At 41.5% G+C, this 70882-nt stretch overlaps 13 non-coding genes and 23 pseudogenes across 13 annotated transcripts; all 36 read left to right on the top strand.

The window, feature by feature from the left end:
* The first annotated feature begins 21834 nt into the window (after positions 1–21834).
* LOC132068984 (5S ribosomal RNA) lies at positions 21835–21953 on the top strand (annotated as a pseudogene).
* Positions 21954–22177: 224 nt separating this feature from the next.
* LOC132068861 (5S ribosomal RNA) lies at positions 22178–22296 on the top strand. Its single transcript, XR_009417548.1, has one exon. It is a non-coding gene; the product is annotated as a 5S ribosomal RNA (ribosomal RNA).
* Positions 22297–22517: 221 nt separating this feature from the next.
* Positions 22518–22635, top strand: LOC132068904 (5S ribosomal RNA; annotated as a pseudogene).
* Positions 22636–22859: 224 nt separating this feature from the next.
* On the top strand, positions 22860–22978 carry LOC132068991 (5S ribosomal RNA). The gene has a single exon (XR_009417574.1). It is a non-coding gene; the product is annotated as a 5S ribosomal RNA (ribosomal RNA).
* A 225-nt stretch (positions 22979–23203) lies between these two features.
* LOC132069053 (5S ribosomal RNA) lies at positions 23204–23322 on the top strand. Its single transcript, XR_009417622.1, has one exon. It is a non-coding gene; the product is annotated as a 5S ribosomal RNA (ribosomal RNA).
* Positions 23323–23548: 226 nt separating this feature from the next.
* LOC132068928 (5S ribosomal RNA) lies at positions 23549–23667 on the top strand (annotated as a pseudogene).
* Positions 23668–23893: 226 nt separating this feature from the next.
* On the top strand, positions 23894–24012 carry LOC132068871 (5S ribosomal RNA; annotated as a pseudogene).
* Positions 24013–24228: 216 nt separating this feature from the next.
* LOC132068958 (5S ribosomal RNA) lies at positions 24229–24347 on the top strand (annotated as a pseudogene).
* A 241-nt stretch (positions 24348–24588) lies between these two features.
* Positions 24589–24708, top strand: LOC132068896 (5S ribosomal RNA; annotated as a pseudogene).
* A 222-nt stretch (positions 24709–24930) lies between these two features.
* On the top strand, positions 24931–25049 carry LOC132068879 (5S ribosomal RNA; annotated as a pseudogene).
* A 227-nt stretch (positions 25050–25276) lies between these two features.
* On the top strand, positions 25277–25395 carry LOC132068889 (5S ribosomal RNA; annotated as a pseudogene).
* Positions 25396–26014: 619 nt separating this feature from the next.
* LOC132068905 (5S ribosomal RNA) lies at positions 26015–26132 on the top strand (annotated as a pseudogene).
* Positions 26133–26669: 537 nt separating this feature from the next.
* Positions 26670–26788, top strand: LOC132069020 (5S ribosomal RNA). Its single transcript, XR_009417597.1, has one exon. It is a non-coding gene; the product is annotated as a 5S ribosomal RNA (ribosomal RNA).
* Positions 26789–27010: 222 nt separating this feature from the next.
* LOC132068949 (5S ribosomal RNA) lies at positions 27011–27128 on the top strand (annotated as a pseudogene).
* Positions 27129–27355: 227 nt separating this feature from the next.
* On the top strand, positions 27356–27474 carry LOC132068967 (5S ribosomal RNA; annotated as a pseudogene).
* Positions 27475–27701: 227 nt separating this feature from the next.
* LOC132068906 (5S ribosomal RNA) lies at positions 27702–27821 on the top strand (annotated as a pseudogene).
* A 223-nt stretch (positions 27822–28044) lies between these two features.
* On the top strand, positions 28045–28163 carry LOC132069115 (5S ribosomal RNA). Its single transcript, XR_009417681.1, has one exon. It is a non-coding gene; the product is annotated as a 5S ribosomal RNA (ribosomal RNA).
* Positions 28164–28389: 226 nt separating this feature from the next.
* LOC132068898 (5S ribosomal RNA) lies at positions 28390–28508 on the top strand (annotated as a pseudogene).
* A 408-nt stretch (positions 28509–28916) lies between these two features.
* On the top strand, positions 28917–29035 carry LOC132068969 (5S ribosomal RNA; annotated as a pseudogene).
* A 230-nt stretch (positions 29036–29265) lies between these two features.
* Positions 29266–29384, top strand: LOC132068868 (5S ribosomal RNA; annotated as a pseudogene).
* Positions 29385–29605: 221 nt separating this feature from the next.
* Positions 29606–29724, top strand: LOC132068939 (5S ribosomal RNA; annotated as a pseudogene).
* A 232-nt stretch (positions 29725–29956) lies between these two features.
* Positions 29957–30075, top strand: LOC132068857 (5S ribosomal RNA). Its single transcript, XR_009417545.1, has one exon. It is a non-coding gene; the product is annotated as a 5S ribosomal RNA (ribosomal RNA).
* A 224-nt stretch (positions 30076–30299) lies between these two features.
* Positions 30300–30418, top strand: LOC132068943 (5S ribosomal RNA; annotated as a pseudogene).
* Positions 30419–40513: 10095 nt separating this feature from the next.
* On the top strand, positions 40514–40632 carry LOC132068853 (5S ribosomal RNA). Its single transcript, XR_009417541.1, has one exon. It is a non-coding gene; the product is annotated as a 5S ribosomal RNA (ribosomal RNA).
* A 214-nt stretch (positions 40633–40846) lies between these two features.
* LOC132068909 (5S ribosomal RNA) lies at positions 40847–40966 on the top strand (annotated as a pseudogene).
* A 224-nt stretch (positions 40967–41190) lies between these two features.
* Positions 41191–41309, top strand: LOC132068960 (5S ribosomal RNA; annotated as a pseudogene).
* Positions 41310–41530: 221 nt separating this feature from the next.
* Positions 41531–41649, top strand: LOC132068948 (5S ribosomal RNA; annotated as a pseudogene).
* Positions 41650–41872: 223 nt separating this feature from the next.
* LOC132068996 (5S ribosomal RNA) lies at positions 41873–41991 on the top strand. Its single transcript, XR_009417577.1, has one exon. It is a non-coding gene; the product is annotated as a 5S ribosomal RNA (ribosomal RNA).
* Positions 41992–42542: 551 nt separating this feature from the next.
* LOC132068981 (5S ribosomal RNA) lies at positions 42543–42661 on the top strand (annotated as a pseudogene).
* Positions 42662–42883: 222 nt separating this feature from the next.
* Positions 42884–43002, top strand: LOC132069028 (5S ribosomal RNA). Its single transcript, XR_009417601.1, has one exon. It is a non-coding gene; the product is annotated as a 5S ribosomal RNA (ribosomal RNA).
* Positions 43003–43223: 221 nt separating this feature from the next.
* LOC132069119 (5S ribosomal RNA) lies at positions 43224–43342 on the top strand. Its single transcript, XR_009417685.1, has one exon. It is a non-coding gene; the product is annotated as a 5S ribosomal RNA (ribosomal RNA).
* A 224-nt stretch (positions 43343–43566) lies between these two features.
* Positions 43567–43685, top strand: LOC132068957 (5S ribosomal RNA; annotated as a pseudogene).
* A 221-nt stretch (positions 43686–43906) lies between these two features.
* Positions 43907–44024, top strand: LOC132068865 (5S ribosomal RNA). The gene has a single exon (XR_009417553.1). It is a non-coding gene; the product is annotated as a 5S ribosomal RNA (ribosomal RNA).
* Positions 44025–44248: 224 nt separating this feature from the next.
* On the top strand, positions 44249–44367 carry LOC132069120 (5S ribosomal RNA). The gene has a single exon (XR_009417686.1). It is a non-coding gene; the product is annotated as a 5S ribosomal RNA (ribosomal RNA).
* A 228-nt stretch (positions 44368–44595) lies between these two features.
* LOC132068926 (5S ribosomal RNA) lies at positions 44596–44713 on the top strand (annotated as a pseudogene).
* A 223-nt stretch (positions 44714–44936) lies between these two features.
* LOC132069064 (5S ribosomal RNA) lies at positions 44937–45055 on the top strand. The gene has a single exon (XR_009417633.1). It is a non-coding gene; the product is annotated as a 5S ribosomal RNA (ribosomal RNA).
* The last annotated feature ends 25827 nt before the right edge of the window (positions 45056–70882 follow it).

Here is a 70882-nt window from a genome sequence, read left to right as displayed (position 1 = left end):
TAATAAAGGCTCATATACCTGTAGCCGATCGGTCTCTAGTCTGATCTGGTGGACTATAAGGTGAAGTGTGCTCTTCGTCATCGTCTACCCACCATCTGCTCGTCTGGCCTTCATCATCTCTCTCATCTGAGTCTGAGGGATATAGATAACCGGGCAATTCCTGATTTACCGACGGCCAGGATAGGGGGGGGCGGAGTAATCCGTAACACTCACCGGGAGGGCTGGTCTGACGTAGTGCTCCACCATAGGAGCAACAGGTACAGTCTCGGGAATCTCCTCCTCCGGTGTCCCAGACGAATACTCAGACGGATCTATATCATAGCTGTCCTCTGGGGAGTCCTCCACGCTGGGAGTCAAAAACTCTGGAGGAATCGTCGCTGGGTCCTCCGAGGGATTAGTCTCAATAGAATAACTGAGGCTCCTTCTGCTCGGTCCTGGAGCTTGGGGTCCTGGAGATACTCTAGGGGCCTTCTTAGCACCCCCACTGTCTGAAGCTGATCTCTTCATCTCTCGTCAGTCTGCACTTACCTGCAGGAAAAGGATCAAAAGCGATCTTTCCTAGACTCTGGCTCTATGGTACGATCTAAGATTGAAAGAAAGGTCAATGATTCCTAGATGCCCTGCAGCCTCCTGTTTATAAATGTGGCCGGCTTCACACCCATAAGCAGGATTCTGCTAGACACGGCTTGCAGAAAACCCTAGGACAGAACTGCTTTGATACCACTTTGTCACACCCCACCCTTGGTAGGGCGTGATTAGCGCCCGACACCTTACGGAAACCAAGCGAACCGACTTATAACTTACATCCTTCATGTCTCAAATGAAAACAATAGGATCGAGAGGCTAAATGCAAACATAATATCATGCATACGTATATGTACATTGGACCCATGATGCCAACATTACTATCGTCACACTATGACTAAGTGCATGCACACGGAACTGCCGCAAAACCTCTATGAACATGACCGAGGTATACAAGTCGGGACGGGGCCCTCGACATACCCCGAACGAAATCATACATATATATATATATATATATATATATATATATATATATATATATATATATATATATATATACTATATATATATATATATCCGGGAATATATAGATGGAGCTCACCAATCAGAACTGGTACCTGAAGGCAGCCTACTACGGAAGATCCTTGTCTCGTCTATCTACACCTGCGGGCATGAACGCAGTGTCCACAAGAAGGGACGTCAGTACGAACAATGTACTGAGTATGTAAGGCATGAATAGTAACATATTAAGAAATACCGAACATGGAAAATTAATATAATGAACATACGGGGATAAAGTAATATAAATAAGATCAACCTGTTCGTTTGGATGCCCTTTTAAGGCGAATGTGTCACAACCCGATCTTACTAGGGTGTGATGGGCACCCGACCCCATATTCGGAGCCGAGCGAACCCTCGGACTCTTATTACACACATATTCTCTTTGGATTCTTAAATCAAATGAAAGTAAAATACATAGTAAGATTTTCAAAATCTTTTCGTCGTTTCTCAAATTAAACACAGTCTGTAAACATAAGGGCTCTGTAACATAATGTATGATAAAAACACACCAACTAGTGGAACCCTTTTTAAAGATGACACTCTAGACCCACGACTCGTACCGCAAAGTCTCTAACTTCGAACAAACCGCACAAAGACATATAATCGACTCGGCGGCACTACGGTACAAATGGAGTCTACCAACTCCGCTGGAACGTCTTCTGCAATAGCTCTTACTTGTCTGAGTGTACCTGCGCGGCATGAAACGCAGCGCCTACAAAAAGGGGCGTCAGTACGAGCAATGTACTGAGTATGTAAGGCATAAACAATAACATAGCAAGGGATATAAATATGAATAGTAACCATATGGAAACGTAGAACATGTCATGAGAAAGAAGAGTAACCTGTACATGTAAATGCCGCCTAGGGCGGAGGCCATGCATGCTTATCCTTTCCTTTGAAAACATTTCTTTTTCGTATACATATAAAAATAGATCATATCATGTCATAGCGCCGAATAAGTCGGCTCCCCCATGTATCCCGCGTCCGGGCATCCCGCGTCCGGGATGATAACGCCAGCTGACCAGGTGGCAATGCGTCTTATAGCGCAACATGTCTCCCTTCCCCATATCCCCCATATCATATACATATCATATACATATATCATATAAGCATGCAGGAGAGCCCAAAGAAAGTCATGTATCTATCGGAGTGACGTAAGGTCGGTAGCCTCCGATGATGTTATGAAATAACCATGGGCGTCGTGTCTCACCTTGAAGGGACGATTAATATAAGGCGAGACTACAATGGAGAGTAACTGTTACACCTCGAAAATTTCCCCTTAACGTACAAGTGAATAGACTCATTAGGGACATGATGAACATGAGGTTTAGATGAGCGATAGATAGTAATCGATCGACCTAATTAAAATTTCCAAAGACATCCGAGTTAAGAAAAGGAAGTTGTTAAAGAGAAGCGAGTTGTAAGTTGAGAGTATCGGATAAGGAGTACGAGCGTTGAGTTAATGGTGTATGAATGATGCCCCAAGGGAGATTTATAACGTCCCTTAGAATGGTATTGAAGTGATGAACAAGTGTTAAGAAGGTTCCACAAGGATCGGAGATCAAACGAGTCGACGAAACAACTTTCGGAAACCTGGGTAAACATACGGCCAGACATACTGGCCGTATAAAATCTGCGGCCGTATGTCCAGTAGAATTAGCCCGAATGACTTAAGCCACCGGACCAAATGTACGGTCCAACATACGGCTAGTATAAATTATACGGACCGTATGTTGGTCCGTATATTTCCAATCGGTGAACCTGATTTTATATAAGGGATCCTTTCCTTTTCATTTTTCATTTCCCACTTCACCTCTACACTTCAAGAACCCTCTAGAACATCTCCTACACTTCAATCACAAGAAAACAAGAGAAATCAAGGATCAACAACAACAAATCAAGAGAACCAAGTAAAAGAAACTCCATCAAAGTCATACAAATCAAGAAAATCCCAAGAGAGAGAAAGTAGGGTTTTGGTGGAAAAGGTGAATTGTCATCCAAGGCCTATTCCTTCATCATCTAAGGTAATTCTCATGAACTTTACATGCTATTTGAAGTATGATTGAGTTAAGATTCATGGATTGTAGAAGAGTACAACAAATGGGTCATTAAATGGATGATTAGTGTCATTAGTGATTAGTAGTGGATTGAATCATGGAAATGAATACGTTGATGATATAAATATGTTGTAAATGAGCTATAGAACATGAAATGAGCATTGGATACGAAATAATACGACGATGGATTTTAGTCATGATTAGGGGAAATTGAGGTGAGATAATGAAATGCAAATAAGATGAATGAATGGCGATTGTTGTTAACGATATGGCGATGATTAAAATGAATGTTGGGAATTGATATGGAATATGGCGGAGAGTAGTATAAACAAAGGAAATGCTGCCCAATTTTCCCTAGAAATAACGATACGTTCTTACAGTCGATTAACTAACGTTAATGCGAATTCTCTTGTGAAGGTAGCAACATGACATTGAAGGAGAACAAGTGAGCGATAGCTTAGCTCAACGACAAAGGTATGTAAGGCTAACCCTTTCCTTCTAAGGCATGAATCCCTGTATGCATTTTCTCCTCTCCTATGAGATTCCTATTTCCAAGAAAGTCAAGATCCTCACTCATGAATAGCTATACGAGATAAGAGCTACGAGATGGATACAATGATGATAATAGTAAGCTAAAGTCTAGAAATGCTATAGCCTATGATATGATACTCCTAAGAAGCTAGTGATGCTATATATATGAAATCAAATGGTATTGATTCCTATTCCCACTCACCTTATACTTGTTCCTTCAAGGTGAGGCTGAATACGCATGGATGCTCCATAATGACATCGGGGGTCCACGACCTTACAGCTACATCTCGCATTTTGTACGTCGGAAAATTTTTAAGTTGTTTGCGACAAATTAGGGACGAGGTTATTTCCGGCTTTGTTGTAAGATATAAGTGCTCTATGATTTTATGGGATGGAAATGTTAATAAAAATGTGGGGTTAAAAATGGAATTTTGGAAATTTGTAGCTCATGAAAAATAAAGCCACATGTAGTGTGGGCCATAGCTACATGGAGGATTAACATAGGTAGAGCTAAATGACTTGTTAAGTCATTTTCATTATGATTCATCTTTTGGAAATTTCACGAAACTTGGAGAAATTTGGAGGGAAGGAAAAATTCAAAAAAAAAAAAAGATTAGAGAGGGGCACATGACCGTCCATGTGCCCCATTAGTAATATATATATATATATATGTGTGTGTGTGATGACAAGAAGACACACTTCATCATTTTTGTTCTAGAGAATTCAAGAAAAGAGAAAGAAAAGAAAAAAGAAAGAAAGAAGGGAGAGGATCGGCCATGGCTGGCCGAACCACGATACCATGGGAGAAGTGATCATGGAAAAATTTTCTTTTCATGTTTTCCTACTAAGTGAAGGGTCCTTATTAACATGAGCTAATTGTTGGAGCAAGCAAGGCATCCGTTTGCATGGTTCATGACCTTAGCCGAGGAGTAAAGTTGAAGGAAAGGTAAGGTTCAAACTTGTTTTTCATGTGTTATGCATGGTTTGTGTGTGGTGTGAAGTGTAGAAATGAATGGAAAACCATGAAAATAGGGAGGTGGGAGTGTGGCTGTGTGTGTGTTCATATGTGTGGCCGTGTAGTGTGTGTTGTGTTAGGGTAAGAAATTAAGTGTATTCCACATGTTTATGTGTTGTTGTAATGTGTAGAGAATGAAGGAACTCATGGAATGTTGAATGTTGTGTTGTGGCCTAATATGGGCTGAATTGGTATAGGTATGTTGAACTCATTTTATATGGTATTTTGGTTGTTGATTGTTGTGGATTATGTGACGAAAATGAAGGTTTGATTATCCAAATGGAAGTCATAATTGTTGTGGGCTGATTTAGAGCATAGTGTAATTTCAATATAGTTTCTTGTGTTGATGGAAATGATATTGTTAACATATAGAATTGTTGATATAGTTGATGAATTTGAAAGAGAAAAGTGTGTTGTTATTGTTCTGGTTGAGTTGGAAGGCTTCGGACAAGATTGGATGTTGGTTGGGACATCTTGAATTGCCTATCAATATTGTTATTGTGATTGTTGGTTTGGTTGTTGTAATTTGGCCGAGTTGAATTCTCGGGGTGGATGGATTTGTAGGGGAAGTGCTGCCAAAATTTTGGTAGACAAGTATTAAACCAAGATTGAAAGTTAAAGTCTCATGAATAGTAACTGGTAAATGTGACCGTTTGCAGACTCTAGGCGAAACGGGATTGGAGATAGAGCGAGCATAAGTCGTCCGAAAGGTATGTAAGGCTTCACTTTCTTTCTTTGGCATGTCTTAGATGTGGTAGGCTTGAATATGTGCCTCGGGACAATTTCTTTCTTAGAAATTCAAGATTGAAATTAACTGCTATTCATTCAGTAGAATTGAATTAGAAATTGTGTGAAATGATGGAAGAACTTCCTGAACGTTTAGAGCTTGCATGAGTAGGACCCGACTACCAAAGGCCAGTTGCTTAGCTACTTCATTATGTTCTATAATATACTTTGCTGGGTAACAATGTCTCTAATACGATTATTACTTCGGTTTTCCAAAAATGGCTTCGGAAACGCGTTTGTGGTTCACTGATGATTTTTAAAGAACTAGTTTTGTACAAAGAAACACAAAATTGATTTTTCTAAAACCACTCCGACGGGGTGTGAGATTTTAATATTTAGACTTTCTAAAACCACTCCGAAGGGTGCGGTGGCCTCGGCTTATGCCTCGAGTGTGCTATGGCCTCGGTACGTGTCCGAGCGAGCTGTGGCCTCAGCGATCACTGAGTGTGCTATGGCCTCAGCTCACGTCTGGGTGCACTATGGCCTCAGCTTATGTCTGAGTGAGCTATTTTTCAAAAATGACCCCGAAGGGGGTGCGAGATTTTACTATTTCATTTCACTTACTACTTATGTTTACATTATCATTACTATTATGCCCGAAGGGGCCGTGATTATCGTTATGCCGGAAGCGGCATGCCCGGCGGGCCATCTTTATTGTTATGCGGAAGCGGCAATGCCCGAAGGGGCCATCCTTATTACTCGCGGGAAGCGGCCGTCCGAAGGGACTATTTCATTGAATGTCGGAAGCGACGCACGGGTTAGATTGCACCCTTTACTTAAGATGTGTGTGTTCATTTGCATTATTCACTTAAGGATTACATGAGACCCGTATATATATATATTTATGCTTCTTCCAGCGAAGGCTGCAGGTATTGAATTTGATTGGCGATTTCTTCTCTCTTAAATTAAGTCATGTTATTATTGGTCAACGCCTTACATATTCGGGCAAGACATTTCTTATCGACCCCCTTTCTTCGGGGGCTGCGTTTCATGCCACGCGGTACGCCCGGACGAGTAAAAGACTTTGCTAGGAGGCCGTTCCGGTGGGATTGGCGAGCTCCATCTCAGTTCGGAGTGTTGCCAGGTCGAGTACTTATGTCATGGTAATTGTACATCCTAGAGACTTTGCAGACAGTGTCCTGTGGATAGTGCGTCGGGAAGTGCGAATAATTTTGTAAATGTTAAAGGAGTATGTATTTTCAGATAATGATTGTTGTTTGAAAAGTTCCATGTTTTAAGAAGTTTTCGAAATGGCAGGTTTTATTACGCGAATGTCTAAGGGTTCGCTCGACTCTGAGGAGAGTCGGGTGCCCATCACACCCTAGCAGGGTCGGGGTGTGACAAAGTGGTATCAGAGCAGGTTTGTCCTAGGGGTTGTCTGCAAAGTCGTGTCCTGTTTATGGTGTGAAGCGCGCCACATTTATAAACAGGAGGCTACGGGGCATTTAGGGATTGTTGACCTTCTTTCTGTCATAGATCGTGCGATAGAACCAAGGCATAGGAAAATGAAATTCCATACGTAAGCTTTACATACGGCGGAAGGAGGCAAGTAACGATATGGACAGGTTACAAGGGCAAGTTTGGAAATATTTGTTCTGTTACCTGAAACAGAAAGTTCCAGATGGTCACGATGCACTGTAAGGTATTGTTGGTATCTGCTGTGAGATCTCGAATGATAAGAATCTATAAAGGTGACCATTGAGGATCAAAAAGGGTAAAACGGTAATTGCATAAGAAAGGACGTGTTACGAAAATGCCTCAGAATCTGTGAAACTTTGACTGGCTCCAGATTATGTAGTAAAGGGCATATGAGGAAGTGGACGCGATTGTATCAGCATTAAGGCACCAAATCCCACCAAAGTTTCGGGGTTAAGCGTGCTCAGGTGGGAGCAATTTCATGATGGGTGACCCCCTGGGAAGTATGAAGAAATTTTATAAATTTGAAGTATAAGAGACAAACGAGAAGCCAGGGTGGCCTAAAGGAAATTAAATGTATACGGGATAGTTGGGGACCATAAGAGGTCATATAGAATGTGACGAGGCTAGGCGGAAAAAGGGGACAAAGTACATCACGGTTCCGGGAATCGGGATAGGTTTGAATAGTGTTGGGAAGTATTTTGTGGGTTAGTCAATGATAATTACGTGCATGTATGAATGCAAACGGTATCTTATATGTGAGTGTCTTGGTGAGTATGTGATTCCCGACCACCGGTGCTACGGTGTGGGAAACCATTAATCGAGTAAGGGCACTGGAGCTCAAGTGTTGACAAAAGCAAAGGGGGGGGGGGTAAGATTTTAAAGGTAAGAATGTAAAAAGAATAAGGTGTGATAGGGAATAAGAATTCGCGTGAAATTTGAAAGCCAGGGTCTAAGAAAGAATGGGATATGAGGATATACGCTATGAAACTATATGGGCTGTCGACGTGCAACGGTGTGCGACCGTACTTGTAAATAGTTTGTATTAGGGCGTGAAGAAAAAGGACAACCACAGGAAGGGCCCTCCCCCAGAATATTATGAGATCTCATAAGGGCGGTGAACATTCGAGGACGAATGTTCTAAAGGGGGGGAGGATGTTACATCTCTCATTTTGTACGACGAAATTTTTTTAAGTTGTTTGCGACAAATTAGGGACGAGGTTATTTCCGGCTTTGTTGTAAGATATAAGTGCTCTATGATTTTATGGGATGGAAATGTTAATAAAAATGTGGGGTTAAAAATGGAATTTTGGAAATTTGTAGCTCATGAAAAATAAAGCCACATGTAGTGTGGGCCATAGCTACATGGAGGATTAATATAGGTAGAGCTAAATGACTTGTTAAGTCATTTTCATTATGATTCATCTTTTGGAAATTTCATGAAACTTGGAGAAATTTGGAGGGAAGGAAAAATTCAAAAAAAAAAAAGATTAAAGAGGTCACATGACCGGCCATGTGCCCCATTAGTAATATATATATATATATATATATATATATGTGTGTGTGATGACAAGAAGACACACTTCATCATTTTTGTTCTAGAGAATTCAAGAAAAGAGAAAGAAAAGAAAAAGAAAGAAAGGAGGGAGAGGATCGGCCATGGCGGCCGAACCACAGCCATGGGAGAAGTGATCATGGAAAAATTTTCTTTTCATGTTTTCCTACTAAGTGAAGGGTCCTTATTAACATGAGCTAATTGTTGGAGCAAGCAAGGCATCCGTTTGCATGGTTCATGACCTTAGCCGAGGGAGTAAAGTTGAAGGAAAGGTAAGGTTCAAACTTGTTTTTCATGTGTTATGCATGGTTTGTGTGTGGTGTGAAGTGTAGAAATGAATGGAAAACCATGAAAATAGGGAGGTGGGAGTGTGGCCGTGTGTGTGTGCATATGTGTGGCCGTGTAGTGTGTGTTGTGTTAGGGTAAGAAATTAAGTGTATTCCACATGTTTATGTGTTGTTGTAATGTTAGAGAATGAAGGGAACTCATGGAATGTTGAATGTTGTGTTGTGGCCGATTATGGGCTGAATTGGTATAGGTATGTTGAACTCATTTTATATGGTATTTTGGTTGTTGATTGTTGTGGATTATGTGACGAAAATGAAGGTTTGATTATCCAAATGGAAGTCATAATTGTTGTGGGCTGATTTAGAGCATAGTGTAATTTCAATATAGTTTCTTGTGTTGATGGAAATGATGTTGTTCACATATAGAATTATTGATATAGTTGATGAATTTGAAAGAGAAAAGTGTGTTGTTATTGTTCTGGTTGAGTTGGAAGGCTTCGGACAAGATTGGATGTTGGTTGGGACATCTTGAATTGCCTATCAATATTGTTATTGTGATTGTTGGTTTGGTTGTTGTAATTTGGCCGAGTTGAATTCTCGGGGTGGATGGATTTGTAGGGGAAGTGCTGCCAAAATTTTGGTAGACAAGTATTAAACCAAGATTGAAAGTTAAAGTCTCATGAATAGTAACTGTAAATGTGACCGTTTGCGTACACATAGGCGAAACGGGATTGGAGATAGAGCGAGCATAAGTCGTCCAAAGGTATGTAAGGCTTCACTTTCTTTCTTTGGCATGTCTTAGATGTGGTAGGCTTGAATATGTGCCTCGGGGACAATTTCTTTCTTAGAAATTCAAGATTGAAATTAACTACTATTCATTCAGTAGAATTGAATTAGAAATTGTGTGAAATGATGGAAGAACTTCTGAAACGTTTAGAACTTGCATGAGTAGGACCCGACTACCAAAGGCCAGTTGCTTAGCTACTTCATTATGTTCTATAATATACTTTGCTGGGTAACAATGTCTCTAATACGATTATTACTTCGGTTTTCCAAAAATGGCTTCGGAAACGCGTTTGTGGTTCACTGATGATTTTTAAAGAACTAGTTTTGTACAAAGAAACACAAAATTGATTTTTCTAAAACCACTCCGACGGGGTGTGAGATTTTAATATTTAGACTTTCTAAAACCACTCACGAAGGGGGTGCGGTGGCCTCGGCTTATGCACAGGTGTGCTATGGCCTCGGTACGTATCCGAGGCGAGTGGCCTCGGATCATCGAGTGTGCTATGGCCTCGGCTCACGTCTGGGTGCACTATGGCCTCGGCTTATGTCGAGTGAGCTATTTTTTCAAAAATGACCCCGAAGGGGTGCGAGATTTTACTATTTCATTTCACTTACTACTTATGTTTACATTATCATTACTATTATGCCCGAAGGGCCGTGATTATCGTTATGCCGGAAGCGGCATGCCCGAAGGGGGCCATCTTTATTGTTATGCGAAGCGACAATGCTCGAGAGTGGCCGTCACCCTATTACGCGGAAGCGGCCGTCCGAAGGGACTATTTCATTGAATGTCGGAAGCGACGCACGGGTTAGATTGCACCCTTTACTTAAGATGTGTGTGTTCATTTGCATTATTCACTTAAGGATTACATGAGACCCGTATATATATTTATGCTTCTTTCCGGCAGTAAGTATTGAATTTGATTGGCGATTTCTTCTCTCTTAAATTAAACTGCGGTTATTATTGGTCACTGCCTTACATATTCAGTACATTTCTTCGTTTTGACCCCCTTTCTTCGGGGGCTGCGTTTCATGCCACGCAGGTACACCCAGACGAGTAAAGGACTTTGCTAGGAGCTGTTCCAGTGGGATTGGCGAGCTCCATCTCAGTTCGGAGTGTTGCCAGGTCGAGTACTTATGTCATGGTAATTGTACATCCTAGAGACTTTACAGACAGTGTCCTGTGGATAGTGCGTCGGGAAGTGCGAATAATTTTGTAAATGTTAAAGGAGTATGTATTTTCAGATAATGATTGTTGTTTGAAAAGTTCCATGTTTTAAGAAGTTTTCGAAATGGCAGGTTTTATTACGCGAATGTCTAAGGGTTCGCTCGACTCTGAGGAGAGTCGGGTGCCCATCACACCCTAGCAGGGTCGGGGTGTGACACTTACGCTCCCCCCGATAGAGTATGATATCTAAGAGTCCCTATGCATGCATTGTGATAAGTATATGAAGTTATGCATATATGATAAGATATGATAGCACTATGTTAAGCCACGATACGCCCATGAAATGAATGATAGTGATGTTAAGTACGATAGAACCATGATATGCTTATAAGACGATTCATAATCATAAATCTACAAGAGGACGCCCGATAATGAGTATGTGGTATGTATGCACAAATATATATGTGTTATGATGATATGAGATATATGTGATATGTTTGTCGAGCCCTCGTGGCCGAATACGATATCTTTGTCGAGCCCTCGTGGCCGAATACGATATCTTTGTCGAGCCCTCGTGGCCGAATACGATATCTTGTCGAGCCCTCGTGGCCGAATACGATATCTTTGTCCGAGCCCTCGTGGCTGAATACGATGTCTTTGTCGAGCCCTCGTGGCCGAATACAATATCTTTCGTCGAGCTCGAGGCCGAATCGGATAATGATCAAATGTGTGTGAGTAAATGCGACATGATGACGGGTATATGTACGTGTTATGATGAATGCAAAATGGTGACTAGTTATGTTAAGTTCATGATACCGACCTATATGAATACGATTATGATACGTGTATGATATTTTTAGATTAAATACGACTATGTTATATGTATGATTATGCCATGTGCATCACGTCCACGTAAGTACGAATGAAATAAGTATAGGACATCCATACGAGCACGAAATAGAACATGGAACGTCCTACGAACGGTAAGTATACTATGAAGAGAATGTTAATGTCTCCTGCCTTATGTTATTTCATATATTACCGTTATGTTTCTCCATCATTTTCTGCTCATGCTTTACATACTCGATAAATATTCGTACGACGTCCTTTCTTCGGACGTCGTGTTCATACCCGGCTAGACGGGGAGGTGATCCGCATCCATAGGAGCTAGCGATTTGGGAAATAACAAGTTATTTGAGAGCACTCCATTATCCAGGAGGCGCTACCGCATAACTTTGGTACATATGTTTGTATATTCCTATTTTGGGCATGACGGGGGTCCCGTCCCGTCCGGATGTCTAGTACTCTAGTAGAGGCTCGTAGATATGCGGTGGGTAGCATGGTCCCATGACTTTCACGTATATGCTTGTATATATTATTTTGATAGCCGAAGGGCTCATGATTATAGAAGCAAATGTATTTCGAAAATTACGGTTTTATATGATTACGAGCATACGGTATGAGCGATAGCAGAATAGCGATAAAGTGAGCGGTGTTCGGTGGTTAGCCCCGTATACACGTCGCGGTCTGTAGTTCGGGCCGTGACGTAACATCATGGAGAAAACATAAAACGAGAATCATGACATATCATTTCATATACTTTGAAACCTTTAAAATAGTCATTATCCAAAAATTAGCTTAACATTTCATATCATCGTATCCATGGTAAGAACATATCCTTGACATATTCCTAGCCATTTTCTCATATCTGGCATCCTCGTTGTCATCATAAAATTATAGTCGTTGTTTTGGTCATAAAAACTTTCAAGAATCGTAAAACTCGGATTTTGGAGAAAAGTGGGTATTTTGGAAAGCATTCATAAACCTTTTGGAAGGAAAATCATGCTTTGAGATCGTAACTTCTAACTTTTGAAAATAAGGACGTTATGGGAGCATTTATAAAATCGCAATGTATGATTCATGCCATAGAAGGAAAAGGGACGAGCCTTAACATACCTGTCTCACGACCAACTAGCTACGCTTAATTGTCCAAGCTCGCTACCGCTATTCTACATTCAAGAAAATTGATGCAACCATTAGATCCATTACTAAGCACACTTGTCTTGATTTTTCAAATAAATTCACTTATGATCTGCCAAAATTTGTTGACATCTCAGAATACACCATCCCCGAGAATCTAACTCGGCCCAAATCATCAACAACAAACCCGAGAATGGAACTCGGCCAAACCAGTAACAATGCTAGCAATTATTCTAGCAACACTTCAATATTCAATTCGATTCAATTCAATTCACAAAATATTCCAACAACCCAATTAATACGTACTTCCACCCGAAATCTCACAACACCACCAAAGTCAACAACGCATTACTTCCTTCCAAATTTATGAGTTATATCAACAATCCATACATTGGTAAATTTATTCTTACAAATATAAGAACCACACTAACATCGTACTAACTTTTTGATGATGCACAAACACTCCAATTCATCTCAAGCTACTAAACCTCTATTCTACATCACATAATTCATAACGACCACAACTAAAATATCCAATAATATCAATTTACATTAACAACATTTTCCATGCAATGTAAGAATTCAAGCCAATATCACATTAACTATTCTAATATTCCGATAACGACTACAACTTCATTTTAAGCCATCAAGCCTTCATTTTTCATCATGGATTCCGCAACACAACAACTAAAATATTAACTAGAATTAATTCACCATAACTTGTCAACCTTCCATCATTTTCGGCCACAACAACTACCAACAAGTTTTCATGAATTTTTTCATCTATTTACATACTACAACATGCATAACCATTCACAACATATAAAAGAAGATGGAATCTTACCTTCCTCCACTTGTCTTCTCACTTGGCTAGAGTTTCCAACTCACATAACCAATGCTTTTCTTACTCCCACAACCACTCCATGTTGTAGAGGACCTCCAAATGAGCTAGAAGATTAGGAGGGAATAATTTTTTTCTCATCAATTTTCCATGGCTAGATTTTGCTAGCCATGGCCGAAACTCCCCTCCCTCTCTTTTCTTTTTCTTTCTTTCTTTCTCTCCTTGTTAAATTATGACCACCCCTTTCTTATATATATATATATATATACATATTGCATGCATGTGAGGGGAACATGCCCCCTCTCTAGATTTTTCTTTTCTTTTCCCCTTTCTTTATTTCTAGAATTTTCTCTTATTTTCCATGGCAAAGATGACTTTTTTTTGTCATCTTTTTCATTTCATTTTCTAGAAATTTCTTGAAATAACAAAGACTTAATTGTCTTCCTATGTACACTTTAGCCCTCATAAAAAAAAATGTGAGCATACACCTACATATGCTACATTTTCGTCAACATGGCCATTCCATGAATTTTCTAGAACATCATAAATTCCCGTTTACCCTTAGCCTTTCCGCAATATTTCCATACTAATAATAGTCATAAATAATATTTATAACAACTCGTCCATTAAAATAATTTTTGAGAAGGGTCTCGCCCTTAACTTTCCACGACGACCTCGAAATTTCCAGACGTACAATATACGGGCTATAACATCCTCCCCCCCTTTAGAACATTCGTCCTCGAATGTTCAACCCACCCTCATGGGGTGTCATAATACTTTTGGGGGGTCCCTTTTATGGTTGTCTTTCTCTTTATGCCGATTCCTTATCTCTTGCTTTATTTCCTTTTATTATCGAACTCCTCGGCCTTTACATGAGTCCTCATTCCGTATCAGGGGTTTCCTAGTCCACTGCACCAACTTGTTCCTACTTCCTCCATGTATTCATTTGATAGGCCGATATGCTTTAAACTCGGGTTCCGGGCTAACGAGTTTCCTTCATTGGACTTGAAGCCTATAATACGTTCTCCCCCCCCCCCCCGGGGGGCTCCTTATATGCCGACAGTCCTTTTTATGAAGTCTTCGTCTATACCTTATTCCTCGTATTCCTTCCCAACTCGTGCCTAACATATCGGAAACTTCTAATCCTAGGTTTTTCTTTTACTTTCTACCTATGTCATCATTTTGTCCCCATTTCCATACCCTTCTGTTCACTATTCGTCCTTTCCTTGTTTGACTCACTTGCTCGAAATTTTCCTTAACTACGCTTCACGTTGCGGTGTGCGTCCCATGCCGTCTTGCCCTTAGCACGAATCCTTAGAATTTTTACTCTCCCTATCCTTGCTCGTCAACCTTTAACTATATTAACATAACTACACACATCTATTCTTTTATATATCTCCCACCTTAACATCATCGCAAGGCCTAAGCATTCTTCCTCTTACTTCACATCCTCCTATCCTAGTCACTATTCCTTTAGCCCACCTATTGGAATCGATTCTCGTCATCATACATTCCCCTTTTTGTTCTATATGACCACACTTTATCCCTTATTCACATGCTTATCTCGACTCCTTTCCCCAATAGCCTCATGTTTTGCCGGTAGTTTTTCTCAGAGCTTCACTTACGCGAGGTTTCTTACCTTTCTCTTTCTTCCGTCACTTTGATCTCTTCATTTTCCATTTACTCACTCTTTTTCTCTTCCAAATATCGTTATACTAGAATTTCCAATCTCAACACCGTAGTAAAATAATAACGGCTTACTTTGCAACACTTGTACCATTTACTCTTCTTGTCACTCGATCTTCGGTACTCTTGCTCGGTTGGTGCCTTTTTACCATAGCTTGATTCTTGGGACTCGCATGTCCACCAATACAATCATATATAGGATATTCTACACCTATATATATATATATATATATATATATATATATATATATAATCAACTAACCCACAAAATGCTTCCAAACACCGTTCAAGCCTATCCTATTTCTAGGGGTGATGCACTTCCTGTCTCTTCACCGAGCATGTCTGCCTCGTCCTATGCGTCTTCTTATGGTCTCCAACTATCCCATATACTCTAGTTTTCCTTAGGCTACTCTAACTTCTCACTTGTCTCTTAGGTCTGAATATATCGGATTTCTCGCATACTTCCCAGGGGGTCACCCATCATAGAATTGCTCCCACCTGAGCACGCTTAACCTCGAAACTTTGGTAGAATCCGGTGCCTTAATGCTGATATAATCGCGTCCACTTCCTCGTATGACCTTTATTACATGTTACGGAGTAAGTCGAAGTCTTACCGATTCTGAAACATTTTCGTAACACGTCCTTTCTTTTGTAATTACTATTTTGCCCTTTTCAGTTCCGAATGTTCACCTTCCACCTGTGTGTACGACTATTTCCTGTCCTGGGCCTCCAGGTTCCCGAGGGTAGTGATCGCACCTTCATCGCCATGCCAAATCCATAACCTTTCTGAAACGTCGCATCTCGCTTATTGCCTGTTTATCGTATTTCTTTCCGCGCTTCTTTCTCTTAGACGTACCCATTACGGTAGGGCCTCCTTTATCATTCTCACTATTCAAATACGCACATAGCAAATATTAACAATACCTTGCAGGGCTTACATATGTATACGACACATCTCGGCCATACAGCCTCCAAATTCGGGTAACAGAACAGAACATCAATACTCGTCCCTGTAACTTTCCGTACCGCTTCTCACTTTCTTCCGTCGTAGGTAAAACCTGTATAGGAGATTCCATTTTCCTAGGACTTGGCTCTATCGCACGATCTTAAAACAGAAGGAAGGTCAACAATTCCTAAATGCCCCGCAGCCTCCTGTTTATAAATGTGGCCGGCTTCACACCCATAAACAAGACTCTACCGGACACGACTTTGCAGACAACCCTTAGACCGACCTGCTCTGATACCACTTTGTCACACCCCGATCTTCCTAGGGTGTGATGGGCACCCAACCCCATATTCGGAGCTGAGCGAACCCTTGGACTCTTATTACACAAATATTCTCTTTGGATTCTTAAATCAAATGAAAGTAAAATACATAGTAAGATTTTCAAAATCTTTTCGTCGTTTCTCAAATTAAACACGATTACCGTAAACATAAGGGCTCTCTGTAACATAATGTATGATAAAAACACACCAACTAGTGGAACCCTTTTTAAAGTGCCGACACTCTAGACCCACGACTCGTCCTCCAAAGTCTCTAACTTCGAACAAAGCGCACAAGACATATAATCGACTCGGCGGACACTCCCGGGTACAAATGGAGTCTACCAACTCACGCTGGAACGTCTTCGTGCAATAGCTCTTACTTGTCCGAGTGTACCCGCGCGCATGAAACGCGGCGCCCACAAAAAGGGCGTCGGTATGAGCAAATGTGCGAGTATGTAAGGCATAAACAATAACATAGCAAGGGATATAAATATGAATAGTAACCATATGGAAACGTAGAACATGTCATGAGAAAGACGAGTAACTACATGTAAATGCCGCCTAGGCGGAGGCCATGCATGCTTATCCTTTCCTTTGAAAACATTTCTTTTTCGTATACATATGAAAATAGATCATATCATGTCATAGCGCCGAATACGTCGGCTCCCCCATGTATCCCGCGTCCGGCATCCGTGTCCGGGATGATAACGCCAAATGACCGGTGGCAATGCGTCTTATAGCGCAACATGTCTCCTTCCCCATATCCCCCATATCATATACATATCATAGACATATATCATATAAGCATGCAGGAGAGCCCAAAGAAAGTCATGTATCTATCGGAGTGACGTAAGGTCGGTAGCCTCCGATGATGTTATGGAATAACCATGGGCATCGTGTCTCACCTTGAAGGGACGATTAATATAAGGCGAGACTACAATGGAGAGTAACATCATGAGAAAACATAAAACAGGGTCATGACATATCATTTCATATACTTTGAAACCTTTAAAATAGTCATTATCCAAAAATTAGCTTAACATTTCATATCATCGTATCCATGGTAAGAACATATCCTTGACATATTCCTAGCCATTTTCTCATATCTGGAATCCTCGTTGTCATCATAAAATCATAGTCGTTGTTTTGGTCATAAAAACTTTCAAGAATCGTAAAACTCGGATTTTGGAGAAAAGTGGGTATTTTGGAAAGCATTCATAAACCTTTTTGGAAGGAAAATCATGCTTTGAGATCATAACTTCTAACTTTTGAAAATAAGGACATTATGGGAGCATTTATAAAATCGCAATGTATGATTCATGCCATAGAAGGAAAAGGGACGAGCCTTAACATAATTGTCTCACGACCAACTAGCTACGCTTAATTGTCCAAGCTCGCTACCGCTATTCTACATTCAAGAAAATTGATGCAACCATTTGATTCATTACTAAGCACACTTGTCTTGATTTTTCAAATAAATTCACTTATGATCTGCCAAATTTCGGCATCTCCCCCGTAAATACACCATCCCCGAGAATCTAACTCGGCCCAAATCATCAACAACAAACCCGAGAATGGAACTCGGCCAAACCAAGAATGCTAGCAATTATTCTAGCAACACTTCAATATTCAATTCGATTCAATTCAATTCAATTCAATTCACAAAATATTCCAGCAACCCAATTAATACGTACTTCCACCCGAAATCTCACAACACCACCAAAGTCAACAACGCATTACTTCCTTCCAAATTTATGAGTTATATCAACAATCCATACATTGGTAAATTTATTCTTACAAATATAAGAACCACACTAACATCATACTAACTTCTTTGATGATGCACAAACACTCCAATTCATCTCAAGCTACTAAACCTCTATTCTACATCACATAATTCATAACGACCACAACTAAAATATCCAATAATATCAATTTACATTAACAACATTTTCCATGCAATGTAAGAATTCAAGCCAATATCACATTAACTATTCTAATATTTCGATAACGACTACAACTTCATTTTAAGCCATCAAACCTTCATTTTTCATCATGGATTCCGCAACACAACAACTAAAATATTAACTAGAATTAATTCACCATAACTTGTCAACCTTCCATCATTTTCGGCCACAACAACTACCAACAAGTTTTCATGAATTTTTCATCTATTTCTACATACTACAACATGCATAACCATTCACAACATATAAAAGAAGATGGAATCTTACCTTTCTCCACTTGTCTTCTCACTTGGCTAGAGTTTCCAACTTACATAACCAATGCTTTTCTTACTCCCACAACCACTCCATGTTGTAGAGGACCTCCAAATGAGCTAGAATATTAGGAGGGAATAATTTTTTCTCATCAATTTTCCATGGCTAGATTTTGCTAGCCATGGCCGAAACTCCCTCCCTCTCTCTTTTCTTTTTCTTTCTTTCTTTCTCTCCTTGTTAAAATATGACCACCCCTTTCTTATATATATATATATATATATAATTGCATGCATGTGAGGGGCACATGCCCCCTCTCTAGATTTTTATTTTCTTTTCCCTTCCTTTTATTTTCTAGAATTTTCTTTATTTCCATGGCAAAGATGACTTATTTTTTTGTCATATTTTTCATTTCATTTTTCTAGAAATTTCTTGAAATAACAAAGAAGACTTAATTGTCTTCCTATGTACACTTTAGCCCTCATAAAAAAAATGTGAGCATACACCTACATATGCTACATTTTCGGCCAACATGGCCATTCCATGAATTTTTCTAGAACATCATAAATTCCCATTTTACCCTTAGCCTTTCCGCAATATTTCCATACTAATAATAGTCATAAATAATATTTATAACAACTCGTCCATTAAAATAATTTTTGAGAAGGGTCTCGCCCTTAACTTTACACGACGACCTCGAAATTTCCAGACGTACAATATACGGGCTATAACAGAATGTCATGCATGCTTAGCGTTTTAAGAATTTTTCCATACATATCCATACATATATAATATCTCATCCGGTCGTTAAGGCGCGGTAATATATATATAGATACGTATATTTATATACATATACCATCATATATGGTGTTATCTTACCCGGCCATGTAGGCTCGGTATCATCTTACCCGGCCCTTTAGGGACTCGGTATCATCTTACCCGGCCCTTTCGGGACTCGATATCATCTTACCTTGTCCTTTCGGGACTCGGTGCTATCTTACCCGGCCACGTAGGCTCGGTGTTATGCCTAACTGATCAGTGGGATGCAATGCATACATACATACATACATACATACATACATACATATACATAAAAATACATAAATGAAATCAACATCATCATTAGCATTACCGTTATCATCATATCAATCCTTGAAGGATCAACCATCGCAATATGAAATCAACGATGTCACGGGGGTCTCGAGAATGATGAACTTAGGTAGCACTGGAAATAGAATCGTTATCATCGCTATATCTCACCTCGAAGGAACGAGTAACATGAGGTGAGACCATCAACAATAAGTACAGTTAAGGGATTCATGGAATGGCTTAATAATCTCATAAGGCATCAACTCATATACTTTGGAATCTTTAAAAATAGTCATCATCCATGAATAAAATTGAGAAATCAAGAAATAGCTCAACATTCTTATATCGTCATTGAAATCATAACCTGGTACCTTTAAACATGAAATCATTCTCATCATAGAAAAATATTCTCATCTTTGACCTCATCATTTTCATTATAAAACATATCCATCGTTGTTGTCATAAAAGCTTACGGAGTCATAAACCTCTGTTTTGGAAAAATACGGATATTTTGAAAAGCATTTATGGGTTATCGGGAAAAGAAATCATGCCTTGTAATCATAGACTTCTAACTTTTGAAAACAACGAAGTTATGGAAGCATTTATGAAATCGTAACATAGGAATCATGCCTTTGAAAGAAAGGGACGAGCGAGCCTTAACATACCTGTTCAACCTCCTAGTAGCTACGCTTATTTATCCGAGCTCGCCAGTCTACATTTAAGAGGATTTACACTAACGTTAGCCTCTTTATCGCACACTTATTCCAAGTTTCAAATCATACTATTCTATATTCTGCCGAAAATCGGGCAAAGATCTCCCCTGTTTATATGCCTAGCCCGAATTCTAAATTCAACAACCAACAACAATCACAACAATACCAACATTAGCCATAATATTTCCAACTCCAAAGCATTCCATAGAATAGCCCACACGCTATTTTCCAACTTTCATAACTAATCAACTCAGTGTACGATTATTTAACCACGCTTTCTTCGTAAATAAACCGATATTAACACAAATAGAAAGAGATTCATACCTTTCCCTTGGTAATACTACAATATCTTCAGTCCTCTACCATGTACTTAAGCCACAACGCATTCCTATACAATTTAGTTGTTGCAACTATACGCCGTCTGGACCGGGATTTAGGAATTATACCTGGTTTTAGGCTAAAATTTGGCTTGGGGAGTTGGGGAGAACTCTCCAGAATTTTGGAGAGGTTTTTAGGGTGTTTGGTTAAGAAAATTAGGGGTTAGCCCCTTTAAATAGAGCTCCAGAATCTTCCTGCACCGCCTCAAAAATCGTTCAGCGCGATCGCGGTGCCTTCTGCCGCGTTCGCGCAGGCTTAAATTTTCTGCCTGCGCGTTCGTTCAGTAAAAAGGTCACAACTCTTGATCCTGATATCGTGTGAGGGCCCATAACCTATGGTTGGAAAGATATTTCAATTATCTACAACTTTAATTCTTGGTGGTTTTCCAAATTCCAAACTTATAATGTCGTTTTGGCCCCTCCAAGTTAGATCATCCAAAAATGTTTCCTTAAATCATCCTTTTGGAGGGCTTATGCCCATATTTCCATATACTACTCATATGTCTCTTCACATGTCCTTCATGAAACTCCGGCGTGTGGACCTCACTTGGCTTACAGCAACGAGGGCTTTTCGGCAAATGACATATGCACCGATTCACTCCATATGGTCTCCACATGTCATACATATGCCATTATTCACTCTTATAGTATAACCTTTCTCCTTAATCCTCGCACGAATTTACTCTTGTTTGGGCTCACACTAAGCTGTTTACAGTCTAGGTAGCGCAAAATTTTTCGGGGTGTAACATGTTGCTTCCCTCTATTTGTCTGGACTACTCTCATTTTCATCTATTTAATATATATTTTTTTAAAAAAATAAGCTAGATTTCTAAAAAATACTCAAAATCAAAAAAAGAATCGCATAAGATGGATAACAAAGCGCGAAGTTACGCGTATTTAAAGGTTTCCACTTTCACGCAATATTTTAAGGGGAAGAGGGAGGAACGGGTTTAAGAGAATTTAGAGCTCTATGACTGATAGATGCGATCATACCAGCACTAGCGCCCCAGATCCCATCAGAACTCCTAAATTAAGCACACTTGGGTGAGAGTAGTAATAGGGTGGGTGACCCCCTGGGAAGTCATCGTGTTGAATCCCTCCTTTTGTCTGGACTTCGCTTATTTTCGTCTTTTTAATATATTGTCTTTCAAAAAATAAATGAGATCTCGGAGAAATGCTCAAGATCATAAAAAGAATCGCATAAAACAGATAACGGAGCGTGAAGTTACGCGTATTTAAAGGTTTTCACTTACGCGCCTTATTTTTCGAGAAGGGGTAAAGGGAGGAAAGGGTTTAAGAGAATTTTGAGCACAAGGACGGATGGATGCGGTCATACCATCACAAACGCACCGAATCCCATCAGAACTCCGAAGTTAAGCGTGCTTGGGCTAGAGTAGTAATAGGATGGGTGACCCCCTTTGAAGTCCTCGTGTTGCATCCCCTTTTTTGTCCGGAATATGCTCATTTTCGTCTGTTTAATATTTTTTTTCAAAAAATGGCCTAGATTTCCGAAAAATACTCAAAATAAAAAAATAATCGCATAAAACAGATAACGGAGTGCGAAGTTACGCGTATTCAATGGTCTCCACGTACGCGCATTATTTTTAGAGAAGGGGGAGAGGGAGGAAAGGGTTTAAGAGAATTCAAAGCGCTACAACTGATGAATGCGATCATACCAGCACTAACGCACAGATCCCATCAGAACTCCGAAATTAAGAACGCTTGGGCGAGAGTAGTAATAGGATGGTTGCCCCCCTGGGAAATCCTCGTGTTGCATCCCTCCTTTTGTCCGGACTACGATCATTTTCATCCGTGTAATATATTATTTTTCTAAAAATAAGCTAGATCTCGGAGAAATACTCATGATAAAAAAAAGAAGAGCATAAAACGGATTACGGAGCGTGAAGTTTCGCGTATTTAAAGGTTTTCACTTACGCGCCTTATTTTTCGAGAAGGGGGAGGGGGAGGAAAGGGTTTAAGAGAATTTTGAGCGCAAGGACTGATGGATGCGATCATACCAGCACTAACGCACCGGATCCCATCAGAACTCCGAAGTTAAGCGTGCTTGGGCGAGAGTAGTACTAGGAAAGGTGACCCCCCGGGAAGTCATCGTGTTGCATCCCTCCTTTTGTCCGGACAATGCTTATTTTCGTCTATTTGGTATATTTTTTTTTTTCAAAATAAGCTAAATCTCAAAAAAATACTCTAGATAAAAAAAAAGAATTGTATGAAACGATAACAGAGCGCAAAGTTATGCGTATTTAACGGTTTGCACTTACGCGCCTTATTTTTAGAGAAGGGGGGCAGGGAAGTAAGGGTTTTACGGAAAATTGAGCGCTAGGACTGATGGATGCAATCATACCAGCACTAACGCACCAGATCCCATCAGAACTCCGAAGTTAAGCGTGCTTGGGCGAGAGTAGCACTAGGATGGGTGACCCCTCGGGACGTTGTCCTGTTGCATCCCCCCTTTTGTCTGGACTACGCTCATTTTCATCTGTTTAATATATATTTTTTTTAAAAAAAAAAAGCTAAATCCCGAAAAAATACTCAAGACAAAAAAAGAATCGTTTAAAACGGATAACGGAGCGCGAAGTTTTGCGTATTTAAAGATTCACACTTACGCTCCTTATATTTTGAGTAGGGGGAGAGGGAGGAAAGGGTTTAAGAGAAAATTGAGAGCTAGGACGGACGGATGTGATCATACCAACACTAACGCACTGGATTCCATCAGAACTCTGAATCTAAGCATGCTTGGGCTAGAGTAGTACTAGGATGGGTGCCCCCCTGAGAAGTCCTCATATTGCTTCCCTCCATTTGTCCGGACTACGCTCCTTTTCGTCTGTTTAATATATTTTTTTTTTCAAAAAATAAGCAAGATCTCGATGAAATACTCAAGATCAATAAAAGAATTGCATAAAACTGATAACGGAGCGTGAAGTGACGCGTATTTAAAGGTTTGCACTAACACGCCTTATTTTTTGAGAAGGGGGAGGGGGAGGAAAGGGTTTAAGAGAATTTTGAGCGCTTGGAATGATGGATGCGATCATACCAGCATTAACACACCGAATCCCATTAGAACTCTGAAGTTAAGCGTGCTTGGTCGAGAGTAGTAATAGGATGGGTGACCCCCCTGGAAGTCCTCTTGTTGCATCCTTCTTTTTCTCCGGACTATGCTCATTTTCGCCTGTTTAATATATTTTTTTTTTTAAAAATAAGCTATATTTTCGAAAAATACTCAAAATCAAAAAAAGAATCGCATAAAACAAATTACAAAGTGCGAAGTTACGTGTATTTAATGGTTTTCACGTACGCACATTATTTTTAGAGAAGGGGAAGAGGGAGGAAAGGGTTTAAGATTGCTATGACAGATGGATGCAATCATACCATCACTAACACACCAGATCCCATCAGAACTCCGAAATAAAGCACGCTTGGGGGAGAGCAGTAATAGGATGTGTGACCCCCTTGGAAGTCCTCGTGTTGCATCCCTTCTTTTGTGCGAACTACGCTCATTTTTGTCTGTTTAATATATTTTTTTCGAAAAATATGCTAGATCTCGGAGAAATACTCATGATCAAAAAATGAATCGCATAAAACAGATAACGGAGCGTGAAGTTACGCGTATTTAAAGTTTTTCCCTTACGCACCTTATTTTTCGAGGAGGGGGAGGGGGAGGGGGAGGGGGAGGGAGAGGAAAGGGTTTAAGAGAATTTTGAGCGCAAGGACTGATGGATGCAATCATACCAGCACTAACGCTCTGGATCCCATCCGAACTCCGAAGATAAGCACGCTTGGGCGAGAGTAGTTACTAGGATGGGTTACCCCCCGGGAAGTCATCGTGTTGCACCCTCCTTTTGTCTGGACAATGTTCATTTTCATCTGTTTAGTATTTTTTTTTAAAATATGAGCTTAATCTCAAAAAAATACTCAAGATCAAAAAAAGAATTGTATGTAACGAATAACGGAGCGCGAAGTTATGCGTATTTAAAGGATTGCACAAACGCGCCTTATTTTTAGAGAAGGGGGTTCGGGGAAGAAAGGGTTTAAGAGAAAATTGAGTGCTAGGACTGATGGATGCGATCATACCAGCACTAGCGCTCTGGATCCCATCCGAACTCCGAAGATAAGCACGATTGGGCGAGAGTAGTAATAGGATGGGTGACCCCCCGAGAAGTCCTCGTGTTGCATGCCTCCTTTTGTCCGGACTACGCTCATGTTTGTCTATCTAATATATTTATTTTTTTCAAAAAATAAGCTAGATCTCTGAGAAATACTCAAGATCAAAAAAAGAATCGCATAAAACAGATAACGGGGCGTGAAGTTACGCGTATTTAAAGGTTTGCACTTACGCGCATCATTTTTCGAGCAGAGGGAGGGGGATGAAAAGGTTTAAGAGACTTTTGAATGCTACGACTGATGGATGCGATCATAGCAGCACTAACGCACCTGATCCCATCAAAACTCTGATGTTAAGCGTGCTTGGGCGAGAGTAATACTAAGATGGGTGATCCCTCGGGAAGTCATCGTGTTGCATCCCTCCTTTTGTCTGAACTACGCTTATTTTCGTCTGTTTAGTATATAATTTTTTAAAAAACAAGCTAAATCTCAAATACATACTCAAGATCAGAAAAAGAATCGTATAATACGTTTGATTTTTTCAAAAAATACGTTTGATCGCAAAGAAATACTCAAGATAAAAAAAAGAATCGCATAAAACGGAGAACAAAGCGCGAAGTAATGCGAATTTAAAGGTTTGCACTTACGATCCTTATATTTTGAGCAGGGGGAGGGGGAGGAAAGGGTTTAAGAGAAAATTGAGAGCTAGGATAGATGGATGTGATCATACCAGTACTAACGCACTGGATTCCATCAGAACTCTGAAGCTAAGATGGGTGACCCCCTGAGAAGTCCTCGTGTTGCTTCCCTCCATTTTTTAGGACTACGTTCCTTTTCATCTGTTTAATATATATATTTTTTTTTTTCAAAAAATAAGCTAGATCTCAAAGAAATACTCAAGATCAAAAAAAGAATCGCATAAAACAGATAAGGGAACATGAAGTTAAGCGTATTTAAAGGTTTGCACTTGCACGCCTTATTTTTCGAGAAGGGGAAGGGGGAGGAAAGGGTTTAAGAGAATTTTGAACGCAAGGACCGATGGATGCGATCATACCAGCACTAACACACCGAATCCCATCAAAACTCTGAAGTTAAGCGTGCTTGGTCGAGAGTAGTAATAGGATGGGTGAACCCCTGGAAGTCCTCATGTTGCATCCCTCTTTTTCTTTGGACTATGCTAATTTTTGTCTATTTAATATATTTTTTTCCAAAAAATAAACTATATTTTCAAAAAATATTCAAAATCAAAAAAAAAAATCGCATAAAAGTGATAACGGAGGGCGAAGTTACGGGTATTTAATGGTTTCCATTTACGTGCATTATTTTTAGAGAAGGGGAAGAGGGAGGAAAGGGTTTAAGAGCGCTACGATTGATGGATGCGATCATACCATCACTAACAGACAAGATCCCATCAGAAAATCCAAAATTAAGCACGCTTCAGGGAGAGTAGTAATAGGATGGGTGACCCCCAGGGAAGTCCTCGTGTTGTATCCCTCCTTTTGTCCGGACTATGCTTATTTTTGTCTGTTTAATATATTTTTTTCGAAATACTCATGATCAAAAAAAGAATCGTATAAAACAGATAACGGAGAGTGAAGTTACGTGTATTTAAAGGTTTTCACTTATGCACCTTATTTTTCGAGAAGGGGGAGAGGGAAGAAAGGGTTTAAGAGAATTTTGAGATCAAGGACTGATGGATGCGATCATACCAGCACTAACGCACCGGATCCCATCAGAACTCCGAATTGAAGCGTACTTGGGCGAGAGTAGTACTAGGATGGGTGACCCCCTGGGACGTCATCGTGTTGCATCCCTCCTTTTGTCCGGACAATTTTCATTTCATCTGTTTAGTATATTTTCTAAAAACTTTAAGCTTAATCTCGAAAAAATATTCAAGATCAAAAAAAGTTTTGTATGTAACGGATAACGGAGCGCGAAGTTATGCGTATTTAAAGGTTTGCACTTACGCGCCTTATTTTTAGAGAAGGGGGACGGGGAAGAAAGGGTTTAAGAGAAAATTGAGCGCTAGGACTGATGGATGTGATCATACCAGCACTAACGCTCTGGATCCCATCAGAACTCGGTAGATAAGCATGCTTGGGCGAGAGTAGAACCAGGATGGGTGACCCCCGAGAAGTCCTCGTGTTAGATCCCTCCTTTTGTCAGGACTACGCTTATGTTTGTCTGTTTAATATATATTTTTTTTTTGAAAAATAAGCTAGATCTCTGAGAAATACTCAAGATCAAAAAAAGAATCGCATAAAACCGAAAACGGAGCGCGAAGTAATGCGAAATTAAAGGTTTGCACCTACGCGCCTTATTTTTCGAGAACGGGGAGGGGGAGAAAAGGTTTTATAAGAAAATTGAGCGCTAGGACGGTCGGATGCGATCATACCAGCACTGACGCATAGGATCCCATCAGAACTCTGAAGTTAGGCATGCTTGGGCGAGAGTAGCACTAAGTTGGGTGACCCCCTGAGAAGTCCTCTTGTGACTTTCTTCCATTTGTCCGGACTACGCTGATTTTCATCTGTTTGATGTATTTTTTTTGAAAAAATAATCTAGATCTCAGAAAAATACTCATGATAAAAAAAAAAAGAATGGCATAAAATAGATAACGTAGCGTGAAGTTACGCGTATTTAAAGGATTTCACTTACACTCCTTATTTTTCGAAAATGGGGAGGGGTAGGAAAGGGTTTAAGAGAATTTTGAGCGCAAGGAATGATGGATACGATCATACCAACACTAACACATCAGATCCCATCAGAACTCCGAAGTTAAGCATGCTTGGGCGAGAGTAGTACTAGGATGGGTGACCCCCCGGGGAAGTCATCTTGTTGCATCCCTCCTTTTGTTCGGACAATGCTCATTTTCGTGTGTTTGGTATTTTTTAAAAAAAAAATAAGCTAAATCTCGAAAAAATACTCAAGATCAAAAACAGTATTGTATGAAACGGATAACGGGGCTCGATGTTACGTGTATTTAAAGGTTTGTACTTACGCGCCTTATTTTTAGAGAAAGGGGGCCGGGAAGAAAGGGTTTTAAGGAAAATTGAGCGCTAGGACTGATGGATGCGATCATACCAGCACTAACGCATCGGATCCCATCAGAACTCCGAAGCTAAGCGTGCTTGGGCGAGAGTAGCACTAGGATGGGTGACCCCCAGGGAAGTCATCCGGTTGCATCCCACCTTTTGTCCGGACTACGCTTATTTTCGTCTGTTAAATATATATATATTTTTTAAAATAAGGTAAATCGAGGAAAAATACTCAAGACCAAAAAACGAATCGTTTAAAACGAATAACGGAGCGCGAAGTTTTGAGTATTTAAATGTTTGCACTTACGCACCTTATTTTTAAAGAAGGGGGACAGGGAAGAAAGGGTTTTAACAGAAAATTGAGTGCTAGGATGGATGGATGTGATCATACCAGCACTAACGCACTGGATCCCATCAGAACTCTGAAGCTAAGCATGCGTGGGCTAGAGTAGTATTAGGATGGGTGACCCCTTTACTAGTCCTCGTGTTGCTTCCCTCCATTTGTCCGGACTACGCTCTTTTTCGTCTGTTTAATATATATATTTTTTTTAAAATAAGCTAGATCTCGAAGAAATACTCAAGATCAAAAAAAGAATCGCACAAAACTGATAACGAAGCGTGAAGTTACACGTATTTAAAGGTTTGCACTTACACGCCTTATTTTTCGAGAAGGGGGAGGGGGAGGAAAGGGTTTGAGAGAATTTTGAGCGCTAGAACTGATGGATGCGATCACACGAGCACTAACACACCGAATCCCATCAGAACTTTGAAGTCAAGCATTCTTGGTCGAGAGTAGTAATAGGATGCGCGCGCGAAGTTCGCGTATTTAATGGTTTCCACTAACGCGCATTATTTTTAGAGAAGGAGAAGAGGGAGGAAAGGGTTTAAGAGCGCTACGACTGATGGATGCAATCATACCATCACTAACACACCAGATCCTATCAGAACTCCGAAATTAAGCACGCTTAGGGGAGAGTAGTAATAGGATGGGTGATCCCCTGGGAAGACCTCGTGTAGCATCCCTCCTTTTGTCCAGACTACACTCATTTTTGTCTGTTTAACATTTTTTTCTTCAAAAAATAAGCTAGATCTCGGAGAAATACTCATGATCAAAACAAGAATTGCATAAAATAGATAACTGAGCGTGAAGTTACGCGTATTTAAAGTTTTTCACTTACGCGCCTTATTTTTCGAGAAAGGGGAGGGGGAGTGGGAAGAAAGGGTTTAAGAGAATTTTGAGTGCAAGGACTGATGGATGCGATCATACCAGCACTAATGCACCGGATCCCATTAGAACTACGAAGTGTAGCGTGCTTGGGCGAGGGTAGTACTAGGATGAATGACCCCCGGGGAAGTCATCGTGTTGCATCCCTCCTTTTGTCTGGAAAATGTTCATGTTCATTTGTTTAGCATATTTTTTAAAAAAATATAAGCTTAATCTCTGAGAAATACTAAAGATAAAAAAAAATCGCATAAAACAGATAACGGAGCGTGAAGTTACGCGTATTTAAAGGTTTGCACTTACACGCCTTATTTTTAGAGGGGGGGGGGGGGGAGAAAGGGTTTAAGAGAATGTTGAGCGCTAGGATGGATGGATGCGCTCATACCAGCCGTAACGCACGGGATCCCCCCGGAACTCCGAAGTTGAGCGTGCTTGGGCAAGAGCAGTACTAGGATGGGTGACCCCTTGGGAAGTCTTCGTGTTGTATCCCTCCTTTTGCCCAAACTACACTCATTTTTGACTGTTTAATATATATATTTTTTTAAAATACGCTAGATCTCGGGAAAATACTCAATATCAAAAAAAAAAAATCACATAGAACGGATAACAGAGCGCGAAGTTATGCGTATTTAAAGGTTTGCAGTTACGCGCCTTATTTTTAGAGAAGAGGGAGGGGGAGGGGGAGCAAAGGGTTAAAGAGAAAATTAAGCACTAGAACGGATGGTTGCGATCATACTGGCTCTAACGCATCGGATCCCATCAGAAATCTGAAGTTAAGCTTGCTTGGGCGAGAGTAGTACTAGGATGGTTGACCCCCTGAGAAGTCCTCGTGTTGCATCCCACGTGATGTCCGAACTAAGCTCATTTACTTCAGTTTAATATATCTTTTTCAAGAAAATAAGCTAGATCTCGAAAAAATACACAAGACCAAAAAAAGAGTCGCCCAAAACATATAACGGAGCGCGAAGTTACGCGTCTTTAAAGGTTTGCACATGCGCGCCTTAATTTTAGAGAAGGAGGAGGGGGAGGAAAGGGTTTAAGAGAATTTTGAGCGCTAAAACAGATGGATGCGGTCATACCAACACTCACCCATCGGATCCCATCAGAACTCCAAAATTAAGTGCGCTTCAGCGAGAGTAGTACTAGGATGGGTGACCCCCTGGGAAGTCCTCGTGTTGTGTCCCTTCTTTTATCCGGAATATGCTCATTTTCGTCTGTTTAATATATATTTTTTCAAAAAATAAGCTGGATCTCAGAAAAAAATTCAAGATCAAAAAAAGAATCGTATAAAATGGATAACGGAGCAGGAAGTTATGGGTATTAAAAGGTTTACACTTGCGCGCCTTATTTTTAGAGAATGGGGAGGGGGAAGAAAGAGTTTAAGAGAATATTGAGCGCCAGGAAGGATGGATGCGCTCATACAAGCCCTAACGCATGGATACAATTGTGACTTGTACGTTATAAGTTAATATTTTGATCTTAATTGGCATATTTATGTTGTTTATGGAAAAATATTGGCGCAAAGGATGTCGGAGAAGGCCTAGGGCAAATTTGGAATTTTGAAAATTGGTTTCGGGAATTATAAAACGAGAATTATGGCGAATTGGGCTCAAAACAAAAATAGAAAAATTGAAGCCCAACTAGGATGGGTGGCCGGCCATGCATGCCTTGGCCCAAACCCATGAAATGATCATGTGCTATGCATGTGCTCAATTAAATTATAAAGGGAGCAAAGTTTCAAGAAAATTCAAGAAACAAAGAAGAAGAGCAAAAAAAAAAAAAAAATACAAAGGAGGAGGAGGAGAACCATTCGGCTGACCATAGCCAAGTTCATCCCTCAAAAATCTTGGCCCAAAAATTGATATCTTGTGATTTTCCCACTAAATCAAGTGCCCTTTTTAACTTGGTGTAGTTGGTTTGGAAGAAAGAGCATTCAATTCTCCAAGTTGACAAGTCTGCGTTTCATTGAAGAAGTTTGAAGAGAAAGGTAAGAATTCATCCTCTCTAATTACATTTTGGAGGTTGGTTTATGTTGTAAGATATGTGGATGAGTTGGAAGCATGAAAATAAGGAAGTGTGTGCTTGGTGGAATGAAAATGTGGCCTATGGCCGTATGGTGTAGTGTGTGAAAGAAACATGTTGAATTTATTTTGTTTAATATGTTAGTTGCGTCGTTGTGACCTTTATATTGTAAACGAAAGGTGAATGAATTTGGTTGAAGTTAGAAATATATGGTGTGGCCGTGTGATACAATGAAATTGGAATGGAAAGGAATTAATGTGGTTTAATGTGTTAGTGGTATAGTTGTGATTCTCGCAATGTAAGTGTAGGAAAAATAATGTAAATTTACATAGAAATGGAATGTGGAAGCTTATGTCGTTTTAGTATGATTTTATGGTATTATGAAAATGAAATGGTTAAGGTGTAAATTGTGAGTAATGTTGATGAATTTGGAAGATGGAAATGTATTATAAACTTGTATGTTAAAGATTGGAAGAATTGAGTAAGTTATGGCTTTGGTGAAAAATTGGCATAATTTGTATATCTTGTATATATATTGTAGAAATGTTATGGTATGTCTCCGAATGGTATTGTAATGAACTTGATGAGTAATGAATGTGAAAATATTGGAATTGAGTTGGAAACGCGAAGTTGGAATGAGGGTTATATCATTATGTTGGAAAAATGACTAAATAGGCTCTATTGTATTAAGTTGTGGTTGTTGATGTTCTTGATGTTTTTGTTGGGTTGTTGTTGGTTGTGTTGAGCCGAGTTGAATCTCGGGGGTGTCATATTTATAGGGGAAGTCTTTGAAATTTCGGTAGCCAAATACTTAACCGAAGTCGTAATGTTAAACTTGCATGAATAGTAAGCGGTAAAGATGACCATTTGCGATTTTCGGCGAAACGGGAATCAAGATTTGACGAGCGTAAGGCATAACGAAGGTATGTGGGGCCTTCCCTATTCTTTCTTGGCATGTTCTGAGCATACTAGGCTTGAAAGCGGGCCTTGATTGTGCTCCTGCGTCTCATAATATAAGATTGAAAATAGCGTCAAATTGTTCAGTACAATTGAACCTGTTCCTTCACAAATTATCGTCGAAATGGTTTGTATGCATGAAACCTTCCCTAATGGACCCGGATTGTTCCTAACGCTCATAAATGATTTCATAAAGTCTATGATCCATAATTTATGTCCGCCGCCTCGACTTGACCCGAGGTGGGCCCCCAAATCCGAGACCTCTTACTATGATTTTAATTGACTTATTTCTGTATAATGTTAAAGAAATCTTTTGATTATGGTACCGTGTCGAACGATGAATATGATGAATCCATAATATGCTTTGACATGTGTTATGATTCTAGAAACATGATTTGAAGTAAGTAATCGTGCCGTCCCCAAAAGAGCATACATATACATATACGATTATCGTCCGATTTTCTTGAAGCGATATGTCATCTGTTTTGTTCCGTTTGCTTAAGAACGACCATCCTGAATCTCTTGTAAGCCCCATGATATATTTGCTACGTCCGAATAGCCTCAAAAACTCTGATTTGACATAATCCGTCATGGCATTCGAAAGGTACGTATTATGACTGTTTATGTGATTTGTTTATTGAGTCTGGACTTATATGCATATGTTTACGCATTACTACTGTTCGTGCAAGTTATGATATGTCTATTCACCGAGCCGGGCCGGGATATGTTCTCGTGCGGTTTTACGTGCACTATTCACCGAGTCCCTCGTATTTGCGGGCGGGACACGTTATTTGTACGATTGTGATGTGATGATACGGGGATGGCGGCCGGGATGGCACATGATTATTATCCACCGAGACCCGCGATGCGGGGCGGGACACGTTATGTATACATGATATATATATATGAGTCGACATGCATGATCCTATATTACCGAGTCCCTTAATAAAGGGCCGGACACGTTATGTGCATACTTGGCATAAGATGATGTTATGTATGATTTCATCTACCGAGTCCCTTATCAAAGGGCCGGACACGACATATGCTCATATGACATTACATGATTCGTTATGCATTACTTATTTTTGGCATTATGTCTCCTGAGGTCTCGGATGAGGTATCGCCTTTGTATTTCAGATTCTGGCTATAGCTCAGCCTGTTATATTTCAGTACTCATGTCCCTGATTATGATTATGCTTCTTACTATTCCGCTTTACATACTCGGTACATTTCCGTACTGACCCCCTGTTCTTCGGGGGCTGTGTTACATGCCCACGGTACGTACGCACTGCGAGATACACCACCAGCTTAGGATACCGGTTCTGCTATTGGAGAGTGCTCCATTTGACCCGGAGCTGATATTTTTGGTATATGTCTTCTGTTGTTCGTTTGCTTTGTACATATGCTTATTGGGTACGGCGGGGCCCTGTCCCGTCTTCTGATTCTGTTCTGTATGTTAGAGGCACGTAGACATAAAGAGTGGGTTATGGTCCTGTCGTAGAGTTTGTGTATGTATTATGTGTTTGGGCGGTTATCTACCGCGGCGGCCTTGCGGCTCGCCTTTACATGTGTATATAAATATGTTGGCCCCGTGTGGCCTTTCTTTGGTATTTTACGAATGCGGGTTAATTTTTGGTTAGTAAGAAAAACGGAGGAAACTCGCCCAAATTTTTCTAAATGTTTGAGTTACTACTTTTGGGCTTTTGATGCGTACGGGTGCCCAGGTCGGGCACTAGTCACGACCTACGGGGCTGGGTCGTGACAAAAGTGGTATCGAGCGATGCATCCTCGGAATGTCTACGGGCCGTGTCTAGTAGAGTCTTGTTTATCGGTGTGTTGTGCACCACATCTATAAACAGGAGGCTACAGGACATCTAGGATGTTATGTTACCCTTTCTTTGGATCTTAGATCGTGCGTTAGAGCTGTGTTATCAGGATATTTTCCCTTCTGACGAAATGTTATGTTTTCAGAGATGCCTCCGAAGAAGACGACAGCTGCCCAGAAGGGCAAGGCGAAGGCAGATGAGACTAGTCGGGCGCAGAGAGATACCCGAGCTCGTACTCGGACTACGCCCGGTATTGTACTTCGGTCGGAGGGTTCCGCTACTCCGCCACCAGATGAGGCTAGAGCAGGCCCCTCAGCCGCTCCAGCGCCCGCTCCTCAGCTCGGGGCGGAGGACGGACGTTGAGGGAGCGATACGGCGACGACGATAGTGGCTGGGCAGGCTCGCGGACGCGGGCAGCGAGGTGGTGATGATGATGGCAGGCGTGATAGCCTGAGGGTTCGCGAGTTCCTGACATGTGGTCCCCCGGAGTTTTTCGGGTCTAAGCCCGACGAGGACCCTCATGATTTCATTCGGGGGATGAGGCGTGTATTGGGACTGGTCAGGGCTTCAGAGACCGAGTCCGTCGAGTTAGCCTCGCACCGGTTACATGATGTTGCGGCCCATTGGTACGAGTCCTGGGAGCTGTCCCGAGGTGAGGGTGCTCCCCCCAGCTACTTGGGACGAGTTTACGGCTGCCTTCCTCCGCCACTTTTTACCACCGGAGCTGCGGCGGGCGAGAGTTGATCGGTTTTTGCAGCTAAAGCAGAGGGGCAGGAGTATTCGCGAGTATAATTTGGAGTTCGACTCTCTGGCCCGCTATGCGCCGACGATTGTAGCTGATATGGAGGATAGGATGCATCGATATGTTATGGGATTGGACCCCTATCTGGTTGTTGTTGTATGGCGATGGCGGCACAGACTGGTATGGACATTGCCCGGCTACAGGCCTACGCGCAGGGCGTGGAGGATCGCCATAAGGAGGATCAGTCCGGTAGGGAGTATGACAGGAGACGGCCCAAGAGGGCCAGATCTGAGGGGTATTCTGGGGATCCCAGAGGCGGACGGTCTCAGCGGCAGTCTGGTAGATTTCTTCCTCCGTCGGACCGCGGTACACAGTTCGTTGGTAGACATTTTGATGGCGCAGGTCCGTCTGGAGTAGGCCAGAGTTCTAGGGCCTTGGACTCGCAGCGGAGTACGGGGTTCAGTCAGTCGAGGTTATCTTTGCCCCAGTGCCCTCAGTGCGGCAGGCATCATCCGGGAGAGTGCCGTCTTGCCACCGGCGCTTGTTTTTCGTGCGGCCGTCAGGGCCACATTATGAGGGAGTGTCCATACAGAGGCGGTTCAGGTTCAGCCCAGCCTACTCGGTCAGATGCCGGCTCGTTTTCTCCTTCAGTAGCCATGCGCCCTCCGGGGCGAGATATGCCGGCACCGGGGAGGCGCGGCAGAGGTCGGAGCGGAGCACCCAGTTCTAGCGGTCCTTCGAACCGCGTATATGCTTTGACCAGCCGGCGGGACCGGGAGCGTCCCCGGATGCGGATCCGGGTATATTATTGATCTTTACTTGAAAAGTACGTGCATTGATTGATCTATATTTCATTATGTCGTGTGATTTTCTTTTAAGGGTGCTAGTCTCAAATTACAAAAATCATACGAGACAGCTATATGTATATATGTACGGACGGAAATGGACATTAAGGATCCAGGAGGGCAATATGATAACTGTATAGTCTAGACCGGGGTGGGACCCGCTACGAAATTTTTTCTGAAAACTTTATTAAGGCCCGACCTGCCCTAAATTATGTGACGAAGGTCGTGTGGGGCAGATGACGCAATTATATTAGCGTTAATGTACCAAAATGCGTGAAGGATTTGAAGTTAAGCGTGCTAAGGCTAGAGTAATTTTGGGATGGGTGACCCCCCTGGGAAGTATACCTAACCTTCGCAAATACTTCTATAAGAGACAATTAGAAACGTAGGGGTAACCTAAAGGAAATTGGAATACGTGGAGAGACTGGAAATAGATATGTGGCAACGGCACCCTTACGACAAGACTCCGAATAGAGTAAGTACTGAAACGGGGCAAGGAAATTTCTGCAAGTCTCTGAAGTATAGTGAAAGGTAGTTTGATTCTAATCATGATTCTGTATACCGTATCTCTGTGCCCCTGCTTTTGGTGAAATCCCGTCTATTATACCCTTATGCTTCTGAATCTGATCACGTTTCTGTTTAATGTACCTCTGTACGTCCGATTCTGACTACAAATCCGTCTCTTCTACATTTAAATACGATTGACTCGATTATCGTTACGTCGATATGTTTCTATACGTCTGACTCTGATCATAAATCTGTCTGACATGCCTTTACACGCCTGAATCTGGCTATGAATCTATTCGATATGGTTCAGAATATCTGACTCTGATAATGAACCCATTTGATATGGCATCGGAATATGATTCTGTCTGTTATATTTCTATCCTCCTGATCCTGGAAAAGATTCCGTTTGACATCCGTTTGGTCCTTTGGTTCGGATAATGATTCTGTTTGCCGTATGTTCCAGTCAAGACTGTGCAGACCGCTGGATTAATAAGATGGTAATATCGGAGAAGGATGATAGAAGGAATGGGGAAATGAAAACCCTTGCAAGTACTTTGATCAAGTGCCAGTAAGTAGTTAGTAAAAGAACCTCCCCGACTTATCCCAACCTACCATGAGGTTGATTTAACATTCGAGGACGAATGTTCCAAAGGGGGGGAGGATGTTACATCCGGCATTTTCGCCTATTCGGAAAATTTGAAACAATTGTGACTTGTACGTCATAAGTTAATATTTTGATCTTAATTGGCATATTTATGTTGTTTATGGAAAAATATTGGCGCAAAGATGTCGGAGAAGGCCTAAGGGCAAATTTGGAATTTTGAAAATTGGTTTCGGGAATTATAAAACGAGAATTATGGCGAATTGGGCTCAAAACAAAAATAGAAAATTGAAGCCCAACTAGGATGGGTGGCCGGCCATGCATGCCTTGGCCCAAACCCATGAAATGATCATGTGCTATGCATGTGCTCAATTAAATTATAAAGGGAGCAAAGTTTCAAGAAAATTCAAGAAACAAAGAAGAAGAGCAAAAAACAAAAAAAAGAAGGAGGAGGAGGAGAACCATTCGGCTGACCATAGCCAAGTTCATCCCTCAAAAATCTTGGCCCAAAAATTGATATCTTGTGATTTTCCCACTAAATCAAGTGCCCTTTTTAACTTGGTGTAGTTGGTTTGGAAGAAAGAGCATTCAATTCTCCAAGTTGACAAGCTGTTTCATTGAAGAAGTTTGAAGAGAAAGGTAAGAATTCATCCTCTCTAATTACATTTTGGAGGTTGGTTTATGTTGTAAGATATGTGGATGAGTTGGAAGCATGAAAATAAGGAAGTTTGCTTGGTGGAATGAAAATGTGGCCTATGGCCGTATGGTGTAGGGTAGAAAGAAACATGTTGAATTTATTTTGTTTAATATGTTAGTTGCGTCGTTGTGACCTTTATATTGTAAACGAAAGGTGAATGAATTTGGTTGAAGTTAGAAATATATGGTGTGGCCGTGTGATACAATGAAATTGGAATGGAAAGGAATTAATGTGGTTTAATGTGTTAGTGGTATAGTTGTGATTCTCGCAATGTAAGTGTAGGAAAAATAATGTAAATTTACATAGAAATGGAATGTGGAAGCTTATGTCGTTTTAGTATGATTTTATGGTATTATGAAAATGAAATGGTTAAGGTGTAAATTGTGAGTAATGTTGATGAATTTGGAAGATGGAAATGTATTATAAACTTGTATGTTAAAGATTGGAAGAATTGAGTAAGTTATGGCTTTGGTGAAAAATTGGCATAATTTGTATATCTTGTATATAGGTTGTAGAAATGTTATGGTATGTCTCCGAATGGTATTGTAATGAACTTGATGAGTAATGAATGTGAAAATATTGGAATTGAGTTGGAAACGCGAAGCTGGAATGAGGGTTATATCATTATGTTGGAAAAATGACTAAATAGGCTCTATTGTATTAAGTTGTGGTTGTTGATGTTCTTGATGTTTTTGTTGGGTTGTTGTTGGTTGTGTTGAGCCGAGTTGAATCTCGGGGGTGTCATATTTATAGGGGAAGTCTTTACAAATTTCGGTAGCCAAATATTAACCGAAGTCGTAATGTTAAACTTGCATGAATAGTAAGCGGTAAAGATGACCATTTGCAGATTTTCGGCGAAACGGGAATCAAGATTTGACGAGCGTAAGGCATAACGAAGGTATGTGGGGCCTTCCCTATTCTTTCTTGGCATGTTCTGAGCATACTAGGCTTGAAAGCGGGCCTTGATTGTGCTCCTGCGTCTCATAATATAAGATTGAAAATAGCGTCAAATTGTTCAGTACAATTGAACTCTGTTCCTTCACAAATTATCGTCGAAATGGTTTGTATGCATGAAACCTTCCCTAATGGACCCGGATTGTTCCTAACGCTCATAAATGATTTCATAAAGTCTATGATCCATAATTTATGTCCACCGCCTCGACTTGACCCGAGGTGGGCCCCCGAATCCGAGACCTCTTACTATGATTTTAATTGACTTATTTCTATATAATGTTAAAGAAATCTTTTGATTATGGTACCGTGTCGAACGATGAATATGATGAGTCCATAATATGTTTTGACATGTGTTATGATTCTAGAAACATGATTTGAAGTAAGTAATCGTGCCGTCCCCAAAAGAGCATACATATACATATACGATTATCGTCCGATTTTCTTGAAGCGATATGTCATCTGTTTTGTTCCGTTTGCTTAAGAACGACCATCCTGAATCCCTTGTAAGCCCCATGATATATTTGCTACGTCCGAATAGCCTCAAAAACTCTGATTTGACATAATCCGTCATGGCATTCGAAAGGTACGTATTATGACTGTTTATGTGATTTGTTTATTGAGTCTGGACTTGTATGCATATGTTTCTGCATTACTCTGTTCGTGCAAGTTATGATATGTCTATTCACTGAGCCCGGGCCAGGATATGTTCTCGTGCGGTTTCTGTGCACTATTCACCGAGTCCCTCGTATTTGCGGGCCGGACACGTTATTTGTACGATTGTGATGTGATGATACGGGGATGGCGGCGGATGGCACATGATTATTATCCACCGAGACCCGCGATGCGGGGCGGGACACGTTATGTACACATGATATATATGTATGAGTCTGACATGCATGATCCTACATTACCGAGTTCCTTAATAAAGGGCCGGGACACGTTATGTGCATACTTGGCATAAGATGATGTTACGTATAATTCCATCTACCGAGTCCCTTATCAGAGGGCCGGGACACGACATAAGCTCATATGACATTATATGATTCGTTATGCATTACTTATTTTTGGCATTATGTCTCCTGAGGTCTCGGATGAGGTATCGCCTTTTGTATTTCGATTCTGGCTATAGCTCAGTCTGTTATATTTCAGTACTCATGTCCCTGATTATGATTATGCTTCTTACTATTCCGCTTTACATACTCGGTACATTTCCGTACTGACCCCCTGTTCTTCGGGGGCTGTGTTACATGCCCACAGGTACAGACGCACCTCGAGACACGCCACCAGCTTAGGGTACCTGTTCTGCTATTGGAGAGTGCTCCATTTGACCCGGAGCTGATATTTTTGGTATATGTCTTCTGTTGTTCGTTTGCTTTGTACATATGCTTATTGGGTACGGCGGGGCCCTGTCCCGTCTTCGATTCCCGATCTGTATGTTAGAGGCACAGTAGACATAAAGAGTGGGTTATGGTCCCGTCGTAGAGTTTGTGTATGTATTATGTGTTTGGGCGGTTATCCACCGCGCGCCCTTGCGCTCGCCTTTACATGTGTATATAAATATGTTGGCCCCGTGTGTGGCCTTTGCTGGTATTTTCTGAATGCAGGTTAATTTTTGGTTAGTAAGAAAAACAGAGGAAACTCTGCCCAAATTTTTCTAAATGTTTGGGTTACTACTTTTGGGCTTTTGGTATGTACGGGTGCCCAGGTCGGGCACTAGTCATGGCCTACGGGGCTGGGTCGTGACACTAACGCACCGGACTCCATCAGAAATCTGAAGTTAAGCATGCTTGGGCGAGAGTAGTACTAGGATGGCTGACCCCCTAAGAAGTCCTCGTGTTGCTTCCCTCTTTTTGTCTGGACTACGTTAATTTTCATCTATTTAATATATATTTTTTGGCAAAATAAGCTAGATCTCGGAAAAATACTCAATATCAAATTGAGAATCGTATAAAATTGATAACGGAGCGCGAATTTATGCGTATTTAAAGTTTCAAAATGAGAATCGCATAAAATTGATAACAGAGCGCGAATTTATGCATATTTACAGTTTTGCACTTACGCGCCTTCTTTTTAGACAAGGGGGATGGGAATGAAAGGGTTTAAGAGAATTTAGAGTGCTAGGACTGATGGATGCGATCATTCCAGCACTAACTCATCGAATCCCCTCAGAACTCTAAAGTTAAGCGTGCTTGGGCGAGTGTAGTACTAGGATGGGTGACCCCCTCGGAAGACCTCGTGTTGCATCCCACCTTTTGTCCGGACTACACTCATTTTCGTCTGTTTAATTTTTTTTTTACAATAAGCTAGATCTGGGAAAAATATGCAAGATCAAAAAAAGAATCGCATAAAACTGATAACGGAGCGCGAAGTTACACGTCTTTAAAGGTTTGCACAGACGCGCCTTTTGTTTTAGAGAAGGGGGAGGAAAGGGTTTAGGAGAATTTTGAGCGCTAGGATAGATGGATGCGGTCATACCAAAGATGAACGCACCGGATCCCATTAGAAATCCGAAATTAAGCGCGCTTGGGCGAGAGTAATACTAGGATGGGTGACCCCCTGGGGAGAACTCGTGTTGCATCCCACCCTTTGTTTGGACTACGCTTATTTTCATCTATTTTATAGGTATTTTTCTTAAAAATAAGCTAGATCTCGGAAAAATACTCAGGATCAATAAAAGAATCATATAAAATGGATAACGGAGCGCGAAGTTATGCGTATATAAAGGTTTGCACTTACGCACCTTATTTTTAGACAAAGGGGAGGGGGAGGAAAGGGTTTAAGAGAAAATTGAGCACTAGGACTGATGGATGCGATCATACTAGCGCTAACGCACCGGACCCCATCGGAACTCGGAAGTTAAGCATGCTTGGGCGAGAGTAGTACTAGGACCTGTGACCCCCTGAGAAGTCCTTGTGTTTCTTCCCTCCTTTTGTCTGGACAGCACTCATTTTCGTCTGTTTAATATTTTATTTTTTGAAAAACAAGCTAGATTTCGGAAAAATACTCAATATAAAAAAAAACCCATAAAACGGACAACGGAGAGCGAAGTTATGCGTATTTAAATTTTTTTACTTACGCGCCTTATTTTTAGAGAAGGGGGAGGGGGAGGAAAGGGTTTAAGAGAATTTAGAGCGCTAGGACTGATGGATGCGATCATACCTGCACTAACGCATCGGATCCCATCAAAACTTCAAAGTTAAGCATCTTTGGGCGAGAGTAGTACTAGGATGGGTGACCCCCTAGGAAGTCGTCGTGTTGGATCCGTCCTTTTGTCCGAACTACGCTCATTTTTGCCTATTTAATATATTTTTTTCGAAAAATAAGCTGGATCTCGGAAAAATACTCAAAATCAAAAAATGAATCCCATAAAACAAATAACGTAGCGCGAGGTTACGCGTATTTAAAGTTTTGCACTTTTGTGCCTTATTTTTAGAGAAGGAAGAGGGGGAGGAAAGGGTTTAAGAGAATTTAGAGCGCTATGACTCATGGATGCGATCATACCAGCACTAACGTACCGGATCCCATCAGAACTCCGAAATTAAGCGCGCTTGGGCGAGAGTAGTACTAGGATGGGTGACCTCCTGGAAAGTTCTCATGTTGTATCCCTCCGTTTGTCCGGACTACTCTCGTTTTCGTCTGTTTAATATATTTTTTTTGGGAAAATAAGCTAGATCTCGAAAAATACACAAGATCAAAAAAAGAATCTCATAAAACAGATAACGGAGCGCGAAGTTACGCGTATTTAAAGGTTTGTACTTACGCGCCTTGTTTTTAGAGAAGGGGGAGGGGGAGGAAAGGGATTAAGAGAATTTAGAGCGCTTGGACAGATTGATGCGATCATACAAACACAAACGCAACGGATCCCAACAGAACTCCGAAATTAAGTAGTACTACGATGGGTGACCCCTTGGGAAGTCCTCGTGTTGCATCCCTCCTTTTGTTCGGACTACGCACATTTTCGTCTTTTTAATATAATTTTTTTTTGGAAAATAAGCTAGATCTCAGAAAAATACTCAAAATCAAAAAACGAATCACATAAGACGGATAACGGAGCGCAAATTTACGCGTATTTAACGTTTTACACATATGCGCCTTATTTTTAGAGAAGGAAGAGGGGGAGGAAAGAGTTTAAGAGAATTTAGAGCGCTAGGACTGATTAATGCGATCATACCAACACTAACGCACTGGATCCCATCAAAACTCCGAAAATAAGCGCGCTTGGGCAAGAATAGTACTAGGATTGGTGAAGCCCTCGGAAGTCGTCGTGTTGCATCCCATCTTTTTTCCGGACTACGCTCATTTTCATCTGTTTAATATAATTTTTTCAAAAAATAAGCTAGATCTCGGAAAAATACTAAATATATAAAAAGAATGGCATAAAACGGATAATGGAGCGTGAAGTTACAAGTATTTAGAGATTTACACTTACACGCCTTATTTTTAGAGCGGGGGAAGGGGGAGGAAAGGGTTTATGAGAATTTTGAGCTCTAGGACAGATGGATGCGATCATACCAGCACTAACGCACCGGATCCCATCAAAACTCCGAAATTAAGTGCGCTTGGGCGAGAGTAGTACTAGGATGGGTGACCCCCTGGGAATTCCTTGTGTTCCATCCCTCCTTTTGTCCAGACTACTCTCATTTTCGTCTGTTTAATATATTTTTTTTGGAAAATAAGAGAGATCTCGGAAAAATACTCAAGATCAATAAATGAATGCATAAAGGGATAACGGAGCGTGAAGTTACGCGTATTTACAGGTTTGCACTTTCACACCTTATTTTGGGAGAAGGGGGAGGGGGAGGAAAGGTTTTAAGAGAATTTTGAGCGCTAGGTCAGATGGATGCGATCATACCAGCACTAACGCACCGTATCCCATCAGAACTCCGAAATTAAGCGCGCTTGGGCGAGTGTAGTACTAGGATGGGTTATCCTCTGGGAAGTCCTCGTGTTACATCCCTCCATTTGTCTGGACTACGCTCATTTTTTTTTTGTTTAATATATGTTTTTTGAAAAATTAGCTAGATCTCGCAGAAATACTCAAGATCAAAAAAAGAATTGCATAAATCGGAAAAAAGAGCGCGAAGTTACGCGTATTTAAAGGTTTGCACTTACGCACCTTATATTTAGAGAAGGGAGAGGGGGAGGAAAAGGTTTAAGAGAATTTTGAGCGCTACGATAGATGGATTCGGTCATACCAACACTAGCGCACTGGATCACATCAGAACTCCAAAATTAATCGCGCTTGGGCTAGAGTAGTACTAGGATGCGTGACCTCCTGGGAAGTCCTCATGTTGCATCCCTCCTTTTTTTTCGGACTATGCTCATTTTCTTCTGTTTAATATATTTTTTTCAAAAAACAAACTAGATCTCAAAAAATATTCAAAATCAAAAAAAGAATCGCATAAAACGGATAACGCAGTGCAAGGTTACACGTATTTAAAGTTTTGTACTTACGCGCCTTATTTTTAGAGAAGAGGAGGGGGAGGAAGGGTTTAAGAGACTTTAGAGCGCTAGGATCGATGGATGCGATCATACCAGGCCTAACGCACCGGATCCCATCAGAACTCCGAAGTTTAGCGTGCTTGGGCGAGAGTAGTACAAGGATGGGAGACCCCCGGGAAGTCATCGTGTTGCATCCCTCCTTTTGTCTGGACTATGCTTATTTTCGTCTGTTTAATATATATTTTTTTGAAAAAGAAGCTCGATCTCGGAAAAATACTCAAGATCAAAAAAAGAATCGTATAAAACGGATAACGGAGCGCGAAGTTATGCGTATTTAAAGGTTTTCACTTACGCGCCTTATTTTTAGAGAAAGGGTAAGGGGAGGAAAGGGTTTAAGAGAAAATTGTGCGCTTGGGCGGATGAATGCGATCATGCCAGCACTAACGCCCCGGATCCCATCAGAACTCCGAAATTAAGCGCGCTTTGGCGAGAGTGGTACTCGGATGGGTGACCCCCTGGGAAATCCTCGTGTTGCATCCCTCCTTTTGTCCGGACTATTCTCATTTTCGTCTTTTTAATATATTTTTTTTTGAAAAATAAGCTAGATCTCAAAAAAATACTCAAAATCAAAAAATAAAAAAATCGCATAAAACGAATAACGGAGCGCATAGTTATGCGTATTTAATGTTTTGTACTTATGCGCCTTGTTGTTAGAGAAGGAAGAGGGGGAGGAAAGGGTTTCAAAGAATTTATGGCACTAGGACTGATGGATGCGGCATACCAGCACTAACGCACCGGATCCCATCAGAACTTCGAAATTAAGCACGCTTGGGCACGAGTAGTACTAGGATTGGTGACCCCCTGGGAAGTCGTCGTGTTGCATCCCATCTTTTGTCCGGACTACGTTCATTTTCATCTGTTTAATATATTTTTTTCCGGAAAATAAGCTAGATCTCGAAAAAATACTCAATATATAAAAAGAATGGCATAAAACGGATAACGGAGAGCGAAGTTACGTGTATTTAAAGTTTTGCACTTACGCCCCTTATTTTTAGAGCGGGGGGAGGGGGAGGAAAGGGTTTAAGAGAACTTTTAGTACTAGGACAAAGGGATGCGATCATACTAGCACTAACGCACCGAATCCCATCAGAACTCCGAAATTAAGCGCGTTTGGGCGAGAGTAGTACTAGGATGGGTGACCCCCTGGGAAGTCCTCATGTTGCATCCCTCCTTTTGTCCGGACTACTCTCATTTTCGTCTGTTTAATATTTTTTTTTTTTTTGGAAAATAAGCTAGATCTCGAAAAATACACAAGATCAAAAAAAGAATCTCATAAAACGGATAACGGAGCACCAAGTTATGCGTATTTAAAGGTTTGTACTTACGCGCCTTATTTTTAGAGAAGGGGGAGGGGTAGGAAAGGGTTTAAGAGAATTTAGAGCGCTTGGACAGATTGATGTGATCATACGAACACAAACGCAACAGATCCATCAGAACTCCGAAATTAAGCGCGCTTGGGTGAGAGTAGTACTAAATTAATCCATTTGTACACAGTTATCCGTCTGAATCCAACAGATCCATCTGAATCTGTCCTCTCATCAATCAACCAACCTAGCATTATTAACAAAGCCAACTAACTTCTCAAGCCAAATTTGGCCTAAAGGTCATGGTTAAATTATGTTATTAAGCTATACTGTGGCTAACAGGACACCACTCAATCTAAGTGTCTCATCCTTCCAAGTTGATTTATCTTTTGATTTTAAGCTAAGTCAGACTGACTTCTAAATGAGACATAGACCTCTTATTCATGTTAAATACTATATGCTTTTATTTCTTAATCAGTTTATACTTGTTAACATGATTAGCATTAGTCCAGAGGGTCACCCAAGTCACTAATGTCAACTACATAGTTATACATCACTATATTCAAGGGACGGGCAGTCAAACAAGGATTAAAGAATTCATTCAAAGAACCTTTTCAAGTTCTAATACCTTTCTTAATAAAGCAATCATCAGAATATTTTTCCAAGCAAGCACACATTTAGTCCATCTTAATCAAATAAGCAATCATAATCCGACTAAGCACCTGTTGTAATAAGAGTATGTTGTTTAGGAAAAACTATCTCAACTTATGGTGGATTTAAAAAATGCTATTCTAAGAACACTCAATAGTAATGGCAAGGTATCAACATACAAACAAAATAGCCCAGTAAATAAATTAAAAAAATGAGTGACAAGATCAAAGTGTTACCTTTTTGGGGCGCAGCCGTGAACAAGAATGGATTAGAAAACCTTCTGTGCTTCCAAATCCCACACTCAGCCACACCAAATACAAAACACGCAAGGAAATAAATTTTTAGAACTGGAAAGACTCAAACCTTTTAGTTAAAGTCTAAAATTATACTGATGAAACTTGAATTTCAAGTAAACTCAAAGTTCAAGCTTCTTTTTAGGTTGTGAAAACTTGTTTTCATGAGAGGGTTGAGGTTCTATTTATAGAACCCCAAAGTTGTAAAGAAAATCGATAACACCGATGTGGGACAAACATATTTTCTCAAAAATTAACCCTTGCAAACCAATTCTACGGTCTAGATCGAACTAGGTTAACAATGAATGGCTCGATGTGAGCCCTATTTCTCTCGATCCAACTGAGATACATTCAGCCAATGGGATTCAAGAAAACTTAAACACAATATGACAATAAAACATAGAAATAGCATTTTGATTCGAAAACATAAAGGAAAGAGGAAAAAGAAATGGAGACTAATACCGTGTTTGGATAGATCCGCGTGAGAAAACATTGAAGCATTAATTGTTGTATGAATATGGTTATGCAAAAGCTGTGAGAACCCTGTGAGTTTTGCGTTTTTGCCATTTTTGGCATGGAGAGAGAAGGGAGGCGGGGGTAGGCGGCGCTAGGGTTTGGGGAGGAGAGAGGAGAGAGGAGAGAGGGGGTGAAGGGAGTGTTTGGTGTGAAAATGAAGTGAGGATGGGTTTTACCCCTCTTGTTCTGATTATTTTGGGCTGGGTCTATCCGTTTTGGGCTAGACCTAGTCCAAAATCAAAAGAAGAGAGAAGAGGCCCTTTTGTATATTACGTATTTATACTTCATGTATACTAGGAGTATTTACGTATGTAGGGGTAGCACGAGTAATTTAATGAAATGGACAAACATTTAAAACAGCCAATTATCAGTCGTAGTACTTAGTTATAATATAATTAAGACGTAATTAATTATGATACGATTAGTAAGTTCATTTTTGCAAACATGGCCTCAATTTGTTTTAAAACTAAATAATTGTTGCGCTTATAATCCCTTTATCAGCCAATTGCAATAATATCCCCAATTAATCTTAATCTAATTAATTATTTCACACATGGTCCTATTTATCCTAATTAACTAGTTAAAACAAAATTTGCACCAATGACCACAATTGATTTGCCAATGGATTTGGTCATTTCAATTAAAGCCGCTCAAAGGCTAATTTTGAAAAAATGACCCCAATTGTCTTAAACCATGAATTGGTTATTCAATTATGGCCATGATGTAAACAATTAGTAATTAAAACCAATTTGCAATGATGACCGTCTAATTGATTAATTAACCTAATTAAATACTAAAAACAATTTATTAATTTCAACTAATTATGCAAACCCACAAAATTAAAGATTGAGGGGAAAAATGGTCAATTCTCTTAATTACTCAAGCTCCTTGGAGTTAAAGAGAATAAATCATTTGTTAATTTGACCTTTTAACAATTTATCAATTAAATAAACAATTATTCAAAGTTGTTTTGCTTTTTGATTAGTTCTAATATAAATGTCATAAAATGCATCAATTAATCCCTAAATATTTTATAGTGTCATGCAAATCATTTTTTCAATTTAAAATAAGTAAATTATTGATTTGACTAATTTTTTATAAAAATTATTTAAGCCCTTTAAGATGCATGACTCACTTTATCTATCATCTAAGGACTCTGAGTACTCAAAATAAATTATGGGAGGTCAAAAATTAGGTGTCAACAACTGCCCCTTCGGTGTTCGGGGATGGCGGGACCATCCCTGAGCAACGAAATTTGACTAACCCTAATTTTTGACTGACCCGACTCATTCTACCCTTCATTTTCATGCAATTTTCACATATGTGGCCGGGCCCTAGCTTCTGGGTTTCCTACATATCTCGGGCTATATGAGAATTCAGGCCACTTGTAGTTCGACTCAGCTAAAGACTTTTAAGTGATTCGGAAGCAAAGTTTTAAGATTCCCAGTGTAGTGACCAGGGTTTCTCAGGACGGCTGTTAGAATGTGACCGACTCTCTTGTTTTGAGCCCGCCTACATATCCCTGGTCTTTGGGAATCAGGTCATATGTAGTTCGACTCGCTGGAGAAGAGTATATCCCTTATATGGGAACACCTTCAGATTACCCGATGAAAAATAGAAAAATTATGGTTGAGTCTGAGATTGGATGGCTTCCAAATCCTGGCCGGAGAGCTTGACTCTCATTGGCACCCTATCTTGACTGACTGCATAAGAAAAAGTTCCACGTTATCTGGTTCGGCAAACTGGCTCCTTTTTGGCTGCAATGTACCTGTTTCCTGAATTTGACAGCATTGCAGCTATTCTTTGTGGTGTTTGAATGAATGGCCCTTTTGGCTGTTTGTACGGATTACCCTTTTGGTTATTTGAATAAATGGCCCTTTTGGCAGTTTGATATGAATGACCCTTTTGGCATTGTTTGTATGAATGGCCCTTTTCGCCATTTGAATGAATGGGCCCTTTGGCAATTTGAATGAATGGCACTTTTGGCTATTTGAATGAATGGCCCTTTTGGACATTTTATATGAATGGCCCTTTTGGCATTGTTTGTATGAATGACCCTTTTGGCTGTTTGAATGAATAGCCCTTTTGGCAATGTTTGAATGAATGGCCCTTTTGGCGATTTAATATGAATGGCCTTTTTGGCATTGTTTATATGAATGACCCTCTCGGTGGTTTGTATGAATGGACCTTTTGGTAGTATGATATGAATGACCCTCTCGGTAGTTCGTATGAATGGCCATTTTGGCAGTTTGATATGAATGACCCTCTGGATAGTTCGTATGAACGGCCCTTTTGGCAGTTTGATATGAATGGCCCTTTTGGCAGTTTGATATGAATGACCCTCTCGGTAGTTTGTATGAATGGCCCTTTTGGAAAATTTGAAGAAATGAATGGTCCTCTCGGTATACAGATGACACATTTTCTTTCGTCCATTGTATTAGCTGTTGACCCTCGTGGTTAGATATGCCCTTTGTCCTTTTCGTGACCCTTTGGGTCATATGTATCTTCGTGCACATTCATTATGACCCTCTTGGTCTGATAAATCTTCGTCGTTCGCTCTTTGTTTGACCTTTTCGGTCACATACGTCTTTATGCTCATTCATTCTTTGTATGACCCTTTTGGTCAGATATATCTTTGTTGTTCATTCTTTTCGCGACCCTCGTGGTCGAATATGTTTTTGTCCATTTGTTTTGTGACCCTCGTGGCCAGAGATGACTTTATCATCCATTCTTTGCATGACCCTTTTGGTTAGATGTATCTTTCCCTCTGGTTTCATTATAGCCCTTTTGGCCCTTTGCTGTCCTGTTGAGTTTGCCACTCGCTTTTGTTGCGGGTAAACCTTTCACGACCCAAACCGATGAGCCGCGATGAGTGCCTGATCTCTAGTGACCAAACACCTCTATACTCACACCTGGATAATACTACATGATAAGGGCCCACAAGCAACTCAATCTGGATTAAACTGACTCATGAAAGAATAATATCAAGAACTGTACATATATATACTGAAGGCAACAATGCAAGCCGACTAGGCTGCCACATGAACTGTACATAAAAGAATAGGAGCCGACAAGGCTACATCACAAGTCATCTGCACATAACTGTCTACAGACCTCTACTGGAATAAAAGTTGTAGAAAAGACGAGACAGGGCCCCGTCATACCCATATGCATATCTATATCTCAAAAGTAGCATACCAATATGAACTGCTGCTCCGGATCAAGTGGACCGCGCTGACCACCGCTAGAGGAATATCCTACTGAGCTGAACCGCCCATCCGTCTACCTATACCTGCGGGCATGAACGCAGCCCCCTGAGTAATAGGGGAGTCAGTACGGACAATGTACTGAGCATGCAAGGCATAAGAGTAACATATCTATAAGCATCATGAAAGGAATCTGAAACTCATAAACAACTGACTGTCTGAATGCATCTGTATGACTGAAGGTACCTCTGCGGTGTATGATATGCATGCTCTCTTTAAAAACCATAAACATCTATACATACAGTAAATTGCCCGACCATATAGGTACGGTGTATGCTGCCTGGCCATATAGGCACGGTGTTACCATCATCATTATCATTATCCCGCGTCTGGGACAATATCATAAGCCGCCCACTACTGGTGCTGCCCGGCCATGTAGGCACGGTGTAATCATACATCATCATCCATAAGTCGGCCACCGTAGTGGTGCTGCCCGGCCATATAGGCACGGTGTAAGAAAATAGTTATACATATATATAAACGCATGAAGGACTCTTGAAAAATATACTCTGGACTACTCTGGGTAACATAAGATCTCTGGAAGCCATAGACATAAAACATAGGAATTCAAAGATACGATGAATCCTGTGTCATCTAAGTGTAGAGTCTTTGGAACTCGCTCGCTTACTTTGTTCGTTCAGATAATAAGGATCATGCCAAAAGAATAAAAGGGACAGCCTTAACATACCTTGAAGCGTATCTAATCGTCCCCCGTCTACTTCTTGAATTTGTAAGTCTAAAACCAAGATAACATAGGCCACAATTAGCCCATTTATAACACTTACTATCCAATTCAAGTGAAAGGGGGACTTAACGAAGTTCGAATAACATCTCCTTCATAACTTAATAATTCCTCAATTTAACTTAAATATCAACAACAATACTAACAACAACCATATCAATACTTAAATATCAAAATATAATCACTTCTACATCCAAACCATCTCTCAAAATAGCCCTCAAGTCCAACTCTACCCTTATTCAACTTACAACTTTCATAACTATAATTCTCTTTACTTAAACCCACTAAAACTCTTGATAATTAACTTAAACACAAAGGTAGGAATCATATACATGCCTTGAGGAGTCTAGGGTTCCAAGAATCAAACTTCAACTCCAATCCCAAAGGTTAACAACTCCAATAGAACCCTAAGAGCAACTTTCCCTTCACAAGCTCGGGTTTATGAGGCTCGGATCTTGCTAAAACTTCAGTATGATGATAGAAAAATATTGAGAGGAATATTCTAGGCCTTTCTCTGATTTTGGATGTGGAAAATAATGAGAACAAAATGTGAGGGTCAAATATATATAGAGAAAACTAGAAGGTTCCAATGTTGTGGGTCGACGGTGGGTCGACGGCTAGTCAACGTGCTCCGTCGACCTGCCACCTGAAACTTCAGAGGCGGTGGAGCAGGGACGGTGCACCACGATGGTAACTGAGTTCTTCAGACTCTCCTGAGTCATTCCGGCCCTCGTTGATTCGATTCGATTAGCTTCTAATCCTGTCAAATCACAAAGAACATATACTTACACTTTGGCACACACAGGGTAAGGCACTTAATTCCTCAAAACTCGGATACAGATCCCTATACTATGGGTATAAACCACCCATAAGCCAAGGACTGCTTGCGACGAAAATGAAAGGTGTAACATTCTCTGCCCCTCCCCCTCCCCCCCAAGAAACATTCATCCTCGAATGTTGTTACAAGTCATGGGCTATAAAATTTTTGGCAGAGTCTCCTGTCACGACCTAAACCGATGAGCCGTGACGGGAGTCTGACCTCTAGCGACCAAACACCCCTAAACCCTTATCTGGAATATGCTGAACATCAATAGCCCATAAATGGCACAAACTAATCTCATAAAGAGGAAACATCCGAACTCTGTACAATCTGCATATATATACATAACATGCGGAAGAACAGTGCAAGCCGGCTAGGCTGCTATATATACTGTACACAAAAGAATATAAGCCGACAAGGCTACATCGTCTGACTACTACATACAACTGTCTACAGACCTCTACTCGAATAAAGGCCGTAGGAAAGGACGGGACGGGCCCCGTCGTACTCATCTATATACATCTCAAAAGAATAGGCTACCAAAAGAGACCTGCAACTCCGGATCGAATGGAGTGCCCGATCGGCCGCCGGATAAAGGTCCTACTAAGCCGGACCACCTCCCGTCTACTGTACTTGCGGGCATGAACGCAGCGACCCCCGGAAGGGAAGTCGGTGCGGAAAATGTCGAATATGTAAGGCATAAAGACAACATGCATATATGTATATAAATCATGGATAAGATCTGAACTCATAAGCTGAAATAACTATCTGCATGAATCTGTATGAACTAGTATCTGTCTACTTCTGACTGAATCTGTATGTCGGAACACATGGAAATACATGTGTATATATATGTATATCTAGTAGGTACACACCTCATTGTTACATTACAGGCCACACCTTCACCCCCTGTCAAGCATGCCTTTCTCATGTATATATATATATATATATCCCAACGTTATAGGTCACTCATGGACCACTCATAGGCCACACCTTAAATACAAGGGTAGAAATCATTTACATATCTTGAGAGGTCAAGAATCCCAAGAATCACTTTAACTTCAACTCCCTAAGCTTTCCATTTTTGGAGAAACCCTAGAAACAACCTTCTTCTTCACAAGCTCGGGTTTACGGGGTCCGGGTCTTGTCAAATCTTCACTACTATGCCATAAATGTTGGGAGAGAAAAATATTAGGGTTTTCTGATCTGGGAATGAGAGAAATAAGACATAAAGTTGTGGACCACGTATTTATACTTAGAGAATTAAATGCTTCAGTGGTCCGGTTCGACGAGCGGGTCGACGACCCGTCGACGTATCGACGGACCGTCGACGTGCTCGTCAACCTGTGCCTGCAGAATGCAGGGCTACGAAACCCTGTCGACGACGCAGAACGATCGCCCGTCGATGCGTCGACGGGTCGTCGACCCGCTTGTCGACTCCGCGCCCTGTAGAACGATAGCCGTCGACGGAGTTCGACGACCCGTCGATCTTGGCCGGTGTGCAGGACTTTTCCAATTAGGTTCGGATCGCGTCGATTCGATTCGTTCAACTTCTAACCCTGTAAATCACCAGGAATTCCTATCGATACCCTTGCACATGGGGTAGGGCACTTTTATCTCCAAAACTCGAGCTCGGGTCTCAATTCCCAGGGCATACCCAACTAGGAAATCTTAAGTTCTACCACAACGAAAACGAGAGGTGTAACATTCGTATTGGAGCAGTTCCGTTCTAGGGTTATCTACAGATCGTGTGTAGTAGAGTCTTGTTTATAGGTGTGTTGTGCACCACACTTATAAACAGGAGGCTACAGGACATTTAGGATGATGTCATTCTTTCACTCCTAGATTGTGCGATAGAGTCATGTGTTAGGCGTTTGCTTTCTGATGAATTGTTATGATTTCAGCAATGCCTCCCAAGAAAGCTACAGCTGCCCAGATAGGCAAGAAAGCCACAGGAGAGGCCACTAGCCATACTCGGCAGGGCACTAGGGCTCAGGGTGAGATTCGGAGTGAGAGCCCGTCTGAGACATCGCATACACGCCTCCGCGCCCCGCCCCGGTTCTCGGCCCGGATGCACCAGGCCGGGATGTGCGGGATCTTTGCTCGATTATTGACCCATTAGTAGCCGCTCGGAGCTCGGCCACGGGAGCTGGTAGTTCGAGGGTTAAGACTTTCCTTGAGTTAGATCTCCGGAATTTTCGGTGATAAAGCGAGAATATGGATCACAAGGATTTCATTGATGGTATGCAGAGGACTTTGAGGGTTATGCATGCAAGTGAGGTTGAGTCGGTGGAGTTAGCTTCGTATAGACTGTGTGATATTGCAGTGCAGTGGTATCAAACTTGAGAGTTGTCTAGAGGAGAGAATGCTTCTCCAGCTGTGTGGCGAGAGTTCGCAGATGCTTTTATCCGCCATTATTTGCCTCCTGAGGTCAGGCGAGCCCGAGCAGACAAATTTCTACGTATTGAGCAGGGCAGCATGAGTGTCCAAGAGTACTGTGTGTATTTTGATTCTATGGCTAGATATGCCCCAGCCATGGTGGCTAAGATGGAGGACAGAGTTCACCGCTTTGTGGCTGGTTTAGGGCCGCATTTGATAGATGCTTGTACGACTGCTGCATTACAGCCAGGAATGGATATCGCCCGTATACAGGCATATGCACAGAATCTGGAAGATCGCAAGCGTCAGAGGGGGGCAGAGTGTGACCGTGACCGTGACCGAGGCCATGGTAAGAGGGCTAGATCTTTTGACATTGGAAGTGAGTCCAGGGGAGGACAGAGGCAGCAGCATTCCCGGTATTTATATCATTCGGTAGGGAGTGAACCTCTGAGGTTTTCAGGCTCGAGGTTTGATCGATCTTCTTATTCTGGAGCGGCCTAGAGTTCTAGAGTATCAGGCTTCCAGTACAGACTAGAATCAGGACAGATGAGACCACCCTTACCACGGTGTGCCCAGTGTGGTAGGTTACATATCGGGCAGTGCCGATTGGGATCGAATGCCTATTATTCTTGTGGCCGACCAGGTCATATGATGAGGATTTATTCGTTAGGAGGTGGCATACGGGCACGCTTTGTTCAACTGCGGTCTATAGGCGGTTCTTGTTCTTAACGGTGTGCCCTTCGGGGCAAGCTTTTCAAACGCCAACCTGGCGAGGTAGAGGGAGGAGTGGAGCGTCCAGCTCGAGCAGTCCTCAGCACCGCGTGTATGCATTGGCTGGTAGACAGGACCGCGAGATGTCTCCTGATGTTGTTACAGGTATATTATCGGTTTTCTCCCATGATGTTTATACGCTGATTGATCCAGGTTCCACTTTATCATATGTTACACCATTTGTTGCTGGCAAGTTTGGGGTAGAGCCTGAGTTGATCAAAACTTTCGAGCTGTCCACGCCAGTCGATGATCCGGTTATAGCTAGGCAGGTATACCGGGATTGTGTTGTAATAGTTTATGATCGCCACACTGTAGCAGATTTGATTGAGTTAGATATGATTGATTTCGACGTTATTATAGGAATGGATTGGTTGGCTTCCTTTTATGCTAATGCTGATTGCAGAACAAAGATAGTTCGATTTCAGTTTCCTGGCGAGCCAGTCCTAGAGTGGAAGGATAATGCTGTTTCGCCAAGGGGCAGGTTTATTTCCTACCTTAAGGCAGAGAAGGTGATCAGAAAAGGGTATATTTTTCACCTAGTTCCAGTTCAAGATGTACAAGCAGAGTTGCTGACTTTCCAGTCTGTTCCTGTGGTTAATGAGTTTCCAGAAGTATTTCTAGATGAGCTTCCAGGCATTCTCCCGGAGAGGGAGATTGATTTTGCCATTGACCTATTGCCAGACACTCAGCCAATATCTATTCCTCCTTATAGGATGGCACCTGCGGAGTTGAAGGAACAGTTGAAAGATTTACTCGAGAAGGTCTTTATTAGGCCTAGTACGTCACCATAGGGAGCACTGGTGTTATTTGTGAGAAAGAAGGATGACTCTTTGCGAATGTATATTGATTACAGGCAATTGAATAAAGTGACTGTAAAGAATAAGTATCTGCTTCCGAGGATTGATGATTTATTTGATCAGTTACAAGGTGCCAAGTATTTTTTGAAGATAGACTTGAGATCAGGATATCACCAGGTTAGGGTCAAGGAAGAAGACATCCCGAAGACGATATTCCGGACTAGATATGGCCAATAAGAGTTTCGTGTTATATCGTTCGGGCTAACTAATGCCCCAACCGTATTCATGGATTTGATGAATCGTGTATTTAGGCCCTTTCTAGATTTGTTCATGATTGTGTTCATAGATGATATTCTAGTTTATTCGCCATCAGAGGCCGACCATGCAGAACATCTGCGGACAGTGCTTGGGATTCTTCGAGGTAAAGAGTTGTATGCCAAGTTTTATAAGTGTGAGTTCTGGTTGAACTTTGTGGATTTTCTGGGTCACATTATTTCAGAAGAAGGCGTTAGAGTGGATGCCCAGAAGATTGAGGCTGTGAAGAATTGGCCAAGGCCTACGGCACCAATGGAGGTACGTAGTTTCTTGGGCTTGGCAGGTTACTATAGCAGATTTGTAGAAGGATTTTCCTCTCTTTCAGCCCCATTGATCAAATTGACTCAGAAATCAGTTAAGTTCCAATGGACAGACGCTTGTAAGCAGAGCTTTCAGATGTTGAAAGATAAGCTAACTTCAGCACCAGTTTTGACTCTTCCAGAAGGAGCAGATGGATATGTGGTATATTGTGATGCTTCAAGTGTTGGATTGGGCTGCGTATTGATGCAACACGGTAGGGTTGTCACTTATGATTCTAGGCAGTTGAAGAAGCACGAGAAGAATTTTCCAACCCACGATCTTGAGTTGGCAGCAGTGATTCATGCCTTGAAGATGTGGAGACACTACTTGTACGGTGTCCATGTTAATATCTATACTGATCATAAAATCCTCCAGTACATCTTTACGCAGAAGGATTTGAACTTGCGTCAGAGGCGATGGTTGGAGAGGTTAAAAGATTATGATGTGGACATTCTATATCATCTCGGGAAGGCTAATGTGGTAGCCGATGCCCTCAGTCACAAATCTATGGATAGCTTGTCTCACGTATTGCCAGAGAGAAGAGAAATGGCCCGCGAGGTTCATCGATTGGCTAGCCTCGGAGTTCGATTGCTAGACTCAGGTGATGCAGAAGTTACTGTTCAAGACACAGCGGTATCATCCATGGTAGTTGAGATAAAGGAGCGTCAGTACGAGGATCCTGTTCTAGTTCATTACCGAGATACAGCCCTTCAGAAAGAAAAGACACCCTTTGTGATCATAGGTGAAGGGGTACTCAGATATCGAGGTAGATTGTGTGTCCCTAGTGTTGCGGAGACTCCGTCGGTTATGGGAGAGGCACATTACTCCCGCTATTCTATTCATCCAGGCTCAACAAAGATGTACCATGATCTTAAGGAGGTTTATTGGTGGGATGGTATGAAAAGAGATATAGCAGAATTTGTCGCTCAGTGTCCAAATTGTCAGCAAGTCAAAATAGAGCACCAGAAGCCTGGAGGTTTATTGTAGGCTATGGAGATTCCGACATGGAAATGGGAGGTAATTAATATGAACTTTATTACAAGGTTACCTCGTACTCAGCGGAAGTGTGATTCGATATGGGTCATAGTTGATAGGCTCACAAAGTTCGCTCATTTTTTGCCTGTCAGAACTACTTATGCAGCCGAGGATTATGCGAGGCTTTATCTTAGGGAGATTGTACGACTCCATGGTATTAATTCCGCCATCATTTCAGATAGGGGAGCACAGTTCACAGCCAGATTCTGGAAGTCTTTTCAGCAGGGATTGGGGACTCAGGTGAGTCTTAGCACCGCATTTCCCCCGCGGTGGACAAGCAGAGCGTACTATACAGACCCTTGAGGATATGCTTAGAGCTTGTGTGCTTGACTTTCAGGGTAATTGGGAGGATCATTTTCCTCTTATCGAGTTCGCATATAACAACAGTTACCATTCCAGTATTCAAATGGCTTCTTATGAGGCGTTATATGGGCGGAGGTGTAGATCTCCCATAGGATGGTTTGATGTTGGGGAGAATCAGTTAGTAGGCCCAGAATTAATTCAGCAAGCGGTTGATAAAGTGCAGGTGATTAGAGAGAGATTGCTAACAGCTCGGAGTCGACCGAAGTCCTATGCGGATAATCGGCGACGTAAGCTAGAGTTCAAAATGGGCAACTGGGTGTTCCTGAAAGTTTCGCCTATGAAGGGAGTGATGATGTTTGGTAAGAAGAGTAAGTTGAGCCCTCGATATATTGGGCCATATAAGATCATTCGTATAGTGGGTACAGTGGCATATGAGCTGGAATTGCCTTCGGAGTTAGAATCGACATCCAAAAGATTTCATGTATCAATGCTTCGTAAGTGTATCGGAGATCCTTCGCAGAGTTGTACCGGTGAATGATATCCGAGTGACGGGCGCTTATCGTACGAAGAGGTTACAGTGGCTATATTTGACAGCCAGGTCCGTCGGTTACGAACCAAAGATGTAGCCTCCGTTAAAGTCTTGTGGAACAATAAGAATGTTGAAGAAGTGACTTGGGAAGCGGAAGAAGCGATGAAGATTAAGTACCCGCATTTGTTCCCAGCAGTACAGGAGGTGCAGCCATAGGCATCACTTTTCTCAGGTATTATTTCATTTCAGTTACCATGATTGGTCGTGTGGGGCTATAGTATTGTATGTTACAGTATGTGGCGTTGTGAGGCATTATTTTGGGTTGTTGTGCATAGGACAGATTGGTATAAATACCAAATTTTTTATAACCCAGGATTGCTCGAACATTCGAGGACGAATGTTCCTAAAAGGGAAAGAATATTACACCCCTCGTTTTCGTAGTGGTAGAACTTATGATTTCCTAGTTGGGTATGCCCTAGGAATTGAGACCCGAGCCCGATTTTTGGAGATAGAAAGTGCCTTACCCCGTGTGCAAGGGTATCGGCAGGAATTCCTGGTGATTTACAGGGTTAGAAGTTGAACGAATCGAATCGACGCGATCTGAACCGAATTGAAAAAGTCTGCAGACACCAGTCAAGATCGACGGGTCATCAAACCTGTCGACGGGCCATCGTTCTGTAGTGTTGACAGGGTTTCGCAGCCCTGCATTCTACAGGCGCAGGTCGTCGAGCACGTCGACGGACCGTCGACACGTCGACGGGTCATCGACCGGCTCGTCGAACCGGACCACGGAAGCATTTAATTCTCTGAGTATAAATACGTGGTCCATGACTTTATGTCTTATTTCTCTCATTCCCAGATCAGAAAACCCTAATATTTTTCTCTCCCAACATTTATGGCATAGTAGTGAAGATTTGACAAGACCCGGTCCCCGTAAACCTGAGCTTGTGAAGAAGAAGGTTATTTCTAGGGTTTCTCCAAGAATGGGAAGCTTAGGGAGTTGAAGTTAAAGTGATTCTTGGGATTCTTGACCCCTCAAGGTATGTAAATGATTTCTACCGTTGTATTTAAGTTAGTTACTAAGAGTTTTGGTGGTTCATGTGAAGAGAAGATAGCTATGAAAGTGATAAGTCAATGAAAGGTTAAATAGTGCATTTGGGGTTATGTCAAGAGATGATTGAGGGATACGTTTGGGTATATCTTGTTATGAGAGTGTTTCCATTAATGTTATCCTTGATATTGTAGTTGAGATTGGATGGAATTAGGAGTTGAGGGTTTTCTACATTTTCAAGGGATATGTTGTCCATAGTTGTTAAGCTCTTTTGTAATTATGATGATTAGTGAGTAAGGTGAATAGCCTAATTAAGGCCTATGTTATCTTAATTGTAGACTTACGAGTTCAAGGAATAAGAGTTGGACGATTGAATATATCTCCAGGTATGTTAAGGTTATTCCTTCTTTTTTTTTGGCATGATCCTATGATATGAATCGATAAACGAGTAAGAGAGTTTCCATATTACTCTATTCTTATAAGTACTAAGAGAAATACAGCTTTGATGTTCCCGTACCCGGCTATGGTATTTCCCTATATTCAGACCTTGTGATTTCTTGTCCTAGTAGTATGAGTCCAGTAAGGCCCATGAGAGGCAAACTGTCATTTTATTGTTTTAAGAATCTTGTCGTTCAGTTCTACTTGTACTATGCATTCACTTTCAGTTCTCAGGGGTACAGTGAAAGGCACACTTAACGGGGGGGAGGGTGTGACCTGTGATATTACGTTTTATATGTGAAAGGCACGCTTGACAGGGGGTGAAGGTGTGGCCTATGAGTGGTCCATGAGTGGCCTATGATATTGGGATATATATATACATGTGAAAGGCACGCTTGACAGGGGGTGAAGGTGTGGCCTGTGATGTAACAATGAGGTGTGCACCTACTAGATATACATCTATATACATGCATGTCCATGTGTTCCGACACTCGTATTCGGTCGACGCAGACGGATACTAGTTCATACAGTTCATACGTATAGTTATTTCAGCTTATGAGTTCAGATCTTATCCATGATTTATATACATATATGCATGTTGTCTTTATGCCTTACATATTTAGTACATTATCCGTACTGGCTCCCCGTTGCTCGGGGGCTGCGTTCATGCCCGCAGGTACATGTAGACAGGGAGGTGGTCCAGCTTAGTAGGACCCTTATCCAAAGAGCGATCAAACGCACCTCATTCGATCCGAGTTGCACAGCCTCTTTTGGTAGCCTATTCTTTTTTGAGATGTATATAGATGGGTACGACGGGGCCCCGTCCCATCCTTTCTCGCTTTTATTCCGAGAGGTCTCAGAGAGGCATTGTATGTAGTAGTCAGACGATGTAGCCTTGTCGGCTTATATTCTTTTGTGTACAGTATATATAGTAGCCTATTCGGCTTGCACTGTTCTTCCGCATGTTGTTTATATATATGTAGATTGTACAGAGTTCGGATGTTTCCACTTTATGATATTACTTTGTGCCATTTATGGGCTATTGATGTTCAACATGTTTCAGATAAGGGTTTAGGGGTGTTTGGTCGCTAGAGGCCAGACTCCCGTTATGGCTCATCGGTTTGGGTCGTGACATCTCCCCTGTAAATATGCCAACCCATCCTGTACCCAGCGATCCAAAATAATGCCACGCAGGGCCATATGCCAAAATATACAACACCATGGCCTCACACGACCAATCACCATAACTGTAAATGAAATCAATACCTGGGAGAGATGATGCCTCAGACTGAGCCTCCTGAGATGATGGAAACAAATATGGGTCTTTAGCCTTCATTTCCTCTTCAGCTTCCTAAGTCATTTCTTCAACATTATTATTTCTCCAAAGAACTTTAACAGAAGCCACATCCTTGGTTCGCAATCGATGAACTTGCCTGTCTATAATAGCGACTGGGATTTCCTTATAAGATAACTGCTCAGTCACCTAGATATCATCTACCGGTACAACCCTCGAAGGATCTCCTATGCACTTACGGAGCTTGGACACATAGAATACCGGATGCACAGACTCTAAATCAGAGGGTAGCTCTAACTCATATGTCACTTTACTCGTTGTACGAACAATTCTGTATGGCCCAATGTATTGAGGGCTCAACTTACCCTTCTTACAAAATCTCATCACTCCTTTCATAGGTGAAATATTTAGAAAGACCCAATCTCCTACCTTAAACTCTAACTTGCGTCGCCGATTATCTGCATAGGATTTCTGTCGACTCTGTGCCGCTAACAATCTCTCTTGAATTACTTTCGCTTTGTCAACTAATTGTTGTATTAAATCTGGGCCTGCTAACTGATTTTCTCTAACCCCGAACCATCCTATAGGTGACCTACATCTCCGCCCATATAAAGCCTCATAAGGAGCCATCTGAATACTGGAATGGTAACTGTTATTATATGCAAATTCAATGAGAGGCAAATGATCATCCCAACTACCTCGAAAGTCAATCACGCAAGCTCTTTGCATGTCCTTAAGTGTCTGTATAGTACGCTTCGCCTGTCCATCTGTCTGTGGATGAAATGTAGTACTAAGACTCACCTGAGTTCCCAATCTGTTCTGAAAAGATTTCCAGAAATTAGCTGTGAACTGCACCCCTCTATCGGAAATAATGGCTATTGGAAAACCATGAAGTCATACAATCTCCTTAAGATAAAGCTTCGCATAATCTTCAGCTGAATAAGTAGTTTTGACAGGCAGGAAGTGGGCTGACTTTGTAAGCCTATCAACTATGACCCATATCGAATCATACTTCCGCGGAGTACGGGGCAAACCTGTAATAAAATCCATATTGATTACCTCCCATTTTCCTGTCGGAATCTCCATAGACTGTAATAAACCTCCGGGCTTCTGGTGCTCTGTCTTGACTTGTTGACAATTCGAACATTGAGCGACAAATTCTGCTATGTCTCTTTTTATACCATCCTACCAATAAATTTCCTTGAGATCATGGTACATTTTTGTTGTGCCTGGGTGAATAGAATACCGAGAATAATGAGCTTCCCCCATAGCCTGCTGATGAAGCCCTGTAATATTAGGAACACATAATCTGCCTCGATACCTGAGTACTCCATCTCCTGTGATCACGAAAGGTGTCTTTTCTTTCTGAGGAGCTGTATCCCGATAATGAACTAAAACAGGATCTTCGTACTGACGTTCCTTTATCTCTGCTGCCAAAGATGACATCGCTATGTCTTGGACATTAATTCCTGCATCACCTGAATCTAACAACCGAACTCCGAGGCTAGCTAATTGACGAACTTCGTGGACTATCTCTCTCTTCTCTGGATGGACATATGACAGGCTACCCATAGATTTACGACTAAGAGCATCGGCTACTACATTAGCCTTCCCAGGATGGTACATAATATCCACGTCGTAATCTTTCAGCAATTCTAGCCATCGCCTCTAACGTAAATTCAAGTTCTTCTACTTAAAGATATACTGGAGGCTCTTGTGATCGGTATAGATATCAACATGGACACCGTATAGGTAGTACCTCCATATTTTCAAGGCATGAATCATTGCGGCTAACTCTAGATCATGAGGTTGATGGTTCTTCTCGTACTGCTTAAGCTGTCTAGAAGCATAAGCAACAACTTTTCCATGCTGCATTAACACACTGCCCAAACCAATACCTGAAGCATCACAATATATCACATAGCCCTCTGTTCCTTCTAGAAGAGTCAAGACAGGTGCTGAGGTCAACTTGTCTTTCAATATCTAAAAACTCCGCTGACATGCATCCGTCCACTGGAACTTAGCTGACTTCTAAGTCAACTTGGTCAATGGAGCTGAAAGAGAAGAAAATCCTTCCACAAACCTTCTATAATATCTTGCTAGGCCCAAGAAACTACGTATCTCTGTTGGTGTCGTGGGTCTTGGCCAATTCTTCACAGCTTCAATCTTTTGAGTGTCCACTCTAATGCCTTCATTTGAAATAATGTGACAAAGAAAAGCCACAGAGTTCAACCAGAATTCACACTTGGAAAACTTCGCATATAATTCTCTAGCTCAAATAATTTTAAGCACTGCACGTAGATGATCTGCATGGTCAGCCGCTAGCTGTGAATAAACCAGAATATCATCTATAAACATGATCACGAACAAATCTAGGAAGGGTCTGAACACACGATTCATCAGGTCCATGAATACAGTTGGAGCATTAGTTAACCCAAATGACATAACACGGAACTCGTAGTGTCCATATCTAGTCCGGAATGCCATCTTCGGAATATCTAACTCCTTCACCCTAACCTGATAATATCTCGATCTTAAGTTTATCTTCGAGAAATATTTGGCGCCTTGCAACTGGTCAAATAAATCATCGATCCTCGAAAGCGGATACTTATTCTTTACAGTCACTTTATTTAATTGCCGATAATCAATACACATTCGCAAAGAGCCATCCTTCTTTCTTACAAATAATACCAGTGCTCCCCATGGTGATGTGCTGGGCCTAATAAAGCCTTTCTCAAGTAAATCCCACAATTGCTTCTTCAATTCTTTCAACTCCGTAGGTGCCATTTTATAAGCAGGAATAGATATTGGCTGAGTATCTGGAAATAGATCAATAGTAAAATCAATCTCCCGCTTCCGCGAATGCTCGAAAGCTCATCCGAAATACCTCTCTGAAACTCATTGACTATAGGGACAGACTGAAGGGTCGGTTCAGTCTGTGAATTTTCTTGCACATCCTGAACTCGAACTAGGTGATAAATATACCCCTTTCTGATCATCTTCCTTGTCTTAAGATAGGAAATAAACTTACCCCTCGGCGAAGCAGCATTTCCCTTCCACTCTAGGACTGGCTCGTCAGGAAACTAGAATCGAACTATCATTGTTCTGTAGTCAACATTAGTATAAAAAGAAGCTAACCAATCCATACCCATAATAATATCAAAATCAATCATGTCTAACTCAATCAAATCTGCTAGGGTATGGCGATTACAAACTATTAGTACACAGCCTCGATATACTCGCCTAGCTATAACTGGATCACCAATTGGCGTCGACACCTCAAATGGCTCAATCAATTTAGGCTCTATCCCAAACTTACCAAAGAACAAATGGAGTAACATATCAATCAGTGTGTATACATCATAGGAAGAAACTAGTAATATACATATAACCACATCAGGAGATGACCAGCGATCCTGTCTACCGGTTAAGCATCGCATAAATGCGGTGCTGAGGCCCATTCGAGCTAGATGCTCCACTCCTTCCTCTACCACGTTCCGCTGGTGTCCGAAAAACTTGTCCTGAGGGGCGTACTGACAAAAAAGAACCAGCTATGGACCCGGTGGGCTGAACAATCCCTACACCACCCCTCGATGGACACTCTCTCATCACGTGGCCTGGCTGGCCACCAGTATAACAAGCATCCGATCCAAATCAACACTGCCCGGAATGTAGTCTACCACACTGGGCACACCGCGGTACAGGTGGTCTCATCTGGCCTGACTCTGGTCTATGCTGAGAACCTGATGCTCTAGAACTCTGGCCGACTCCTGAATAAGAAGACCGATCAAATCTATGGCCTGAAACCACTGAGGTGCACTCTCTGCTGAATGAAATAAAATAAATATCAGGAATGCTGCTGTCTCCGTCCTCCCCTGAACTCACCTGCAATATCTAAGAATCTGTCCCTCTTACCATGGCCCTGGTCACGCTCGCGCTCTGTCCTTCGCTGACTCTTGCAATTCTCTCTAAATTTCGTGCATATGCTCGTATACAGAAATATCCATGCCCGATTGTAATGCGCCCGTCGACACTATCTATCAAATGTGGCCCCTGACCAGCCACGAAACGATGAACTCTGTCCTCCATCTCAGCCACCATGGCTGGGACATATCTAGCCAAAGAATCGAAGTGTACACAATACTCCTGAACACTCATATTGCCCTGCTCAATACGCAAGGGCCTATCTGCTCGGGCCCGTCGGACTTCTGGTGGTGAATAATGACGAATAAAAGCATCTAAAAACTCTCGCCAAACGGCTGGAGAAGCATTCTCTCCCCTAGACAGCTCCCATGCCTGATACCACTGCACTGTACTGCATTATCACGGAGCCTATAAGATGCCAGCTCTATTGACTCGACCTCATCGGCGTGCATAATCCTCAAAGTCCACTGCATACTATCAATAAAGTCCTGAGCATCCATATTTTGCTTCAACACAGAAAACTCTAGAGGATCTAACCAGAGGAAAGTCTTAACCCTAGCACTACCGCTCAGTCTCCCTGATCAACACCAACTCCCTACCACTGAGCCGAAGCGGCTACCACTCTGGTCAATAGCTGTATAGCATCTCGCATATCCTGGCCCGGTGCATCTGGCTGAGGAACTAGGGGCACTAGGGCAAGTGCTGAAGGCGGTGTATGCAAAGTCTGGGATGGGCTCTCACTCTGAGACTCGCCCCGAGCCCTGGTAGCCTGCTGCGTATGACTAGTGGCCTCACCAGCCACTCCATTGCCCTTCTGGGCGGCTATAGCTTTCTTGCGAGGCATTGCTGAAATCAGAACAAACTATTAGGAAGCGAACTCTGAACACAGGGCTCTATCGCGCGATGTAAGAGAGAAAGAATGGTCGTTTCCTAAATGTCTTGTAGCCTCCTGTTTATAAGTGTGGTGTATGACACACCCATAAAAAAGACTCTACTAGACACGGTCTGTAGACAACCTTAGGATGGAACTGCTCTGATACCACTTCTGTCACAACCCAAACCGATGAGCCGTGATGAGTGCCTGATCTCTAGGGACCAAGCACCTCTATACTCATACCTGGATAATACTACATGATAAGGGCCAACAAGCAACTCAATCTTGATTAAGCTGACTCATGAAAGAATAATATCAAGAACAAACAATGCAAGCCGACTAGGCTGCCACATGAACTGTACACAAAAGAATAAGAGCCGACAAGGCTACATCACAAGTCATCTACACATAACTGTCTACAGACCTCTACTGGAATAAAAGCTGTGGAAAGGACGGGACAGGGCCCCGTCATAGCCATATACATATCTATATCTCAAAAGTAGCAGACCAAAATGAACTGCTGCTTCGGATCAAGTGGAGCGCACTGACCACCGCTGGAGGAATGTCCTACTGAGCTGAATTTCCTATTTGTCTACTTGTACCTGCAGGCATGAATGCAGCCCCCCGAGCAATAGGGGTGTCAGTACGGACAATGTACTGAGTACGCAAGGCATAAGAGTAACATATCTATAAGCATCATGAAAGGAATCTGAAACTCATAAACAACTGATTGTCTGAATGCATCTCTATGACTGAAGGTACCTCTGCGGTGTATGATATGCATGCTCTCTTTAAAAACCATAAAAATCTATACATATAGTAAACTGCCCGACCATATAGGTACGGTGTATGTTGCCCGGCCATATAGGCACGGTGTTACCATCATCATCATCATTATCTCGCGTCCGGGATGATATCATAAGCCGCCCACTAGTGGTGCTACCCGGCCATGTAGGCACGGTGTAATCATACATCATCATCTATAAGCCACCCACCGTAGTGGTGCTGCTCGGCTATATAGGCACGGTATAAGAAAATCGCTATATATATAGGCACGGTGTAAGAAAATATATATTATATATAAATGCATGAAGGACGCATGAAAAATATACTTTAGACTACTCTGGGTAACATAAGATCTCTGGAAGCCATAGACATAAAACATAGGAATTCAAAGATATGATAAATCCTGTACCATCTAAGAGTAGAGTCTTTGGAACTCGCTCGCTTAATTTGTTCGTTCAGATAATAAGGATCATGCCAAAAGAATAAAAGGGACAGCCTTAACATACCTTGAAGCGTATGTAATCATCCCCCGTCTACTTCTTGAATTCGTGAGTCTACAACCATGATAACATAGGCCACAATTAGCCCCTTTATAGCACTTACTATCCAATTCAAGTGAAAAAGGGACTTACGAAGTTCGGACAACATCTCTTTCATAACTCAATAATTCCTCAATTTCCAATTTAACGTAAATATCAACAACAATACTTACAACAACCATATCAATACTTACATATTAAAATATAACCACTTCTACATCCAAATCATCTCTCAAAATAGCCCTCAAGGCCAACTCTACCCTTATTCAACTTACAACTTTCATAACTATAATTCTCTTCACTTAAACCCACTAAAACTCTTGATAGTTAACTTAAACATAAAGGTAGGAATCATATACATACCTTGAGGAGTCTAGGGTTCCAAGAATCAAACTTCAACTCCAATCTCAAATCTTAACAACTCCAATAGAACCCTAGGAGCAACTTTCCATTCAGAAGCTCGGGTTTAAGGGGCTCGGATCTTGCTAAATCTTCAGTATGATGATAGAAAAATATTGAGAGGAATATTCTAGGCCTTTCTTTGGTTTTTGAAGTGGAAAATAATGAGAACAAAATGTGAGGGTCAAATATATATAGAGGAAACTAGAAGGTTCCAGTGGTGCGAGTCGATGGTGGGTCGATGGCTCGTCGACGTGCTCCGTTGACCTGCCACCTGAAACTTTAGAGGCAGCGGAGCAGGGAAGGTGCACCACAATGGCTCGTCGACTTGTCGACTGCCCGTTGATGGTGACTAAGTTCTGCAGGCTTTCCTGAGTCGCTCCGGCCCGCGTCGATTCGATTCGATTAGCTTCAAATCCTATCAAATCGCAAAGAACGTATACTTACACTTTGGCACACATGGGGTAAGGAACTTAATTCCTCAAAACTCAGATACAGATCCCCATACTAAGGGTATAAACCACCCATAAGCCAAGGACTGCTTGCGACGAAAATGAAAAGTGTAACAAAACTGGTTGTTGACGTATCTGATTCCTGTTTAAAAACCTGCATCCACAACAAATTATTAATTTCCTAAGAGGCCGATTAGCATCATTGTCCTCCCGTCTGGTGTCTTCTCTCGATGCTCCTTCTAACCCTTTTGGACTCGGTGTTTTGAGAGATGGTCTCAGATCGTACTTATGCTAATTTTGAAAATCTAAAGTAAAGTTTATATGCGTGTTGTTTTCTTTTGAAAAATGTTGTTTTTCATTAAAGATGTCATGACATGTGTTTTTTCAAATGAGATCTTCTGATCTTTCAGGGGATTTCGATACTGAGTCCTTGAATTGGTGGAACTTTTGAGATCTTTCTCAAAAATTTGGCCCCAGTTTCAGGCCTTGATCTAATTGACTGTTGTATCATCTCATCGTACGAGAATTTTTGAGGTTCCCTAAAAAATTCTGCCCAAGTGTATGGTCTGGGCTTGTCATCTTCTTTGCTGATTGCTTTTGAAAGGAATTTTTGAGGTCTCCATAAAAATTTTGCCTCAGTGTTGGGGGTTGATCTTGGCTGACTCTTGCGTCGATCCTTATATTCTGATCCTATTGATTCCTCCTGACTTTGTGTCTCTAAGGCTTCCTAAGGATTTCTTGGGTTTTTCTTTTGTAACGACCGAGCTCGATAGCGCCTACTTATCCTATCGCAGTAGGAAATCAGGTCAAACGTAGTTCAGAATAAAGTATTTGAGTTTTTTTAATAATTTTTTTTACTAATAATGTGACCGGGTCCGATATGGACTGCCTACGTATCCCACTATAGGGAAATCAGGTCATTGCGTAGTTCAATACATGGATGACTGTTTTTCCCTATTCTATTACAAAAGTACGATTACAAGCAAAAGATACGATTACAGGGAAATGATAATGTGATTACAAGCAAACGGAGTCTTAAATTTAGTATCTCTTGAGTGCGTCTGCGATGATAGCTTTAGGCCATTCTTGTCAATCCATCTCGGCTAGGACCACCGCTCCTCCTGAGAGTACTTTTCTTACCATGTATGGTCCTTGCCAGTTCGGCGCAAATTTCCCTTTTTATTCTTCTTGGTGAGGGAAGACCCGCTCGAGTACGAGTTCCCCAATTTGGAAGAGTTGTGCTTTGACCCGTTTGTTGAAAGGTCAAAACATTCTTTGTCTGTATAGTTGTCCGTGGCATACTGCCACCATTTTTTTAGTCGATCATGGCCAGCTGGTTGTAGCGGTTCTGACCCATTCCGCATCGTTCAATTCTGCTTCTTGGATGATCTTGAGTGAAGGAATCTCTACTTCTGCGGGTATGATCGCTTCTGTACCGTAGACAAAGAGATACGGGGTTGCTCCGGTAGATGTCTGGGTCATCGTTCTGTACCCTAATAAAGCATAAGGTAGCTGCTCGTGACAATTCTTGTAGTTATCAATCATTTTTCGCAAGATTCTTTTAATGTTCTTGTTGGCAGCCTCTACGGCTCCATTCATCTATGGTCGGTAGGCGGTAGAGTTCTTGTAAGTTATCTTGAATTGTTCACAGATGTCTTTCATCAGATGGCTGTTCAGATTTGCTCCATTGTCTGTTATGATAGACTCAGGCACACCGAAGCGGCATATGAGATTTTTCTTGACGAAGTCAGCCACGACTTTCTTGGTCACTGATTTGTGAGAAGTTTCATCCACCCACTTGGTGAAGTGGTCGATGGCGACTAAGATAAAATGATTTCCATTGGATGCCGGTGGCTCGATGGGTCTGATGACGTCCATCCCTCATGCCACAAATGGCCAAGGGGAGCTCATTGCATGTAGTTCTGTTGGAGGAACCTTGATTAAGTCTCCATGTATCTGACATTGATGGCATTTTTGCACAAATTTATAGGAGTCATGCTCCATGGTCATCCAGTAGTATCCCATCCTCATGATCTTCTTGGCCAAGATAAATCCATTCATGTGAGGTCTGCATTCCCTCGCGTGTACCTCTTTCAGCAATTTTGTGGCCTCTTCGGCATCCACACATTTGAGTAACCCAAGGTCGGGTGTTCTTTTGTACAAAAATTTTTTGTTTAGGAATAATCCATTGGCTAGTCTTTTGATGGTTTTCTTTTGATTTGTTGAGCTTTCTGGAGGATACTCTCTTTTGATGGTTTTCTTTTGATTTGCTGAGCTTTCTGGAGGATACTCTCCTTTATCTAGTTGATTTGCTGAGCTTTCCGGAGGATACTCTCCTTTATCCAGGTATCCCTTGATGTCGGCGTACCATGGTTCGCCATCTGGCTCGGCCTTAACGTGGGCGCAGTGACCTTGTTCTTCTTTCAGAGTGATCTCTAGCGAATCAATATGGGTACCCTCGCAGTGCTGAATCATGGAGGCTATTGTAGCTAAAGTATCAGCGAACTCGTTCTGAGCCCTCGGAGTATGCCTGAAGTCGATGCTTTTGAATCTTCCACACAGTCTCTATACCAGATTCACATATGGCAGTATTGTGTCATTCTTGGTTGCCCAATTTCCTTTCACTTGATTGATGAGCAAGTCGGAATCCCCAACTCTTGTATGTTCATGTCCAATGCCATTCTGAGATAGAGAATACATGCTTCGTATTCGGCCATGGTATTGGTACATCTGAAGTTGAGTTTTGCGGCCATCGGATAATGTTGTTCTATTTCCGATATCAACACTGCTCCAATGCCTGGTCCTTTGTAGTTGACTGCTCCATCGAAAAACAGTCTCCATCTTGAGTATGGCTCGGTTACCTCTTCTTCCATAGCCATCACCTTTTCGTCTGGGAAGAAAGTCCGTAATGGTTCGGGTTCATCATCGACGGGACTTTCTGCCAGTAAGTCGGCTAGGGCTTATCCCTTGATTGCCTTCTGTGCTACGTATACAATGTCGAAATCTTTCAGTAGCATCTGCCATTTAGCAGACATTCCCACGGGCATTGGCTGCCGAAAAATATACCTTAGTGGATCCATTCTGGATATGAGGTGAGTGGTGAACACTGACAGATGGTGCCTTAGCTTTTGGGCAATCCATGTCAAGGCACAACATGTTTTCTCTACGAGTGTGTACCTCGACTCGCAGGATGTGAACTTCTTGCTCAGGTAGTAGA

The sequence above is a fragment of the Lycium ferocissimum genome, chromosome 8 (assembly GCF_029784015.1).
Source record: "Lycium ferocissimum isolate CSIRO_LF1 chromosome 8, AGI_CSIRO_Lferr_CH_V1, whole genome shotgun sequence".
Classification (NCBI taxonomy): domain Eukaryota; kingdom Viridiplantae; phylum Streptophyta; class Magnoliopsida; order Solanales; family Solanaceae; genus Lycium; species Lycium ferocissimum.
Note: the sequence above shows the minus strand (reverse complement) of the source record. Positions and strands in the feature narration are given on the sequence as shown.